The sequence below is a fragment of the Vigna umbellata genome, chromosome 7, assembly GCF_029865625.1.
Source record: "Vigna umbellata cultivar VRB3 chromosome 7, Vumbellata_1.0, whole genome shotgun sequence".
NCBI classification, from domain to species: domain Eukaryota; kingdom Viridiplantae; phylum Streptophyta; class Magnoliopsida; order Fabales; family Fabaceae; genus Vigna; species Vigna umbellata.
Window position 1 is genome coordinate 51732 of NC_142171.1, and position 71387 is coordinate 123118.

Consider the following 71387-nt stretch of genomic DNA (forward strand, 5'->3'; position numbering starts at 1 on the left):
TAACTTACAATAAAAATTTTAAAGTATTATTATAAGTTTTGTAAATTAACTTATTCACATATTACTTTTAAGTTTTTTTTTTTTTCATTTTAATGTTTCGGTGCAACATCAAGTCTTTTAGTTAAACTTATATTGATCACTCACAAATATAAGATATGTTCGTCAAAAGTTGATTGTTGGTACCGGTTAAAGGTCTTTTGATGTCAATATTGGTTGAGATTGTATGGATAACAAATGCGTAGTTAATGCATAACCTACCTCATTACTTGAAACCAATATTTATATACTTTATTATGGGTTATTGATTGTGATTGGTCTAACTACGATCCAAACATGATTAGTCATGATTTAACATTTAAGTGGGATGGTTTCAAAGTTAATTTGTTTCAATTTGACTCACTGATCTTCACACTGTTTAGACCGTTTAGTCTGAGGGTTAATCGTCACACTTATCCTTTGCACTTCTAGACAAAAATTAGTAATTTCAAAACTCTATTCCGGATCAATATTTATATCAACATTAAACCAAAGGAAAAGGATTTCACTAATCAACTTTCTAAATCAAGTTGTCATGAATCATGCAAATGGAAAATGTCTATTTTAAACACATGAGTTAATATTTTGAATTTACCAAAAAATCAAGTATAAAAGTGATCACTCAAGTTAAAATGTATATTCTTTCACCAATGTTCTCTTAAGTGTTCAGACTTGTGTTTTCACTCAAAGACTCATGTAAGTAAACACTACCATAACTTAACAAAATTCTAATATTCACATACTTTTGGAAAACATGCATTCAGAAATCATGAGAACTTTTCAAAGATTGTAATATATGACCAAGTCAAAGGTAGGAAACATTTAGGATATAAAGGTTTAAAAAGATTGGATAGAAAGAATTAAGGAACAAAGATTTTGAAAAATAAATATATTATTTTCTCTGTACTCTTCCTAAGAAGGTAAGTGTCCTTCTTTTTCTACATTTTGTTTTTCACTTTTACTTTTTCTTATTATTTTTTTTCTCTCATCCTCTTTTTTTTTTCATGAAACTCTTTTCTTCCTTTTTCCATTTTTATTATTTTGTGGGTGACACACACTTTATTCATCACTCACTCCTAACACAATCCATTAGCCTCTTCTTTCATCTTAAGGTAAAAAGGAAACATGGTCTTTTTTTGTAAGGTTTTGTAGTGGCTTAAGACAATAAAAAAAGGTTAAGGCTCAAAGGAGCTACCAATGGATTAATATCATAGTGAACTTATTTGGCCAAGTACTAAAAACAAGAAATGTCTCAATCATATCAAATCATGCATAAGTTGCAAAACAAAATAATCAAGCTAAATATTAAAGTATAAACAAAACATGAACAAATCACTTAAAAGAAAACTTTGAATGACACATGGTGGTCCATCCATCATAATTAGGCTTAAAAATCACAAGGCTAAAAACTCTTTCACAAGATACTCAACCAAGTAATTCTCAAATTAACTCAATTAATAATTTATAATTATGAATTAATTAGGCTAGCTTCTTATCATTTTAACAATTTGTTCAACATGACTACTATTTCAAGATTATGATAGTTTTAGATAATAAATCAAATTCTAAAATCCAATGTTAGTATGTTTTATTGAAAACAATAAAATATTTTGGGTGAATTTTTTGAGACATTGTGTGAAAACTTCACCAAGTAGGCATCCAACTAGGGTGTAGTCACATTGGACAAACTTACAAATATTGTCTTCCATAGTTTCTTAGTTAAAACTTTCTCAATTTTCTAAAAAAGAAATCATAATTTTTTTATGGAAATAAAAAAAATTGAAAAACAAAAACCAAAAAGAGAAAAAAAAATTCTAATTATTATTCGTGTCCCTACACTTATTTCAAAAATTGTCCTTTATAAACTTATTTTAAGGAGAAAGAAAAATTGTGACTTTTGGCTCAATTTGACCATGTGCCAAAATTTATTTTCTTTAATTTTTTTGAAGTGCAAGTCACTTGGTATAATTTTATTAATTTTAAAATTTTTATTTTTAGTAAAAACAAATATTTTTAAAATTTTAATAATTTTTTTATTTATGCTAAAAATAGAAAGTAAACATGCATGCATCTTTAAATTTTCATCAACAATGTTATCAAATGAATTTAAATATAACTTATTTTCTTGTTGTAGCAACCTTTCTTTTTGTTCCAGAACAAAGTCAACAAATATCACCACTAAAACTTTATTTTAATTGTTCACATTAACAAACTTGATGTGTGGAGCATGTGGCTTCCATTCAATTTTAGCATCATCAGGTGCATTAGGATGGTTAACAAGATCATCAGTAGTCTCCATAATAATATCTTGTGAGCAAACATCTACACTTGAAGTAGTTTATTCTACTGCTTCATTGTTAACTGGTTCAACAACACCTTTAGTAAGATTTATATGTCCATCAATAAACATAATAAACATATTAGCGTGAGGGTCATCATATCTATCAATAGATATAATAACATGATGTGATTCTGTTGGTGGTTGATTTAACATTTGAATCTTGATGTCGACCATGTCAACTATCAAATTTTGCAACCTCAGATTCATGTCCTCTATCATTTTCTTCATTCCAGTATTATGTTGAATTATTAGATATAACTTTTGGTTGAGGTTGTTTTCTTAGTTAAGGTGGAGCATATTATTGGTGTTTCCTGGTAACCATAAGGTTTGAGGTATGATAGATTCGAGAGATGATAAGAGACAAAATTGAGATTTTTATTTTAAGTTATTGCTTTTGAACTTTAAGACAATGTAATTTGAGTTGTTTTATTTCCTTCATTATTTTTATTAGATCAGTGTTTTTAAACTATTATGTTTTGAATAAATTATACACGTTCAAATGTTGAGGTTGTTTTCGCGATATAATAAAATTTTGAAATTTACCAATTTTTTAATAACCCGTAACACTTTGAAAATTATGGTGTTACAAGCACCCCGACAATATTCACAGTTGCCACGGACGAATGATCCTTGCTAGCCCCTGAGTTGCCCTCATGTACCATTTGGCAAGGTTCCTCACACAACTTAGTTTGCATGGATTGAGTTGGTACAAACGACACAAAATTCTTGGCACTTTGTTCCTAACACACATGTGTGTTTTCAGCACGAAGGGTCTTCAACTCTTCTTCATATTTTCTGTACATCTCTTTCATTTGTCTTTGCAAGTTTCTCATAATCTTTATCGGATTAGGTTGGCTATCTGCTTCTTCTGCAACCGTGGTGCTCATCATGTTCCTTGTGGTCACCATGGGATTAACAAGTGTTTTCTCAGTCCTACAATAGACATCAAATGTTTCGGGTGTGAAGTCGAGTCTTCTAATCCAACTAATTGGTCTTCAACTCATCGTTCATAAATCCAAGTCATGTTCATCAAATATTGGTCAGTGCATACATGTCAAATGTCCTCTGATGCCAAAGTTAGATCAATTTGTATTGTAAGGATAATAAATGCATAATTAATGTGTAATATAGCTTTTTACCTCAAACCACTATTTATAGACTTTGTAATGAGCTTTTCATTAAGATCAGTCTAATTACAGCCCAAACATGATTAATCACGATTTAACCTTAAAGTAAAATAGTTTTAAAGTTAATCAGACGGTTATACCATATACTAAGAATAACTACTCGACTAATAATTGATCGGTGACTAGAAATTACCACTCAACAGTTATATTATGATTTAACCTTTAAGTGAAATTATCTCCATGATGTTTAGATTGTCTGGTCTAGTGGCTGATCACTGGATTAGTAGTTGATCAAACACTTATATCATAGGCTAAGAATGACTTAGTATTTGTCGGATTGATTTGAGATAATTTGAGAAGTGGTGTACAATTTATTTAGGTGATAATGGTTTGTAGGTAAAGTTTCAAAAGATAGATGGAGCCGAGGAAGCAGTGGATTTATAATTTTTTTTCTAAATTACTAATTTACTCCTATGTTTAATTTTAATTTCTTAAAATAATTTTATTTATTGAATTTTCTTTAACTTTATATAAATATAATTGAAAAACAAATAACCAATATTTTTAAATAATTAATATTATAAAAACTTATTTATTTCCATTTTCTTAACTAAATTTTCATAACAACAATGTTTATATAAAGAAATACTTTTATAGACACTTCTGCCATTATATTAAAAATAATCTATCAATTTTCATGAATTCAATAAAATAAATCACATATATCAAATACCTTCTCCTTAAATACAGCATATTTTCATTAAACTAAATCGCTTCACGTTTTCTTCAAATCACTCCAAATCAATCATAAACCAAATCATAAAAGCCTTTACTGAAAACAGTGACGTAAATAAGTCCAAAATATCAATTACGAGAACAAGAAAGAGACCTGTCAACTTCTACAAAGCAGCAAAACCATAAACACGCACCAAAAAAAGCGAAAACTTGAAAAAGCTCCTTCATAGGAGTGAGTTCAAAACCTGACATTGACATTCTGGTAAGTAAACAACAAAACCGTGAGTCCACGCAGCACGGAATCAATATCTGATATATTGGTGGGTGTACCTACCTACTCCTCCAATAAAATTGAAAACACAATTTTCTAACACATCAAGATTTGTCCAAATGAATATTGTGCGATTTATATTTGTCTCATCAATTATGGTGTTACAATATATTGATAAAATCTTACTACTGGTTTTCTAGTATCAACTATGGCGTCACCAAAAATTAATAGGTAAACGGAGAAAGAAACCTAACAGAACTCTAATCAATTCCGTGTGGAATGTACTCGAACTTCACCAGTTGTACAATTGTTCCAATTGCTTCATCATACATGGGGTTCATCAAGTCATGACTCAAGCAGCATCTGATTTTCCTGTTCTTAAAAGCATTATTCTTACTGCAGCTGGATTCCAGCAGTTGTATGGAAAAGACTTAACTCTCTTTGAAAAATTGTAATTGTTTACTCCATTTTAGGGAGTTATGCCAGGGATAAAGGGCACTGCTGGTTTGGGTTTCTTTATTTTATCCACCAATATAGCTTGAGTAGTTAGAATCACACCAGCAACAGACACTGCGCTTTGAAGAGCGCATCTTGCAACACGACTAGGATCTGCTACTCCAGCATTCAAAAGATCTTCATATATGCCCGTCATTGCATTATATCCGATTCTCCAATCATATGTTCTAGTCTTTTGGACAACAATGTCTCCATCTATTCCTGCATTAGTTGCAATTGATTTTGCAGGTTCAATGAGTGCCTGCAATGCGTAACCACATATATGTTAAAGCCTTTCAGGCAAGTTCATAAGGATGTTGTCTGTTTTTGAGAAGACAGTAAAAAAGAAATCAACATTTTTTATGTATGTGCTTGGTGGGACGAATCAGTTGGTTAGTTATAATATGTGTAAAAACATTACTACAACTACATATGTTTAGCAGTTAAGACCTATAAATATAATCAATAGCCTTTTTATGTTAAACTTGCAAATCAATGTGCTTCGTATAATTTAAGAGATGTTCCTTGAAGTAGCTAAGACTCATCTGAGAAAGTATAGCCAAAATGTCATAAACCATGGTGGAAATGCTAATACGCACTGTCTAGCTAGTGCTCTTTTTTTCCAGAAAAGTGGACGTTCCTCTAAAAATAATGAGGTGTAATTGTTGAAGCGAAAAGCTTTTCTTTCAATTACAGTCCAAACAAGAATTTAAGAAAATAAAGCTCACAAATTTCCTGGATTTTTCAAAAGATGAAAATCTGATAAGTCAACTAATTTGAAGTTGACCTCTTTTTATCGGAAAGGAACATTTTACATGAAAATAATCATAGAGCATTCACTACAAAGTAAAATCAATGAAGAGAACTACAGGACGATAAGATAGAGAACTGGTTGAGTAAATAAAGGTAACCATACCTTTGCTACGATATCAGCACCAATTTGCTCATCTAGATCTTCCATGGAGTTCCTTATTGTTGGTATCAAGTCCGACAGGTGGACATATGTGGCACCCCCTCCAGGAACAATGCCCTCACTTATGGCAGCAAATGTTGCATTCTTTGCATCCTCAATTCTCAGTTTTCTATCTTCAAGTTCTAGCTCAGTATGTGCACCTACCTACACAATTGGTTATTGCATTATGTAATGAACACTTGAAAATGAAAAAAAAGAATGCCAATTTAAAATATTGTTGGCAAAATTTAAGGTGACAGCTGCTTCTTTTTGTGCAACAAATTGCAATCTAGAATTGTGTATGAAAAATATATGAAGTAGAACCCACGTAATTAACAGAATGGCCTACTTGGTCTCATACATTCTTAACATGTACAAGGATTACGCGATAATCTGTCTATCATAGGATCCAAGCTAATAGTTAAATTTCATTTTAGAAACAATTGGCATTAACTGAAGTTGCCATCAAATATAAAAATTGCAGCCCAGTAATTGAGCAGGCAATGTGGAACTTAGCAACACTAACCAAATGAAGAAATCAATTCAAATCTATTTTTATTTTCTGAAATCCTCATAAAAATTATTATCAATACAATGACAATCCAATGCACGTGGCTCCCAAAACATACAGAGTCGGTTTCAAGAAGATAAATAAGCTCCAAGTCACAAGTCACCAACTTTATTGATGTGTCAAGGCTGGCCCTTAAACAAAAAGTATTGTGAAAGTGGTGAAGAAAAACTTTGTGATGCGAGAATTCTTGGTTAACTGAATTGAAATAATATCAATATTATTGCAATATTTTATTTGACTTAGAAAAACTAAATATAGTGAAGTTGAAAACAAAAAAAAAAAAACTTAGTTGCAGAGAAGACAAGTATCAAATAGATTATATACTAGTTATGATAAATATAACATAAATGATATATAAGTAAAAAATTATATAGGATCCCTCTTCTGAAGAAAACATATCAAGAAGGCTAATAGGTGACAAACTGCCATTGTTCTATTTTTCAAGTTACAAGCACAAAGAAAGTTGAAATTCAAGGTGAATAATGCAATGACTCGATAAAATCCAATAATATATAGAATAAGATAGAGAAAGAGAACTAAAGAAACATTACCAAAGTAAAGAACAAGGGCAAGAAGAATACAGACAGCCATGATATGTCTATCGAATTAAGTACCTTTATAACAGCAACACCACCCAACAGTTTCGCAATTCTCTCTGAGAGCTTTCTTGACAAGTTTGCATTATCTGTTTCACTAAGATCTTTCTTTATCTGTGAAATTCTGGCCTGAACTTCCGCCTTAGTACTAGGATCGGCAATGATAGTTGTCGCATTACTGGTTATTGTCACTTTCAGTGCCGTACCAAGCTGGTCTGATGTTGCACCATCAAGTGTGAGACCCAAGTCTCCAGAAAGAAAATCAGCACCTGTGGTGTTAACAACATGAGATCAAACAACCAGAGCAGGAAAAGTGTTATTGATTAAATGAGGCTGGAAAGGAAACTCTTTTAAGATATGGGAACAAAAAAATACATCCTGGGTATATTTAAGAAAAACAAAAAGAAACAAAATATCAAAGTAGCCTTATACAGAGTCACATGCTATATGAGCATTACTCATAATCCTACCCAACATGATAGAAGGAAGCATATAGAGGTAGACTGAAACTTCATTATAAGTAAGATAGCAGACTTGTCAAGACAACATATGAACCATCTGGGAAGTCAGTTGGCAGTTGTTCTTACTACGGGACTACCTACAAAACAATTTCAAGATTTTTCTGACAAGCTGGGAAGGATAGACACTTGTTAAATATAGTAAAAACTATATGTATGGGATTAATCTCCCTTGTATTGAATATACATATAGGGTATTGTATTTATAATAGAAAAAATATGGACTAAGCACAAAATACAAATAAAAAATAATAACAAACTAACAAAAGATGAAAGATAATAATAAGATATTTATCTAAGAAATCTAATAATCCAATATATCTAACACTCTCCCTCAAGCTTGTGCATACAAATCGAATGTACCAAGCTCGTTACAAATATAATCAATTCTCGGGGTATCCGTAATGTGAAAATATGTGCTTTTGCACTCGAATGATACCAAATTGTTAATGATTTGCAAAGACGACACATCAACCCAGAAGACCCCCCTGGCAAAAATCTAAGAGGTTGCTCTATATAAATCTCTTATTTCAAATCACCATTGAGGAACACATTATTGACATCCAGTTGATGAAGTCATTGTTAAAGAGTCACCATGGCTATAAATAAACTATCAGAAGCCATCTTCGCCATTGGAAAAAAAGTACAAATGGACGGGTCAGATGAAGAGAGGTCAGAAGAGCCTATAGCAAAGACATGGACAAACAAGAGAGAAAAACCCTAAAAATCCAAGATTCTCCAATCAAGGCACCAAGCACAGATCCTAAAAGAGGAGAAAGAGGCGACCTTGGCGCTTTGAATTGCTGTCGGAGAGGAGACGGGACACGCATCCACGTGCAGCGGAAAAGGAAGCAGATCTGCAACTTCGAGAGGCATGTGAGGGCGCATAGGAACTCTGATAAAGGCGTCGTTGACGGCACAGTGGTGCCTAACTCAGACAATCAAAATCGTGTGGTCATAGGATGAAACTGGAACTCCGACGACGGTAGATGATGGCAGAGGCTCCAGCAACAGCAGTGGGTGCAATGGCAAAGGCGACGAAATTTTTTTCATAAAAAAACCTGACTCTAGATACCATGTTCAATATAGCAAATTTGAGGGGAGGTGTTGTAAATATTATAAAAATATTTTGTTTCCTTATTTATTCAATATCATTGGCAATTAGTATAATTAGCATAATCAAGGAAGATTGAAATCCATGATTCGAGAGATTGAATCCCATGATTCTAGGAAGGAATTTATTGGCATGGTAATATAAATAGGAACCTTGTATATTGAGATTATCACAACAACATATTGAGATTATTCCTCTCCTTTTCAAATCGTTTGACACTAACACAAATTGCATACGCTTTTCAAGAGAAAAACTCAAAAATAGGAAGCATGACCCTAGCATAGAGGAAGTTGGCATAGAAATAAACAAAGCTTATCAAAGCCTGTAGGAACTCACCGGTCATTAGTGCAATATCTTGTAACAAAGCTTTCTTCCCACCTGCAAATCCTGGACATTTTACAACTGCAACTCTTAGTAATCCTTGCGTCTTGTTCACTACTAATGTTTCCAGCACTTGTCTTGTTATATCCTCAGCAATAATTAAGAGTGGAACACTCAACTGCATAGCCTTCTCTAATAATGGGACTATTTCTTTTACACTTGAAATCTTTTGATCAGTTACCAAAACTTTAGCCCAATCAAACTCTACAATGGAATTCTCCTGGTTCGTAATGAAGTAAGGAGACATGTAACCCTTATCGATCTGTACAAAAAGAACAAGAACAACAACTGTAATAGGGTAGAAACACAAGGATTGTGCAGATCCAAACAAGAAGAAGAACTTACACTGGTTATTGTGTAATATTATTTGTTAAAATATGTAAAAATATCTTATTTATAGAGTATATTAGACTATGCTTTAAGATTGGTTTCCCTTTAACCCATTATCTCTTAAAATATGTAAAAATATATTATTTTTAGAGTATATTAGAGTATACTACACTGGTTATTGTGCCATGCTTCACTATCTCATGATTTGCTTCCCTAATTAGTTAGGAGTAAAACTAGTGCTCTAGGCTTTAAGAACATATTATGATGTTGTAATACATTACAGTAAGTATATTATTATTAAAAGTTTATTTTCTCTTAATCTCCTTCCTCTACGCCTAAAACCCCACAATTTCAACATTGTCCATACCTTCATCCCTTCTTCAATTATCACAGAGGTTTCAGATGTTGAGGAGGACTCAATAGAGATCACCCCATCCGGACCAATCTTCCCCATAGCATCAGCAATCAAGTTGCCAACATAATCATCATTTCCAGCAGAAATTGATGCTACAGCTGCAAAACAGAAGAAATATCCTCATTATTTTCTTGTGAAGATAATAACCCTTAATTTGACAAACTCAAACAAGCAGACGAAAATACCTTTAATATGTTCCCTCCCTTCAACAGGAACACTTCTCTCCTTCAATAACTTGACCAACTCCTTTACAGTCTTGTCCATCCCCTTCTTCAAAGAAATAGGATTAGCTCCAAAAGAAACTGCTAATATTCCAGATTTAATCATGGCACGAGCCAAAATAATTGCAGTGCTAGTACCATCACCAGCTAACTCGTTCATTTTACTTGCAACCTACAAGCAGGAAAACTAAAAACATGAATACATCTCTAGTTACTTTCGTTTCAAATGTTGTCCATTTAACATGTGGCAAAATCCTAGCAACCATGATCAACCTCTTGAATTAGGATGGCACCTGCATTCTCAATTGCATCTGAAAGCTCAATGGATCGAGCAATTGTAACGCCATCATTAATCACTTTAAGGTTTCCAGATTCAGAAAGAATAACATTTCGTCCTACATGTTTAGGAATGAAATATAAGCAAGAACAGTCAACAATCACTGGACCATAATCAGCCAAATGAAGACAAAATATTGAAATTCAAAAGCAATTGGGAGCCTTGTTAGTGTTTCCTCATATTAACTTACTATGTTTACGAAACACCTTATAATCAAACAAAAATCCGATCAAAAGAAATCATGAAGTCAATGCTTGCTTGAATTCACGTTGAAACAACCAAAACGTGTAAAAATACCAGCTAAAATGATTTTTAGATAAATGTTTGCTTTAGGCTGAACGGTTGCAAAGTGATGTAATTTATCTTTGGATTCTGTATTCTAAATTTAGAAGCAAAATTGTAGTAAACTAAGTACAAATTTGTTCATCCGACGCAAAAATAATCTCCAGTGTTTTCTCCTCAATCGATTTTGAACCAAACATATGAATGAACAACCGTAAAATTACACCAACCCGTATTTCAACATAATTTTGGATAAGCGAAAATCAGGTCAAACATTTAAGTCCCTAGTTGGGAAATTAATTTCTTGGGTCTAAAGTAGATAATGAGTAGCTTTTGCGTTGGATAAAAAAATTATACCTATTTCTACTACTAAGTTGCTAACAAAATAAAATCATCAAAACATAAATCTCTTTTCTTAAAATCAATTCTAACAAAAATCAACTTCATTAAAAACCAGATTCAAAAATGCTCAAACAAACATCCCTAAACAGTTGCCAGCATAGATTCTAGGTATCGGCCATTGTTCAGGCAGCAAAGCAGCTAAATATGATGGTAATTAAGCAGTGCAACAGATTGAAAACGCAATAACATTCATGTAACCGACCCAATTGGTTATTTCAGTCGATACCTTTGGGTCCAACGGTAAGAGAGACAGCATCGGCGAGCTTATCAATCCCGGCTTGCATGGCCTCTCTGCACTCCTTGCCGAATAATATCTTCTTAGGGCCTGCCCTCACCACAAAGCGTGGAGCTATACGAACCCCAAATGCCATTTGGTTCAAACGAAAAGGCTGCACCAGCATAGAGTCAGAAAAAGACGTAGAAATAGATGAGAGTGAGCATAGCATAACATAGCAGAGTAAACATACTTACTGGGAATGAAGAAGAAGGGTTTCCATTGGGAGGGAAGAAGAGCGAGGAGAGAAAGACGTGAGAATGTATATAGCTACTCATCTCGGAAACCCACACGGTTTGAATTGAAGGATGGAAGCTCAACTATTCAGGGAGGTCTTTTTCTGAATTCAAAGATTATCAGAGAAGTTTCCAAAATATATTTGCTACACAGAGCAAGGTCTTGGATGGTAAGGTTTGATTTCTTCTATTTCAGATTATGGCGGTTGATATTACACTTTATTTATTTTCATTGTGTTTGCCTTTTTTTCGTTTAAATTTATTCATTTCTGTTTTTATAAAATAATTTTTTTATTTATTTACGTAAAATATTTTTTCTTCACTGAAGTTTTATACAGTTAATTTTAATTCTTTAAGTTCGTTTTACAGTAAATAAGCAACATTTATTTTGAAAAGTTAGAAATTATTTTCTAGTCACCCATCAATATTGCAACATATTTGTTATGTATCTAATGTGGGTGGATCGCTCACTACAATGTTTTCTTTACAATAGTGTGAGTCTTGGTGATAGCAAAGTTCTACATTTATTTTAACGATTTAGAAGGATTTCATTCGTTTGTTATACTTTTACTCTTTAACTTTAAGGTTTTGTTCACTTAAATGGATTTGGAAGAGACTAATTGAGGGGATTTGAGAGTATTTGAGGGGATTGGAGGTAAATGAGAGTGAATTTGGAAGTAAACTTTGTGAGAATTAGTGTAGGATTTGATTGACGTGACAGATTAAAAAAATTTACTTCAAAATCCAGTCTCACTTACCTCTAAATTCACTCAAATAAACAATAAAAAAATTTATCTTCAAATCTCATCAATCACTCTCCCCCAAATCCATTCAAGTGAACAAAGCTTTAGAGTTATAGATTCTAGATTTATTTTTATCCTTGTTAAGATGTGCGTTTTGTGAAGCTAAAAGAAATTTAAGAAGTTCATCAAAGATCATTATTTTCAAATGTCTTGCACTTTCACACTTTTGGTAAACTATTTAAGGTTTTCATATTATATTGTGTTTTGGAATACTTTCCTCCAAACTTATAAGACAATTTATGGGAATTTAAAATCTTTTAAACATCTGTTAATTGTTTCTATCTTCTTCATCATGTATATCTCATTTTGTATGTGAAAACTAGTAATTTTTCTTTGTAGGAATTTTATTACTCCTTTCCAATTTTGTATATGGAACATTTGTTTTATTTTGATTTTAACAAGGAGTAATGTATGATATGTTTTTTTTTTACCTTTTGCTTAAGCTTATTAAACTCTTCTTGAGTGTATTGTGTTTCAAATTTCATAATCAATAAATCTTCATAAGTTGACTTTGTGTATATTTTTATGTTGTCTATTTAGGGATAGTCCTATAATGGAAACTAAGTGGTTTGTTAAACTCCCTTTCTTGTTTATATTGTTTCATGTCATTGAATTTTCTATTTTACCATCTATTACAATATTCAACCCTTATGTTGTGTTTGTTTTTGTTATTTATTGTGCAAGTAGCATTTGTGTTTGTTTTTGTTATTTATTGTGCAAGTAGCATTCGTGTTTGTTTATCATGATTTGAGAAGATGTAAAAGCGATGACTAGTGAAATTTGATCCATCATTCATACTCAGTTGGGTGGAAAGATGAGAGAGGAAAGCTAACTCACATTTTTGTTTTACAACATTACCCTTTGTTGTTTTTTTAATTTTTACTCTGTCTGTTTGTTAAATTTGTTTTTTTTACCATGATACAGTGGTATGTTGAAATCAAAATTGATAAAAAATCGATTATCCTTTCACATGGAATCGTTTCTCTCAAAAGAATCGATTTTCTCTCGTATACATGAATGATTATCCTCTAATTCTAATTTTATTGTAAGGAGGTGAAAACAAACAGTATAACGAATATTATATTACAAAATAGTACAGACAATCAGATGAAGAAGTCGTGTTCTATAGATGTTGGGAAAAGATATTTGTTAGGTGTAGTAAGAGAGGTGTAGAGACATCACATAATTGTAAACTTAGGGTATTATAACATATATGGTGAGAAGTGTTGCGAATGAAGAAAAGAGAAATGAAGAATTTTTTTTAAGAAAATAACCAATATTACTAATAATAACTTATAATTACTTCTAATTATTATTATCATTGTAATAATTGTTTTTACTATAATAATATATAAATTATTTCACTAATTAATTATTATTTTTAATTAATATTTCTTATCATTTTAAATATAAATTGACATGTCATTTTAAGATATTTTACACTAATTTTTGATTACTTTTATCTATAAAATTAAAATAATAACTTTTTTAATTTTATCAATTAAAACTTTTTTTAATCTATTAAAAACATCATATTATTCCATAACCTCTATAAATTTAATTTTAAATCTTTTTATTTCTCGTCACCTTTTCTTTAATTCAACCTATCATGTAACATTCCAAAAATACAGTGTAAAATCATATACGAGAATCATCACATATTAACAATACTACATATCAGTTCTACACAGAACGAGATACTATTATGGCCGAACAGCCTTACATAACAACAGGGAATTTAAAAACATACGCTAGCTACTACTAGACTGAACGGTGTATGAAATAAATTATACCGAACGATCTTACAACATATAAAGCTAATAACAGACCGAACGTCCCTAAGGTTCGGTCTTCACTTCTGTCGTGTCTTCCAATACTTCTTCTAGCAGCTCTTCTCCTTCTGCTCACATCCACACGTATAATCATTGCAACAGGACAACGACATGACGCACAACACAAACAAAAATAATAAACAGGGTAAGCTTATGTAATTTAATTTATTCAATCACAACATACAACATTCATAACAAAACCAACAACGACCATATCATAATTCATACATCCATGCATGCAAATAACGACCACATGACTCTGACTGTCCGGACTGTATGAATCCTGTGTAGTTATGACGTTCGTGCACCCGGGTAGTGTAGTAACTGGGATACCCTCAACAGCTGCCACCCGAGGTTGATCCATTCCGTCCAAGTTAACCTTATGGACTAGGACCTCCTGCCATTCCCACATGTGACTTACTCCTCTCTACATGAGAACGAGTAATCATGGAATATCAGGATGAACGCCCGTTAAGTTTTGCCCACATTCATACTTTACCAATCAATAACCACTTTCTGAGATATCCCTCCCTGGAATACTCGTTCATAATCAAACTATTTCATACACATCACATTTCAAATTCTCTCAGACTTTATCATCCACATATTCCAATGAAATAAGATCATATGTTCTTATCATAACCCAAGTACGACTGGTATAACAAGATCGAGCACTACTCATCTACTTCAATAAACAGACTCCTAAGAGTTCAAACCGGACGCCACGAATCCTAGGCCGAGTACTAACACTCTAGGCCGAACACCTTTTAAAGACCAACACTGATTTACACTAAATACTAATACTAATGAGAAACTATGAATTAACGAACGCTAGCTAGTTTGAATAAAGACTCTGATTCTAAGCACAATAATACTATATTACAGAAAACAAGACCCAACGCTTGGTTTAAGATCGAGCCCTGTAGAAATCGAACACTATTGGAAGAGCGCTGGTCCAAGACCAAGTGCTTATCAGGAATGAGCGCTACTAAAACTGAAAGATTGGTCCAAGACCGATCGCTAATAAACTCACAGAAAACGAATGAATATATATATATATATATATATATATATATATATATATATATACACACACACACACACACACACAATTGAGCCACCACATATTCTGAATGAAAAGATCGATAACGTCTACGACCTTGAGTAGTATATGACACGTTAACTAAACTGTTCAGGAAGTCTGAAGGAGAACTACACTTAGGTTGATCACTCATATTTACATTATAATATTATAACACGCTCGTTGTTACCGTAATTCCTTGTATAAGAGAACCTAATATAGACGGACGCTCGACCAAATTACCACCTTTACTCAAAATACTACAGTTGACGATCAATCCCTATCTCAACTCAATTCACCACATGCATCATTCATCCATCCACACGTCCAAACAAGCAGTACACACATATCTCATATTCATCAAATAATCAAACAACCTATCTTGCAAACATGCCAACGTTCAAACAAGAATTTAAATCAAATTATATAAGCTTCCCTTACCTCGACACGTAACTGAACGCTCAACTATGCAGGATTATAGCTCCCTACTACCAAAGACTTAACGTCCGACAACCACGTTTTAGGAATATTGAACCACATAGAAAACCAGAAACGCTCAGAATTATACTATCTACTCAGGCAACCAAAAATAGAGGGTTGCATGCAAGACTTAAATGAACGCACTAGAGAGAAAGAGACTCACCGGCTCAGAATCATAAACCGATCGATTTAAATGGAAGCTCTTGACGCCGGGAGTGTTCCAGCGGTGCCTGAGAGGTGATCGGAAGAAGAAATAGTGAGGTTTTCTTAGAGAGAAGAAGGAGATTTTAGAGAGAAGGAGAAAATGGTTTCAGCAGGGTGGGGAAGAAGAAAGGCATGTAGAGAAGTGACACGACATTTGAAATTTGGCCTTAAATACTGCTGGCGCTCAAAGCGAACGGTCACTCTCCTGCAGCCACCTGTTCTCCACTAACTGAGATGTTCACTAACTTCTTGGCACATGAATCCCACTACTTGGGGTTTTTTGGTGTGTTTTTATGGGTTCTGACATATCACACTTCCATTTCTCTTTTTCTTCAAAATAATTTTCCCATATCTATAAAAATAAATAGACCCTTACCCTGTGTTTGATTCTGCGTGAGTTCGTTTGGATCTGCTGAAATGCGACGAAACAGAAGCAGGGAAATGTGAGAGATGGTCCCTTTGAGACCCTCACTCCTATGTGAAGAAAGAGCGGGAAAAGTAGCTAGAAAAAGAAAGAAGACAAAAATACCCCTATGTTATTAGTCTATTTAAATTTATTTTAAAAAACAATTAAAATAGACCATTAAAATAGATCAATTAAAAAGTTGTTAAAAAAATATTTTTTTTTAATATATTGAACAAAACTTGAAGTTGACAAAGAAATCGGTGCAGGGATTGATTGAAGAAGCGGTGGTGGAAAAATGATAAGAACGTGAGGAGGTTGCCTAAATTGCAATGTAAATAATAAAAATAATAATTTATTTAACGATAAAAATAATATTAATAATAATACCAACATTAATAATAATTATATCAGTAATAATAATAATAATCATTTATTTAAATAGACTATATTTTATTTTAAATTAATTTTAATTATAAAAATAAAATAATAATCATCTAATTTTATTAATTAAAATATATATTTTTTTAATTTATCAAGTTCATTACATTATTTATTAATTTTAACAATCTTTTTTATTATCTTTTCTTTAATATAAAGAAGAACTTTTTTTCACTAAAATTCATTCCTACATTTTTTCTTTAAAATTTGAAGTATAAACCAAATTATTAGTACAAAATATGAACTTTTTTTCTAAAGTATGAAACAATATGTCATGTGTTTGTATGACAAACTCTTTTAAAGTGCAATATAGAAAAACAAAGGATAGAGTATTTTCATGTACATTTGTCTTTATTATTCAGACTATACCCTTTCTTTAACTTTAATTCGTTACAATTGTTACTAATATTTTAGATGAACGTTATTTTAGTAATCTCTCTAAAATAATGGTTAAGAAATCAATTTTACGAGAATAATTTGTAGAGTGATGTTACATGCTTTAAATTAATTTTATTTTTAACGAATGTGGGATAAGAAGTAAATTTTATGTTTAACTTAATTTTACAAAATCAAATTATAAAATGAAATTTATTTTTTTATATATTTTTAAATTGATTTTATATTTAATTAATGTAACACTTTAAAAAATAATTAATACTTTTCAAATTCTTACAAACCTATTCAAATTTAGTTTACACTTTCAAGGAATTAAATTTATGCAAAACACTTAATTTATCCTGTGTAATACTTTTCCTTTATTATTATTTGTATTGAAACTCTTTAGAAAAATATCAAATTTTGACCCACACTAATATGCTGAAATTTTGATATTTAATTTTGGACTATAACTAAAGGAATTATTACTTGTTCAATCTGTTTTCGTTTAAAAATTAAAAAAATATAAAATAAAATGTAGTACTATAAATTTTTATAATATAGAAGTGAAGTATATATTTTAATTTTAGAAATTTTGAAGAAGTATATACTTAGTGAAATTATACGTATATTTTCAATAAAAATTAGCCGTTAAAAAATAAATTTTTACTATGCTTTTTACATTTATAGGCCTATCACGGTCAAATAGAATAAAACAATTACGAAATTAAACCACACAACTTAATTCAAAAATATACAAATTTTGTATTAAGAAGTAAGTTTATGTCTAATTCCTAATGCAAAAAGAAATGTATAAAATGTGAATTACTCTTACTTAATGTTAAGTCATGTTTGATTGATAGAATAGTTGGTAGTGTATATCAGTTGCTCCTTGAGTCTAGAAATGTTGTAAGCCAAGTTAGAATGTTTTTAAAGTTAAATTAATCACAATATAATTAATTAAGATTGGTTTTCACACGAAAATAAATCATTTCAAATTATATATTTGTCATTGTTTTTTATTAATCATTTAGCTTATTAATTTAATTGATTAAAACAAAACACATTTACAAGTTTTCAAAGCTGAAGAACATTTACCGATACGTTATTTTCAAAATCTATTATATCATCAATAAACAAATTTGTCTTTAAAAATCAATTTTCTTTTCATTCTTAACTATGATTTTTGAAAAAAAAAATAAGAGAAAGAAATATTTGAGAGCTATTGGAGAGATTATATGAATTTTCAAGTTTACATCAAGAATCAAAGAAGATTCAGTTGGTTCCAGGTTTTCTTGTTTGGCTTAAGATTGATGTAAAATTTGCACATCATACAAGTGTATTCATTTCATATATTTTGATTATTGTTCTTCTATATTTTATTCACTATGTAAGTGATTGGTTAGGATAATTGTGTGTAGCATTACCTTGGTTGAAAATCTTAAAGTGTGTTGAATATAGTGAAAACTATGTATAAGATTAATGTCTCTTGTGTTGAATATACACATAAGGTCTTTTATTTATAATAAAAGAAATATGTGTTAAACTCAAATACAAAAAAGAAATAATAATAAACTAATTAAAGATAATATATTTAACACTCAATCTTAAGATGGTGCATACAAATTGTATATACCAAACTTATTATTAATATAATTAGTAAAGGTTTGGTGAAATATCTACTTCTACACTCAAGTGACACCAAATTGTTAATAATTTGCAAAGACGACATAAAAGATGAAATATCAATCCAAAGACTCCCTTGAGCAACAAATATGGGAGGTTGCTCCATACAAATTTCTTCTTACAAATCGTCATTGAGGAATGTATTCTTGACATCCATTGGATAAAATTGTCATTGTTGAAGAACCACCACGGTTACAAATAAACTAAAAAAAGTCATCTTTGTCATGGGAGAAAAAACATATATTGATGGGTCAAACGCAATGGTGACAAAAGACGGGTCAAAAGAGACAACAACAGAATAAGTCATTGATGAACAGGAGAGAGAAATCTTAAAAATCAAATATTCTCTAATCAAGCACCTAAAAAAGAAAAAAGGAGCATTATTGATGGTTTAAATAATTGTCTAAGGGGAGATGGAACGTGCGACCACGCACGATGAACCTGAAAGAGGAAAAGGAGTGACCTCAACACTCTAAATCGTTGCCTAAGAGGAGACGAAACGTGTGACCACGTACAATGGAATTAAAAAGGTAAAAAGAGCGACCTCGACACTATAGACCCTTTCTTGAGAGGAGACAAGACACATCACCACATATGACAAAAAGTGGAGCACATCCATAAATACGAATGGCGTTGAAAGCGCTATAATCTTTGATGAAGGTGTCAATGAAGGCACGATGGTTGCCTAGCTAAGACAATCAAAACTGTGTGGTTGTCAGAAGAAATTGGAACTCTAATGACAATGACAGATGACGGCGCTGCCACCGATAGTGGTAGATGACGGCGATGGCCGACAACGTCAAATAGCGTAGCCGCTGGCAAGTGTAGTGGTAGAGGCGAGAAAAGTTGTTTTCTCAAAAGAACATGGCTCTAGATACCATGTTAATAAGTGAACTTTAAGTCTAATTTAACCCCACAAAACCGACTCAATAACGAGTAGAATGATATACCCAACAAATTTTGTTAGGATAGGCTCTAACCTGGCTTTGATACCATGTTAAGAAGTTGACTTTGAGCCTAACTCAACCCCACAAAATTGGCTTGCGAGAGTGATTAAGATCATGACATTGAGATGCCAACATAAAGGAAACAAGTGTATCATTGATGTTTTTACTAGGTATAAGAAAAATAGTGAAACAAGTAAAAGTCAAAGTGGGAACAATAGGTGAACCCAAAATCTGATTACAATATTCATCAGCATGGTCGTGCAACATCAATAACATGAAGAACTTTAATCATTACTTTATTTCTTGGGCAAGAGTTGAGGCAAAAGGCAATAATTCATTAAATTCATGATAAAGAGCATGAATTTTACTCATATAATAAGCCATAGAGTCCTGATGCCGAGGAGCAACAACATTAAAAAGATGATGACAAACACCATAAAACGTTGAGTTATAATAATTTTGCGTGTTCCCATATTTCTAAACGTTCGTAGGAATGAAAAATTTGTTTTAAAGAAAAGTGAAGGGCCTTGAGAAGAATGTATAATTGAGCATCAATTTTCAACCAACGGGTAACTGTAGGGGAATCAATAGTTGTCACGTTTTGAGTAATATGATCAACATAACCCTGACTTTTAAGCTAAAGTTTAACCTTTGATGCTTAAGTTGCATAGGGTATATCTAGAGTGTAAGTTCTGCATAGACAAATCTTATAATCCAATTCTTGATATTTTAGTGGAATTCTAGCTGAGGTTTCTAGAAACTGGAAGTAAATTCTTAAATTACTAAATCAGTATAAAACTTGATGTTTCTTGTTTTTTCTTTCAACATCTTTTATTATCTTGATAATTGTAAAGATTTTGAAAACTAAACATTTTACTATATACATGTTAATTAATTAAAAAACATTTTGAAACCAATTTTAAATGTTAAAATAATTAAATTATTGAAAAATAGGTTTACTCCATCTTAATTGAAAAATATTAGTTGCAACTATTTTAATTGATAAAATAAACATATAATATATTAAGAAGTAACATAAAATTGACTGATAAATTAAAAATTATTTTAATATATATTCTAATTTTTAGAAATTTTAATAAAAATATAACTTTATGATAAAATTAAAAATTAATTAAGCTTTAAAATATTAAAGAAATGTGTGGTAAGGTATGGACCACAGGGCTGGGCCACGGGTGAGAAGAAGATGGGGAAACGGGGTATGTATCCTTGTAACCTGCTGCTGCATAACCCACCTGCTTCTGTCCGTGGGTTTAAAACTGAGAAACATCAAAACGACGATGCAAGCCTCATCGTTCAGTGTACGCGCGCAAATCCCAACCGTTAATAAGGATTCCATGGCCGAGTCTACCGTCCCTAAGTGGGCCCAGAAAACCGTTAGCTTGCCCCCGCTTAGGCGCGGCTGCCATCTAGTTACTTCCAAGGTCCCTTTTCCTATTCCTTTTCTCCCTTCCTTTTTCCTTTTTTCAAAACCCTAACCCTTCATTTTCTTTTCGCTCCAATTCAGATAGTCAAAGAAATCGAACCAGACCTCTCCGGATTCAAGTGCGGCCTCGCTCATCTCTTCTGTGAGTATCCTCATACGCACACACACCTATCTATTGCATGATTTGTTTTCTCTTACTGAACTTGGAATTTCTGATGGCAAACCAAACGACAGTGCAGCACACCAGTGCTTCTCTCACCATCAACGAGAATTACGACTCTGATGTTCGCCATGATACCGAAACCTTCCTCAATCGGATAGTTCCTGAGGTTTCTTTCTCCTTAATTAATTTTTTCTAGTCACGTAATTTCTTTATATCAATTTTAACGCGTTAGTTAATGTCTGCTGCAGGGATCATCTGCTCCATGGAAGCATACTCTTGAGGGTTGGTATTATTTTCTCGTTTTCTTTAAATAACTACGTCTCTGATGTCCATGGATTCAGCTTCAGTATTTTAAGTCCTTGTTCTACTTTATATATCCTCCATAAAGCTTCTCTGATTGGATACAGTTATTATCCTTGCTTTTCGTATAAGATGTGGAAATTCTGATTGAAGATTGTGTGCTAAGATTTTTGCCTGCTTGTATTTGTCATAACTTCATAGCATAAGTCGGTTATTACTTATCGTTGGACAAGTTTCGCTCCATAAGCACTTTTAGAAGAGAAAGATAAGAAAAAAATGAATGAGCATTTCCGTAACTTAAAATTAGCTCGTGCCTAGGCTAATGTAAAGAAGGTTTATCATATAATTTCTTTTAATTTGTGACTATTTTCAATTTTAATTTGTGGAGAAACTTATATATATATATATATTTTTTTTTTTTCTAATGGAGAAGTTTATTCAAATAAGGTCCTTTGGAGCTGTTGCTTTTCTTTTTATAATATGGGTATATTTTCTGTAGTGATGTATTATATTTTTCTTTTGTGACAACGGGGAATCTTATTTAGATTGAAATTTTGCAGGGCCAGATGACATGCCGGCTCACATTAAATCGTCGATGTTTGGTTGTGCACTGACGTGAGGAATTCTACCGTGTTTCAGTTTGATTCATTATACTGAAATGACTGCTAACATCATTTACTGATTTCTTTTATTTTTAGGATACCAATTACAAATGGGAAGCTTAACATGGGGACGTGGCAGGTAATAAAATTCATTTGTGCAAAGATCTTTCCAAAATCATTCAAATTTATGTTGGTTCTATATATAGAGGTTGTGAGGGAGAGAGGGAGGGAGTACAACTTTAAAGTGCAGAGTGAAAGTACACTTGGATAACCAAGCTTTTTTTCATCACTTTTGGAATATTTTGGAACTCGTTCATGAAGAATTCAATTCCTGTCCAATTCTCATACAAATCAGGGCCCTGACTAAAAGATCAATGACTATCTAAGTTTATCATATGCATGTGCACATTAAAACAATTCTTTCATTGTGGATGGTATTTCAAAAGCTGTTACCTCCGGTAATTCACCATTGATGCTATGCCCTGACGGAATATATTTCATAATGGTTGATTCATTATACCCTAACTTTGATTAGGAAAACCCTTCTATTATTTGACTAACAAATTTCAAATTCCATAATGCTCTCCTTCGAGATCGATAGTTCTCACACTGTATTCGGAAGTTTCTCAATCCATTTTTTACTTGGAAGAGCGTATTCCTATTTTATGCCCTGAACTGGAGATTAAGTTAATGGATGAAAGCAGAGTTTATTTTGTAAGATTCCGTAAGGACAAAGACAATGTTATAAATTTTGACTGAGTAGTTTATCTCCTGTGAGAGCAAATGAAAAACTGATTTTCATTGGGCTGGATTGTGAACAATATAAATAATGGAAACTGATTATTTTAATTTGTTTGTGAACATTTATGCTAAGAAGTAAGAAATTTCATATACTATTGTTGTGCATTAGGGTTTTCTTAAAGAAGTTAATCTTTATAATTTGAGAAACGCAATTGAAATACTATACAAACACTCTTAGAAGTTCTTGAGATTGCATGTGACTTCCGTTGCTTCTTATACATTTACAACAACAACCATTACAGGGGTGCAAAATGTAATTTGCTTTTTGGGTAATACAGACTGTCAGTGTAGTTTGTTTTAGGTTAATGTTTGTAAAGGAAGAAGGATATTATAGAGGTAAAAAAGGGAGGGACATCCCAGAAATTAACTAGATCTCAGCATATAGATAAATCCCATTTAATATGGAAGTGTTTAATATCTATAGTTATCTATAGATGCTGATGGTTAGAATATTTTATGGTAGGATCTGTGCTATTGGAGTTGGTTTGGTTGACGCGAATAACTAGTTAATATTTGCAGATGTTACTGCTTCAAATATTGGAAACACACACACCTCGATTTAGTTTATGTAATATCCAAATTAATAACGTATTTCTTCTTTTATGTTTAAGGGTATATGGCTATGCGAGCATCGAGATCATCCTACCTCACGAAGAGTCGTTGTCACTCTTAATGGAATATGAGGTTTTAAGATCTGTGCTCTTTACTTCTCTGTTGTAAACTCTCTTTGTAATTTACAGCAGGATGTCTGCTTCACATCTACCATTTTTAGCTATTGTAATTTGAATATGTTCTCAACTTGGAACAGCATTATGATATGATCTTTTAATGCAAAGACGTATTCTAAATAATTATTATTAGTGAAAATCACACTAACACCCTCTTAATATTTTGGCGAAGTTGCACATGCACATGATATCCTTATTTTTAATCTCACACAAGCCTTCTTCAATTTATATAACAACATAATTTATTCTAGTAATATTAGATTGATTGTGGTTTTATTATATTTGTATTTCCCAGTTTTGTTACCCAATAAAAATGAATTTTCATTGGTAGATAGTTATTATAAAATATGATTGCGCATATCTTTTAATTTATATAAATGTTTGGATAGGACTGTTACATATGAAAATGCATATATGTCTGATCTATATTTGAACATATTTATTTAAAAAATACTAAAATTTAATGTAATTAAGATATATTATATAAAATGTACTAATAGTGTCTCGTACTTGATATCACAAAATAAGTGATTGTTTCAAAGTATTCCGTAAATCAATGTTACAATATCAAGTATAAATTAATTTAAAATAACTTTGGTATCGAAAAAACATAGAAAAAAAATATTTTTATTCAAAAATATTGTTTTGAAAAATAAAATAAAATTATATATCGCAAACTAATTGCACAAACGATTTTACAGTTAGATACCAATTAAACTAGCTATTTTTAAATAAAAAATAAACAAATACGAAGCTTATGTTAAAATATTTAATATTAAGATTTTTTTATTAAAACTATGTATAAAACAAAGTTATATACAACTAGAAAAATATTGGTAGAGGTGATATTTTTAAAAGAATGTCTATTAACCAAAATTATGTGAAATATATATGAATGAATAGAAGTTATTTGAATTAATATTAATATTTAAATATATTTATTTATTATAGTAATTAATATGAATTTTTATGTATATATTTGACACTCGAGAGAGTATGTATTTGCTAGTATCACATGATAAATTGTCAATGGATAATGTTAAATTATTTTATTTATCAAAATATAACCTATTTTTTTATATCAATAATAATAACAGTTTAATTTAATATGCAATATCAGTACATATGCAAATGTCTAATTGATAATTTAAACAATACAAGAGAGTAAAAAACTATCATATAAGAAATATCACGTGATAATATTATAGTAGTTTTTTAATTTTTTTACATGGAATAATAGTGAAGGTAATTGTCAGCAATATATATTTTAGTTAAATCAATCAAATAAATCATTCCAGCTTTATATACTATTATTTTAATTTTAATTTATTACATTTTATGGAGTATTTTTATAATTATGAAAGTGTTTTATAATATTAATATTTATTCATTCTAATTCGTAAGATATTTTAAGTAAAGTAAACATGATTATATAATAGTAGATTAATGCCCGGGTAGTTTGTGAGAAAAAATGAACTAAATAAATAATATGACACTATATAAAATTACAAAATAAGTAATTAAATTAATATAGTTAATAATATAAGAACATAAATGATAAAGAAATATAATAAATAAAAAATTTAAAATATGATGATAAATTGAAAATAATTTTCAACGGTACAAATTGAAAATAATTCTATACAATATATTGTATTTAATACATAACTTATTAGATGATTTTGAGTGATTGATATTCTAGTTATTAAAGCTAACAAATATCTATAAGATGATCTTTACCCTTTATTCTTCGTAACTTATACTTAAAGCTACGTTATTTAAAATAATTTCCATTGAATACCTTTTCAAATTTAAAATATAAAATATATTCATTAATTTAAAATTAATTCGTTTTATACTTTTTATTTATTTGAAAGTTTTTAAAACTACAGTTTAATTTGGTTACTATGACTTTATTTAAACATTAATTGGGGTTGACTCAGTCAAATATGATAGATTTTCGGTCGGAGTCAACTCGACTAAAATTTGGTAGGATAAACATGACTCAGTTTTAGTCGAATTCGGCTCATTTTTGGTCGGGATTAACTCAACCAAAATTTGACAAAATTTTGGTTAGAATTGACTCGACTGAATTTCGATCGTGACCATCCTAGGTGAACTTGATCGATTTTTATCGGATCGACTCAGTGAAATCTTGGTCGGGATTGACTCGACAGAGTTTCATTTGTGGCCGTCCTAACCAAATTCAGCCAATTTTCTACCATGGCCAACTTTTAGTCAAGACTGATTCGACTAAGTTTTGACTACGCTCGTCTCTGTCGAGGTCGACTTGGTCAAATTCCACCAAATTTTGTTTGGGACCGATTCTATCGAGTTTTGTCATGGTTGTCCTGGCTGAATTCGTGGTCGGGATCAATTTGTCTACATTAGGCCAAATTTCGGTCAGAACAGACTCAATCGAGTTTCAGTCGTGCACCTCCCCACTAAATTTTGAACTAAACCCGTCCTAAGATTTTGGAAATCCTAGTTTGCCTCAACCTTTGGTTTGACCCAGGTCGTCTCAACTTTTAGCCTGATATGAATCATCTCAATCTTTAACCCGATCTAGTCCGTCTCAAACTTTGACCCAGGTCGATTTGTCTCGACCTTTAATCTTATCTGACTTATCTAAATCTTGGACCTAGTCTGACCCGTATGAATATTTGAGAGGTTACTCCCTCCACCACCACATGTTGCTCCATACACATCCACATTCCCATTTTACCCTACGGATCAATGAATATGAGAGAATCGTTTGGCCTTCAATGGATCTTGACACCCGTTAACGAAAATCAAGATTTGTTTGACCTTTGAACGATTTTCTTTTATACAGAACAAATTTTAAACAAATTAAATAATTATAATTAAATTAATAAATAACTCAAAATATAAAATTATATACTACACATAAAAATTTATACAAAAAAGTAAAATTAATAAACTAAAACAAAAAATAAAATAAAATAAAAGAAGCCAAACGTGAAGGCTTGAACGAATATGCGAGATCCGTTGGGCCTTCAACGGATCTTGACATCCGTCGACGAAAATCAAGATCCGTTGAAGGTCGAACGGATCTCCCATATCCATTCAGGTCTTCGCGTTTGACTTCTTTTACGTTTATCAAACAACAACGCACATATACCAGCATTTTTGTGGCGAAATCAACCATGAACCACACTCTTCTTCGCGAACCAACCATCTCTGGAGCCAACTCAGTGACAATGGAAGCATCGAAAATGGAGGAGGAAATAGAAATCACAAATAAGAGAAGTATTAGGAGGAGAGGAAGAAGAGAGTGAAAGGAAAAAATAAAGTTTCTATGAGGGTGTAGGGGTGTGGGGCTGCGATAATGAAAAAGAAAATAGGGAGAAAGGAATAAAGGGAGTGTGGAAAATAATAAGAAATAAATATTTAAATAAGGTTAATTTTGGAAATAAAAAAAATTAGGGAGGTGTAAGGAGCAACATGTGGTGGTGAAGGGAATAACTCTTGAATATGTGATAATCTAACCCATTTTTACTTTGACTTGATCCATTTTAACCTTTGTTACGACGTGTTTTAAATTTGAGTTAGGTTGATCTATTTCAGGGTGTTGCTCCCTCCACCACCACCCTATACTTCCTCCACCTCCCCACACTATTTTAAATACAATTATATCCTTAAGTTAAAAAGATGTTTACTTTTACCCTATTTTAAATAATTTGAAACCCTAATTTTACTTTCCCAGCACCCACCCATGGAACTCTCTTCCCCTTTCCCCATTTCCGTTTCACCTCCCCACCTCTCGCACTTCCATTCCTTTTTCTTCCCAGTTTTTTTTTTGGTTTGAAAGCTTTCATTGCCGCCGTGGTGTGAAGGAACATCGCCGCCGTGGTGTGGAGGAACATCGAGGAGTGTCCAGAGCATTAACCAGCGTGAGGAAGTATACATCAATGAAGGTGACATCCTTCAACGAATGTCCCCTAATAAAACAAACCCTAAAATAAAAAACGTAACCTTTAAACGGAGGTGACATCTTCAACGGGTGTCAACATCCGTTTAAGGTAAAATGGATGTCGACATCCGTTTTTTCTTAAACGGATGTTGACATCCGTTTTTCCTTAAACGGATGTTGACATCCGTTGAAGGATGTCACCTCCGTTTAAAGGTTACGTTTTTTATTTTAGGGTTTTATTTCAAGGTTTATTTGAATACGCACCTGGAGGAAGCACTGCACCACTCCACGCACTGCACCACGAGAGCGACACTGCACCACGAGAGGGAGACTGTTTGATAATTCTTTCCACTACCACCAACCTTTGCAACTTGTAGTATCTCACAACGACGAAAGAAAGAGATGAAGAAATATAATGTTAAAATGAACGAAAAGTATTTTACTCATGTACGGGACTATAATAGGTTATTAGTGAAATAGGTTCTGAATGGGTAAAATTAACTCTAAAAATTTTTTTTTACCTTAGGGACAAAATAGTAAAGGAGAGGTGGAGGGAGAAAGGTGTGGTGGTGGAGGGAGCAACACCCTCTATTTCAATCTTTAATCCAATCCGACTAGTATTTTTTCGGCCTATTTTGACTTTAAAAAGTTATGTTGTGTCAAAGTATAAAAAAAATTTTAATACAAATTTTAATTTAGGTTAATGCAATATGGTTTAATAAAAAGAATTGAATTTAATTCGTTTAAATTAATTTTCAGTTAAAACAAATTACTTTATAATTTATTATAGCTTTTAACATTCATTACAGCTTTTTAACAAGGCAGTTTTGTCTACCCTAATTAAAACTTACTAAAATAATATATATGCATTATTCATAAAAGACATGTTTATTTTTTATTACTAACTTGAACCCGAAGCACAACCGACATTTTCATCTTAAATTAGTTTGGAAGAGAGACAAGTATAAAGTCCATCTCTGATTTGTGAGAACATCTCTACCTTTTTAAGGACAATATAATAAACAACTTATTTAGTCAATTTTTTTTTTCACATCTTGAACGATGCTAGAAAGAAATTATCATACTAATGTATATTTAATTAAATTAATAAATCTTATAAGATATAATTTTTTATTCTACTTTCATGACATAAATATATAAGTGGTGTTGATTTCAGTAATCACCATTATATCAATATAATTAAAATCAGCTATTTTATTATTTCATATATCAAACATGAATTAATTATTTTTATTTATGGACTAACTATTTAATCTTCAAGCATGATTGTTATACTAATTTATATTAGAAAATTAGAAAAAAAAATTGTAATAATACCTAAAATATTTATTGGTATTTTTTTTTTGTCAAGTGGCGTATTCCAAGCCCAAACCAGAGCCCCGTGGAACACACAAGCGCGCCACGTGTTTTCAGGAGCCACTCATAACAGAAAATCATTGAAAACTACCCCTGCATATATATATTTTTTCAAATAATTTTATCAAAATGACCCACTTATATTCATGCGGTTCCCTCTTGTAAGAACGGTTAGTCGATTGCTCTACACACAGTCGCGTCTCTTGCGCTTCTTTTTTTCTTTCACTCTCAAACCCTTCTTCTTCTCTTTTTCTTCTACATCGGTACGCTTTTTCTCTTCGCTTCTCTCTCATCATCGCTTCCTTGTTGCAGTGTTCTTTATTCGTAACGTTTTCAATCATTTGTTATCTTTTTCGTCATTGCGTCGTTTCATCTGTTGTTCTTTATTTCATATTTTTTTATCGTATCATTCTATTTTGCGTTTGTGGATGTTCTTCCGCAGTTCTTTGTGTTCCGATCAGACAATAGAGTTGTTGTTGTTTGTTTGTTTAACAAGATTTTATTTTATTTATTTTTGTTTAGAAACGAAAAATTAGAGAGAAAATAATTTAGGTCTGGCTGGTTTGAACTGGATGATCATGTTGCATACTATATTTTGTCGTGATGGAAGCGAATGTGCATGTGCTTTGTTCTTCTTTTGAGCATTGTCATATAGATTGCTGCTTAGTTTTTAAGGACGAGTTTATTGTGTGTCGATCATTGTGATTTCAACTGTAGAGGTTGACAGTAATGGTTGTCATTTGAGCTTTCCAAATACTGGTTGATGTATGAAGTTTTAAACGCTTTTGTTACGTCTGACTATATTTACACAACGCAGACACTGCTGTTTATTTTCTAATGTGACAGCGTAGTATAGTAAATATATCTCGTCATGGGGTTGAACGATAAGCAAAACAATGCTGATGGGAAAGACCCGGATTTTGGAGCAATCTTTATGTCAAATAGTGAGACTAAAAGAGAATGCTTCGAAAGGGGACTATTTGGCCTCCCATCAACTGAAATCCAGTTTGTAGAGCAGGTTAAAGCTGGAATGATTCTATTCTTATATGAATATGAGAAGAGACAACTTCATGGTGTGTTCAACGCTTCCTGTGATGGAGGTATCAATATTGTGCCTGGTGCATTTGCGAAACTGGGGAAGCAATTTCCTGCTCAGGTAACCATTCAATAACCTCATTTTATAAATTTCCCCTTCCACCGGGAATGAACAATTCCTTGTTCTGATTTTGAGTGCGAGAGTTAATTTTTTCTTACTTTGATTAATGATTGATATGGTGACCACAGTTTCTGAATGATCTGATGTAGGTTAAGTTTGATATAATTTGGTTCTGTAAGCCACTCCCAGAAAAATTATTCCGTGATGCAATCAGAGAAAATTACTTTTCAGCTAACAAGTTTAACTTTGGGCTATCTGAAAATCAGGTCTGCTCTTGGTTAAACATGATTGGTTTTCAAAAATAATGAGGATGATTTGCTTAAAGATTTTTAATCAATTTGCTGTGCAGGTCTATAAACTTATATATTTGTTCAGCAAGAGAAAGCTGGAACCAGAGCTCCCTGGGAGACCATTGTCCAGAACCGAATACTTGAAATCAGAAAGGTACCCTTTAGGCAATTTTAGAAGATCTGTCGATCATGGAATGCAAATTGAAAGAGGTCAAAGTGGGCAAGGTTTGGGTGATAACATATCACCTGTCATAATGCATAAACACCAAGGCGATTCTTTTGATTACAATGGTAAAGTTGAATATGCTGGATTAAATGCAAGTGATATTCAGCGAGGAAGGGCTGCTCAGTTTGCTGCGGTGGATAATGCAAGTGAGTATGTTTGTGACTATTCAGGATTAAAAGATGAAAGTAGGTTTATTGCATATGAGAATGAGGATTATATGGATACCTGTCACAGGCCAAACACAAATGGTGGGTACCCCAAAAGTCTATGTGATAAAATTAGAATTCATGGTGAGGCAAGCTTATCAATTAATGATAGGCTCATGGGTAATTCCCTTCCAGAGACGGATCAGAGGATGGTATTTTCAAATGATATTCCTGATCAACATAATTCCCATATCAACTCATCTGGCTTTTACAGCAATCCTATTTTGGAGCATAGTTCTTTGGCTCAAAATCAGCTTAGGCCAACTTCAACCATGATTCAACCAATGCAGGTACAGCTCTTAAGTAATACATGTGCAAAACAAGGAAGTGCTAATTCTAAGAGGGAATCCCTTCTATATGATCCAGATGTTCCTGGTTTAAATTTTACTCAGGCATCATCTTTTGGAGTTATTGATGGTTCTAAGCCAGTAATAGAAAGGATTACCCCTGTAAACAACTTCGGAAGGAATTCCCTGAACAGTCAACCATATCTCATCCATAATAATGAGCTGAGAGATACGAGCAGGTGGCACCCTGTTGACTTTCAAAATTCTATTTTGTATAGTAGCAACAGGGATTTCATACCTTTAAACACGGTTCAAAATTCTGACCAGTTGGCAGCAGAATCTGTTGTTTCTGAGGCTTGTGATGATGTTCCGTCCTTAAAGTCTTTGCCATCCCCTATCCCTCCAGATATTGGAAAGAGTAGCCGCAGTCTACATGAGCCCTTTTCTTCCTTGTTCCATAATCACCAACCGTGGTTAGGCAACAAATTTCATTCCAAGACTTTGCAAGAAAACCCAAGTCATGAGATAACACTACAGAAAAGCAACGAAACATTTACTCATGATATTTCATGGGCAAATGAGGGTCATTTCAAAGAGGATGATCCAATAATCTATGAATATGATATTGGATGTTATGGTGGCACTCAAAATAATAATTCTTGTTATGCAAAGCAAAAAAGTAGTGTTTTTTCTCGATTATCTTTTATGCAGGATATCAACGAACAAGATGGACACAATGATTTCCATACTTCAGTTGATGAAGTGATAAAAAGGGTTCGGCAGAGTCACAACAAGTGGATGACAAAAAGAAAGCTCAAGCCCAAGCGCAGCAAAGCTGAAAGTTTGAAGGATTATACTAAAAGAAGTGGCTTGAGGACGAAGGAGGGTGATTTCTCTGAAAACACCTTGAATGATCAAATAATGGATTCAACTACTGCAACTGTGGGCAATACTAACAAAACAGCCGAAGACACATGTTTTGTGGATTTCAAGCGGCGTAGCAAAGTCAGGAAACCTAGTGCTGGAAATGAGAATTCGGTGGTTGGGCAACAAAAGAGAAGAAAGTTGATCCGCCCAAATTTCAGCAAGAGTTTAACTTCTGATGATAAGGTCATTGATCGCGATGCTTCTCAAAACTTACCACGTGGAAGTTGTAATGTCGAGGATGTTAATGAAAGCTGCTGTGCTTTGGTTCAAACTGAGGTTAACACTAAGGCAGGTGCTGAAGTAGGAGACATTATTAGTGAAATACATGCTGATGACAAGAATAGTTGTCGTGCTAGGGGATATGCCAGCAGTGATGGAGGAGAAAGAGCATCCTATAGTGCTCTTGCTGTATTTAATGATAAGTCAGAATGTCTGGATAGCATTAAAGCAGATACTAATATTCAAAACATTAATGGTGGAACACATACTGAAGATAAGGAAACTAGTCAAGCCAAGGGATATGTCTGCGGTGAAGGAGGACAAAAAGCAAACGGTGGTGCTCTTACTGCATTTAGTGATGAATCAAAATGTCCGGAGAATGTAACCCACAATATTTTTTCTTCAGCTTCTTGCAGAGGCAATAGATGTCACACCAAGAAAGGTTTATGTACGATGGATATTATAAAATCAATTTCTCTGAACTCGGAATCATCGTTTTCAATTTGTCAAGACCATCAGGTGCATAAGATCGTATGTGCCGGCAGAGGTACTAATGCTGACAAAGAAATCCCCCAAGAGTGCAGCTTAACTATTGCAGTTAAAGATGGTTCTGAAAAGGTTTTGATTGAAAGTTCTGCTCCTATAAATGAAAGTTTACATGGGATTGATACTTTAAAGCAAGTACATGCAGGTACAGACTCAATGTGTTCAATATGTCAAGAGCACGATACTGGTAAGATCACTTCCTCTTGCAGAGGAAGTGATCCTAGAGAACAATTGTCGAAAGATGGCAGCTCCTTCGATGCAGGAATTAAAGATGGATTTGACTGTTTACAGAACTCCAACATTGGAAGTGGTGCAATTGTTCCTTCTTTTTTCAAGGAAATCTTATCTATGACTGGGAGTAAAAAGTCAGTATGCTCAGATTCAGAATCACTGCCTTCTATATGTCTAGAATGTCATGTTGACAAGGGTAGATGTGCTGGCAGGCCTATTAAGACTGAGGATTGTAGATCCTCCGTTATTACTGAAGTTAAAGATGGATCGGACGGTTCACAGGACTGTGACTATACTTGTAAGCAAAAGATGATTTGAGCCTATTGAAACCTCATTTCTAAGGTGTGGCTCCTTGCTTCCGTGGTACTCATGTTTACAAGGGGTAAATCAAGTTGCTGATCTTTTTTGCATATCATGGTTTGAATTCCCCGACATTGAAGAGTTGGTTTTGTTAGCTGAGATATCGTTGGGGATTTCTTTTCCATGGATTTTTAGCTTTTCTTTCCAATCTCCGTTCACCAAACAAATGATGGCTTTAGTGTCGTCGTTCACACGTCTTATTCGTAAGTTCTGAAACATCTATAGGATGTTCTGAGACTTGCTATAGACCTTATTTTGGGAAGGCAGCATTTAGAAAAATTGAAGAGTTGCCTAAAAGCCTTGTTGGTGTTTTTATCAGATGCTGAAATATCAAAGTCTGATTTTAGAACAAGTTCAAATGTTGAAAACGATTCGATTTTCACCTTGAAATAGATTAAATTCAACTTCAATCAAAAGTTTTTAATGATTTTTTTCTTTATCCAAAAACTAACTGGAATAATTAAAAAAATACAGAGAAGTTTGGACACTACTTTTATAAATTTAAGCATTTGTTTACGCTTAAATAAGTTGAGCGGTAAATTTTGCTGTACCTGTTTAAAACGTAATAATTGCCATGCATGATGAAGAAATGGTGATTCGTAACCATAGTATTAATCTTTATCCTCTTTATATGTGATTCATAATTATGTATGTGTTTTTCAATTAATGGCGAGGGTGTTTTCTTGTTTACTTTTCAAATTCTATTCCTCATGTTCAGAATTATTTCCCTTCATCTTTGTAACAAGAATGGTTATTTATTGTTTACGACTTCATTTAACCGTCAATCACGGCCACAACATTCATCATTGCAAAGTTCCATAACCGACTATAGCCCCAAATTGTAGATTCCTGTGTCATACAGCCATAAATTTCCTCTCTTAAGTGCCCAATACCATTCTATTCATAATTACTTAAATTTTAGTAGGAGAAATTAAAAATTAAAATTAGATACAAACAAAATTGGAAATGTAATTGTAAAGGAGAAAAGAAGAAAAGGGGAAAACAACAAAAACAAAGGTGAAGTCGTCACCAGAAACCTACGCTGGTGTGCGTCAGTCATAAAGGGAAAGAAAGTGCGTCTGTCGCTGAGTTACGATGCCGAAGGAAAAAGAAAAAGAAATCTGAAAATGAACGGTAAACAATATTTTAACAGAGAAACAGTTTAAATGAAATTATGTTCAAATTATTTATAGTAACGCAGGTTGCAAATTCAAAATAAAATACATAATGATTATGATTTGAACTTATTTTATAAAATCCTGAAATAATTTTAAACTACAAAATTTATTAGTTAATTAACATTTCGAAATTTTGTTAAAATTATTTAATTGCAGAAAGCAATAAAAAAAATCTATTTGGTAATTAGCATTTTTAGAAATGTTAAAAGGGTTAAATATGTTTTTAGTTTCTAAACTATTGACCGTTTCTGGTTTTTGTCCCTTTTCAAAGTAAGGTACAATTTGGTCCTCATTCTTTTCGAAACGTTCGTTTTAGTCCTCGGAATTTTGGTTTTAGTCCTCATTTGTTGCTAAATGAGGACCAAATTTTTAAACAGTGTTTAGTTTTCGAGGACTAAAACGAATGTTTCGAAAAAAATGAGGACCTAATTGTACCTTACTTTGAAAAGGGACAAAAACAACAAACGACCAATAGTTTAGGGACTAAAACATGTTAAAATGATTTAAAGTACCAGTTAGTATAATTAATACATAAACACAATGAATCAAATTACGTTAAACCTTCATAGAATTGCCAAAAACCAAAAAAATTCTGTGCCGATAATGTAATATTTGAAGTTATTTTATTAAAATCCTTAAGTAATTTTAAAATACCAAATCATATTTTATACCTTCAAAAAGTTTGAATATATGTGAACCTGAAATTTATACTTATATGGTAAAAAAAAGTTTAAACCCTCATTTGCTCTTTATATTTATTGGTCAATCTCAAGTGGGTCCTCTTTTTTTTTGTCTCAATTTGGTTCATAAACATGTAAATTATCTCAATTGGGTCCAAATATTTGAAAAATTGAGTCAATTAAGCCATGCCCGTTAAGTTTTCACAAACGGCTTTAAAATAGGCTGACGTGTTGCACGTTGATGTCAAAGTGTTTGATCATGTGAAATTTTTATTTAATTTAAGACATTGTGACATGGCAAAGGGTTATCTTCAGATTAGGGTCCACTATCACTGCCACCGTCGCGGTCATCATTTTCACTATCACGACTAGATCCTCTTCAACCACCGTCGCGGACCACTTAATATAAGATCCCTAACCTACAGAGAAGCTCAGATGGACAATCCCAAAAATTCCCAATCGAAACTGAGAGTCTCGCAGGAGGACGAAAACCATCATCGCTGTAGAGACATTGCCGCTGAGACGCCCACTGGCCCAAAAATCATCTCTCTTCGCTGCAACTTGAGTGCTTGACAAACTATATTGCAAAATTGTCTCTCTTGGATTACAATGTGCTTTGTTATGCTCCATCACTTATAGTCGCTTCTGCAATTTTTCTGACCAAATTTATACCACCCTCACACCATGTCAGCCAATTTTAATGCCGTTTGTGAAAACTTAACGGATAGGGCTTAATTGACTTAATTTTTCAAATATTTGGACCCAATTGAGATAATTTACAAGTGGGTGTTGCTCCCTCCACCACCACCGTATACTTCCTCCACCTCCCCACATTATTTTAAATACAATTATATCCTTAAGTTAATTTTTTTTTACTTTTACCCTATTTTAAATAATTTGAAACTCTAATTTTACTTTCCTCGCACCCACCCACGGAACTCTCTTCTCCTTTCCCCATTTCCGTTTCACCTCCCCACCTCCCGCACTTCTATTCCTTTTTCTTTAGTTTTACAAAATCATTACGTTTAAAAACTAATTATATATCACATCCAAAATTAAAAATTTAAATATAAACTAATATAAATATACATTATTAAAATACATTAAAATATATTCAAAAATAATAAATCAAAAACATTTAAATTAAATTGTTAAAATATCTAATAAACTAATAAAACAAACCCTACAAAAACGAAACCTTTAAACGGAGGTGACATCCTTCAACGGATGTCAACATCCGTTGAAGGATGTCACCTTCGTTTAAAGGTTTCGTTTTTTATTTTAGGGTTTTATGTCATGGTTTATTCGAGTACGCACCTGGAGGAAGCACCACACACGCACTGCACCACTCCACGCACTGCACCACGAGAGAGACACTGCACCACCACGAGAGGGAGACTACTTGATAATTCTTTCCACCACCACCAACCTTTACAACTTATAGTATCTCACAACAGACTAAAGAAAACAAGTATAATGTTAAAATGAAACAAAAGTATTTTACTTATACACGGTACTATAATAGGTTATTAGTAAAATAGATTATGAAGGGGTAAAATTAAAAAATAATAACCCTAAAAATAAAATTTTACTGAGGGGCAAAATAGTAAAAGGGAGGTGGAGGGAGAAAGGTGTGGTGGTGGAGGGAGCAACACCCTTTACAAGTTTATGAACCCAATTGAGACCGAAAAAAGACCCACTTGAGATTGACCAACAAATATGAGAACAAAATGAGGGTTTAAACCTAAAAAAAACCTAAGTTAAAAATTATGTTAAAAGCTCTGATTCTAGAAAAAAAAAGAATCCTCACAGCCAATAACTCCAATTTCAACTTCACATATGTAAAACTCTACTTAGTTTGAAACTACAATTGTACAGTATAACAAAATAATAAATTAAAAGTTTGAAAATATTTAAATTACGTAAGGAAAACAAAAATTACAGGTTCAATAATGAAGTTTTTGAGCTTATTTTATATTGGTTCTTCAATCTTGTCTATATGGATTATCCTTCTACAAAACAGGCTAATCTGATCGGTTTTCATTAGCTCGTCTCTGACTTGTTGAAAATAGGCCGTATTGGTCCACAATATGGAAACGGGTTGAAATGCATAATCCGTCCCGTAACTGGTGGGCAAGCTGATATGTCACTTTTGATTTTTTTTTTCCTATCGACGAGACTCAAATTGAATATTTTTTGTTAACTGCAAGCCCAATTTGCCATGAGTAGCTTTTTAAAAGCACAAGCAAATAGATGGTAGAGTAGAGACCAAACAAAATAATATTCCTGTTAATTAGAAAAAATTGTGATTCTCAAATATGCATGAGATCAACACAATTACAAAAGAAAATGTTATTCAGAGTACATGAGTAAAGCAACCTTAATCCAAAAACAGGACAACACAATCAACAATGAGATTGGATGAACACAAAATTACAAATAAACAAAATCGCAAAATGTCTCAAAACAATCCGTCCCAAATTAATCACTACAAAAATAATGGAAAATCATGACATCAATTAGACAACATCACAAAATTAGGGTTTTCAAAATGATGAGAGTTGGCGATTTGATATTTTTGTCCCAACACGATTTTTTTGGATGAGTTGGCCCATTGAGTCTGACCCACTTTGTCATCCTAAAAAATGCATCCAAAGATTTATATTTCTTTACCTCCACCTTAGAATACGTTTAGTGTTTTAAGCTATATATTTAAAAAATTCACTAGCAATGAGTATCAACCTCTTCAAGTTATAACAAGTCACTCTTCTCTATGTAGATAAAACCAAGAGTGAAAACTTTTGTAGGTTATAATGAGTTTAACGTCTCTAGATTACGAGTTTAACCTCTTGAGGTATCACATCATAATCTTCCCAAAGATCAAGAACTCACAATTACAATAATTAAATGATCTCTCACGCAAAGAGCTACAATAATGTTCACATGATTTACTTCACATAGTGAAGAATTTATAATGGTTTCACTCGACCGAATATCACTCTCTAACAAGATGAATATGATAATATAAGCTCTTAAAGTATTCTCTTCTCTTACAAGAATGAATTTAGCAGTATTTCAATACATCTTATTTTTCTCTCGTCTTTTGTCTTCTTCATCTAGGTCTTTATATATATATATATATATATATATATATATATATATATATATATATATATATTATTTTATTTATTTTACTCAATTCTATTAATCATTTTGATCATTAATTTCAATGTTCAGATTTCATTGGATTTTCAATTGATCTTTATCACCTTGTGTTTCGATAGACTTCTTTCGTGCCATTTTAAACATGATTTGTTTGAATAATCTAATACTTATTTAATGTTCTCACTCTTTATTCATATAGTCATTCTTCCAATTAAGGCGTTCAATGGAAGTACTCGTCTAATAGGTGTTCAACATTATGCTTCATGAATTGACTTTGACTCTTCTAATATCTTTATGTGCCTTTGCATTAACTTTTCAAATGCATCATGTTGACTTGTAGTGCTTTTGACTTGTCTAATGCTTCTTTTGTATGTTTGTTTTCTTTCTTTGACTCTTCTACTCCTTTGAATCCAATGCTTTGTTGCTTTAGGTTGACTCGTTTCGTCAACACCGTCGTCTAATACATTCATTCTTCTCTTGCACTGTTTAAGTTGTCTAGTCTTTATATTTTGGCTTGTATTCTTAAGTTGTCTAACATGTTCAACTACCTCAAGTTATATGACCCTTGTGTAGAGCCTGAGTTGTCGGATGACTTGGTCGTCTGATCCAACCTTCAACTCGTCTAACTAGTGCTTTCAACTTAGCTCGTCTAAGTCTTTTTATTTTATATGTCTACTTCTTTCTTTCAAATATTTACATGTTTTTGTTGTGTTGTGCTTGACTTAAATCCATTAAACACACATTAGCTTAACAAAACACATAAACACACATTCATATTCACAAGCATTTATTGTATGCATTCCTGGGTTATCTAATGATTATGTATATATTTGATGAATCGGCAAGTGTACCGAATCGCACAAGTAATATAAAATTGTAAGATCAAGTATCGTATCCCAAAGGACTCTCGGCACTAGACAGTCGTGTGATAACTCGATTAATTAAGATTTAAAGAAAACGAGATCATTGGTTTCAGATGCAAAGACAGAAAATTAAATATGAATGAAATTTGATCAGTAACAGAATAACACAATGATGAACGAATGTTGTTTAATATGAGATGAGTATGTTGTTGGGGTTAGATTTCACCAAGTTCCCTCTCATGTATGTAAGAATTCTTCTTTATGCATTAATGTTAACGTTACTCACTAAATCACTTATACCCGATCCCTCGACGAAATAAGCTTGTCCTTAATCACCAGTTCATGCAATTCCTAGCATTCATAGTAATTAAATGTGAAGATCAAAAGCTTTAAGACGACAAAGACTCATGCCCTCATCCCTGAGAAATATTACTCTTGGGAGTAATTCAACAAGAACCTGAATTGTAAGGAACCTCCCGGCACTCATGCAATTCATACATCATGCTATGAATGAATTAAACAAAGAATGTAATAAGCACAAATGAATTACTCGAACAATTAATGAAAAAGCATATGTTATTAAGAATCAATTCAAATACATAAGAGTTCACAAGGTTACATCATCCCCCAACAACAATTAGAGTTTAGTTCACCATAGACAGGGTGAAACTAGATGAATAATGGAAAAGCATGAGATAGCAAAACCCTAAAAGTAGAGGATGGAAGCTCTCGCATCCAAATCCGCCTTCAGAGAGTGGAAGAGTGTGTTGTTGTGCTGCTCCAGCCAGAGATACAAAACATAGGATGTCTGGATCCTTTAAATAGAGCGAAGACAGAACAGAAACAAAGCCCAGACCCGTGTCACTGGCGCTCAAGCGCCCCACTTAGGGTGCCCGGGCGGTGAGCGGTGGTTCCCTACGCTCAAGCCTTAGAACGGACGCCTAAGCTTCGTGCTTCTGGCGCTCAAGCGCCCCAAAAGGGGCGCCCGGGCGGTGAGCGGTGGTTTCTTGCACTCAAGCCTCAGAAAGGACGCCCAAACTTCGTGCTTCTAGCGCTCCAGCGCCCCAAGAGGGGCGCCCGGGCGGTGAGCGGTGGTTTCCTACGCTCAAGCCTCCAAAAAGGGCGCCCAAGCTTCGAGCACTCCTCCCTTCTGGTGGTTTTCCAGGCCTTTCTTAGCTTCATCTCCATGGCACTTCATATCTGCTTTCCATATTATCTCATTTCCTGCCAAAACAAGGGAAATTAGTCATAAAATCATCAAATTCAACCTCAACTCTCTTATTCAAACAACTTAACAGAAAAACATGATTCCAAACAAATTTCTAAGCAAAAAAGATTGCATTTAGTATTAAAATTACATAACATATATATATATATATATATATATATATATATATATATATATATATATATATATATATTATAAGTCTATTACTTAACTGACCCTTATTTTGTCAAGAGCCTTATCTAAGATATTGTATAAATTAGTCTAAGCTTATAAAAAACATTTATATTTACTTATCTATGTTTGTTTCATCGTACATTTTGTTATAATTAAAACTTATTTAATCTTAGACTTGTCTAAACCAACTTCTCATGGGAACATTCTTTGCCTCGAATAAGAACAAAAGGTCTAATTGTTAGATTCAGAATAAAAACCCAAAAACTTATTTACTTTGGTTTTTTTCTCTTTTGTAGAAAAGGGTATAAATAATTTGGAAATATAGGAAACAAACAAAATATTTAGTTATCATTTGAAATGAGAGAAATTCTCAACTAAATTTTTTTTCTTGAATCATTTTGATCTTATAATTTTTTTTATGTTTTGTGGCTATATTCAAGACTTACCTCATTATTTGTTCCGTCTAATTTTATTTTATGTCTTGTTGATCTAATTAAAGGTTTGTAGGTCATAATTTATATTTCCTAATTTTGTTAGTTTTTAGGTCAATAATTGATATTATCATTTTTTAAATCTCATTTTTTTTTGTGTATGTTTGTTCATATAATTTCATTTGTATTATGAATTTTCTTTGAATCCTAATTAAGTCCAAAATTCATTAAAGTTAAGAATAGTGCTCATCATTTAAAAAAATCTTCATGATGTCATTGAAGGAACAAAATAAAAATACATATACAATCATAAAAAAATATCATCTAAATTATTATTTTTTTTCGTGTTCGTTGGTAACTTTTTTTTTTCAATTCTTTTTTCTTTTTCCTTTCCTTCTATTTTTTTTCTTGAATTTCTTTTTCCTCATCTCTTCCTTTTTATTTATTTTTTCCCAACTCCTCCTTTTTCTTTATTTTTCTCTAAAACTTCTCATCTTTTATTTCTTTTTCTTCGCTAATATTCATCAAATATTTGATATTTATTACATGAATAATTACTTTTCAAAGTTAAATATATTTGAAGTTTTTAAACTTGAATGTGAAATTAAAATTCATCAATGTTTTAAACTTTAATATATTTTGATTCCTAAATTTTAAATATAATATAAATATATTCATCTTAATCCAAAATTGTTAATTTTGTTTAAATGTTAAATAATGTTTTAGACTGATATTTCAACTGTAACGTTTTAAACTATATAAACAACTTAAAAGCAGGAAAAAAAAATTGAATTGAGAAGATTATATTTATTATTTTTTATATTTAATTAAAAAAATAAAATTACAAATAAAACTTAAAATTACATATTATATATATGTATGTATGTAAGATTTTTTTTATAGAAAGAGATCTTAGTAAAAATGGTATGCTTGATTTTGTGAATTGCAAAAATTAGAATAAGTATTCGGACATTATGACTAAACCATTGAAATGAGAATTGTCTAGTAGTCTTAAAAGAAAATTGAGAATAATTAAATATGTAATTACTACTAATTTGTTTAGCATGTACGTTAAACAAATTAATGAAGTTAATATGTATAAAAGTCCAGCCCATTAGAAAACATATTGTAATATATAAGTGTATAGAAAAAAATAGATAATTATATTTTCAACATTTTATTGCTCAACAAAATCATGTTTTAAAACATAACTTCATTTCATCATTTGAAAGTTAAAATATAAACACGAGTTTAATATTTTTAAAATAATAAAATAAAACAATTAAATTGAATTTTTAATTTTAGATAGTGAAGTCATATTTTAAAAGTACGGACATATACAAACCGAAAGAATAAACAATATTTAAAAGATAGTTAACTGTATTAATTTTAGTATATTATTTTATTACTCAGTATTTAGTGGAAGTTGGGTGAGTGATTATATTATAGAAGTGTCTAATTTATCATCTTTCTAAACCATAGATTCCTAAAAATAGGGACAGTGGTGTATGCAATGTGAGGTGATCCCTATTCAAAAATGGCGGAAACAACAGCAGAGCACCACCGTCACCACCACCACTTGGTACTAAAATCTGCAATATGTTCCAGACTCCTCCTCCTCGGCCTAATCGTCTTCTTCCGCACTCTTCTCTCACCCTATGACACATCTGCAGCGTTAAACCCTCCGTGCCTCTCCACCCCCAACGCCACACTCTCCTCCCCTTTCCAAAACGCCGTCGTCTGGGACTCCGTCTACTTCCTCCGCATCGTTCAGTGCGGCTACGAGTACGAACAATCCTTCGCCTTCCTCCCTCTCCTTCCTCTCTCTCTTTCCCTCGTCTCCTTCCTCCCCACCCAAACACCCCTCTTCGTTATCTCCGCCTACCTCATCAACAACCTCGCCTTCGTTCTCGCCGCTCTCTACTTCTACAGACTCTCCTTAACCCTATTGAAGGACCCCGACACTGCGTTAAGGGCTACTCTTTTGTTCTGCTTCAACCCCGCCTCTGTCTTTTACTCCTCCATGTAAATCTTCTTTTTCTCGCACCTCTTTATGGATTTCTTGCCTCTGTGTTTGATTTCTCCTGAGATGGCAGATACTCCGAGAGTTTGTACGCTCTTGTGTGTTTTGGAGGGATGTATCACTTCGTCTGCGGCCGAAACAATTTGGCCGTTCTTTTCTTCGCGCTCTCCGGTTGTGCAAGGTCCAATGGCGTGCTTAATGCTGGCTATCTCTGTTTTCATACTATGCATCGCTCTTATCACGCCCTGTTTCGCCAGAAGCGTCTTCTTGTTAGTTCCTCCCCCTCCTACATTCTCCTTTTACTCTTTTCCTTCCCACTCTTTTGGATAAACTTTTTTTCGTAAATCTGTATGCTTTGTTTTACTACACTTGCCGCTGTCTGATTATTATACCATTAGTATAGGCGTAGCATTGGGGCCTTGAATTTATTTATTTATTTATTTTTCTTATGAAAATCCAATACAACTTGAGACATAGAAACCATGTTTAGTTGGAAATGTAGAAGCATTGTCTTTTGATGAACCAAAAATGGATTTTGTTTCCCCCTTTATGGATGATGTCAAGAAACGAATGTGGTTCACAATGGTTAATCCTACTTGTAGATGGTAGAAAGAAATTTGTGATGATTTTGTTTTTAGTAATGTTAAGAGGTATTTCTTAATTTAGGTTTGCAGAATTGCTTACAATCATGTTTTATAAGTTTGTATACTTGTTTAGATGTGTATTTTAAATAATACTCTATCCTACATATTATTTAGAATAACTGTATCGTAGTATCTCATTCACATGTCAGATCTGTGTCATAATAACTTCTTGATATGCGTAAATTGATTTTAACCCATAGGAGCGATTCCATTCATTTTACCTTTTTTATTTTCTTTTTCTGTAATTGTTTGCCAGGAAGTTTATCCAAAAATAGGAACCTTGATAAATGATTTGGAAGTCTGAGTGGAAAATGTCATTTGCATTCAGTCTCGCATGACTGTCTTTGTATTGATTAACGATGCAACTGTTTTCCATGTCTGGGAATTTGAATCAACCATGTTAATAATTTGCAAAATTAGGAATGTGGTTGCTGATGTTAGATGGAGAAAGAGAGGTGAATTCAATGAACTTGGCTGCTAGCCTGAAGAAATATATGGTTTCTTCAATATGTGTAATGTCATTTAAATAAATGACTAGAGATGGTTATGGTATTCGGTGTGGAAGATTGAGGATAAAAAGTGGTAGGGGTGTGCTATTGTATGCTACAAAAAAAAAATTGAGGGAATTTTGTAGTTGTGGATATTTCATGTGATAAGTCATAAACTAGAAAAGTGTGTAACCCGAACTAATAATTTTCTTAACTTGCTTAATTTGTTTCTTAACTATGTCCTTGATGCAAGGACCCTCATTAGGAAAATGCATGTGCGAAGACAGAAGAATAGAAATAAATATAGTAACTAACAGTGTTAAGTAGTTATAACTCACTGGGATACAAATAAAGTTTTAGCTCAGAGAAGTCCGAGTAGCTATAGTTAACTTCTCTGTCAGTGTTAGAATAAGTTGGACGTTGGTCTGAGAGGGAGAGGGAAGGGAAGTTGTTTGTAGTTTTTACTGGGAGAGTTTCTAGGCAGTCTTGAATTGCCACGAGTTGCACATAATTTTCTATTGCCTGATATGGATAAAGGATCCTTTAATGAAATCCGTTTTCTTTCTGTGCTATTGCTTTGGATCCCTACCCTTCACCACCATTCTATCAGTGCTAAAGAAACCTTTGTAAACTGAGGTATAGACGTTGCTCAAGTAGTTAGGGTGTTTTAGGATTGATTTCCATTTCAACTGAAAAGAAAAAGGTTTTCAATCATTGCTAGCTTGAAATATAAACTGGAATAATGGATTGATTCTTGGTCATTTTTCCAGTTAGCTTTGCAGATTATTTTTGTTGGAGCTTTACGCACTGCATGTATTTTTGCTCCATTTTTAGCTTTCCAGGCTTATGGCTATTACAATATGTGTGTTGGTCGTTCTCATGATGAAATAAGGCCCTGGTGCAAGGCAAGGATACCGTTACTTTACGGCTACATTCAAAGTCATTATTGGTATGTTCACTATTAAGTTCCAAAATTTATGTTGATTTATTTTGCTAATCCTATGCTATTGGCTGAATATTATACTCTATTCTATGGCTCTATGCAACCTATTATGATGTATTTTCTTTGTAGTGTATAATGTTAGAATTTGGATGTTTAAATATTCAGTTTTCCAGTTGATCATTGTTAAGTTCTGATTGTCCAGGGGTGTAGGTTTCTTGAGATATTTTCGGCTGAAACAATTGCCTAACTTTCTTCTTGCATCCCCAATACTGTCTCTGGCACTGTGCTCGATTGTCCATTATGCCAAGTCAAGGCCTCAGAACTTTTTCTCATTGGGTTTTTTAGCTCCAATGGAAGAAAAGAGCTGTGGATTTGTGTTTTCGTCAGGTGATCTCTCAAGGTCCAAAGAAGCTGATAGTGTGGGGAAATCCTCCTCTGTTAGGGTGGTAGAAGGTACGATTCTCAAATTTACAATTGTGTTTCATAATTACTTTGCACACTTTGAAGTGATTCACTAAATTGGGTATAACAATTTAATCATCTGCGTTGACAGTTTTTATATGGTGGTGTATCCTTTTCATTCTCTCACTTGCGGTTTGGCCATTTTGTTGTTTATCTGGTGTTCTGGTCATTCCTTTCTGCTGTATATGTACAGAACTACAAGCTATACTTAATTGCTTCATCCATTGCTCTGTACAGCATATAAGCATGCTACATAATCTTGTGACTTTGAATATTTAATCAGGCTTTATATCTTACTTTCGCAACCGTAACATTACTCACTCCTTCAACAGAACACTTAAATCTTAGGAGAAGAAAGAATGTGATCAAGGGAGACTTTGCCACTGTTCCCACAGAATCCGAGTCAGCAGAAGCATGGCCAGGATACTTGTCTGCATCTGTGCTCCCATTCGTGTTACACTTGGGATTCATGGCATGTACTGCTTTCCTTGTCATGCATGTACAGGTTAGTGTCAACTATCATGTTTTTTTATTATGCTTTTGTCTTTCATATTAAGAGAACTAACCCGTATAAACTTGAACTTTAGCTAATGATCATATTTTAAGACCTTGTCCTCTTAAATGTTCTAAACTTGGTAACCAGGGAAAATGGGGCAACGAAAATCGACATGAACTTGTTGCAACATACATCTCTCTACAAGGACTTATAGAAGAGAAAAAGAAAAAAAAATGAAATGATTTTTTCCGCAAGTTAAAATTAGTTTATTTACGAGTTAAAAAAATAAAGGTTCAGAAAGATTACGAATGAACTTTTACAAATTAGCTCATGTACAGACTAATTTGATTCTTTAGATAAACTTTTGTTTTTTCTATTTTCTCTTAAAAGTTCTTATGGGGAAGTTTTTTAAATAGTATTTGACTACAAGAAAAGTATTTACAGGCATCCTGCATTTTCCATCCTCCATTTTCTGTTACTAATGGGAACGTTTGGTGATTGAGATTTAACAGGTGGCTACTCGTTTCTTGTCAGCGAACCCTCCTCTTTATTGGTTTGCAGCGTACATAATGGCATATCCTACAAAATACTATAGATGGGGATACGTGATATGGGCATACTCTATAGCATATATATTTCTTGGTAGTTTGTTGTTTTCAAACTTCTATCCTTTTACCTAATGAGAAGAATGGAAGATGGTTCTCCATGAAAGCTTTTGGTCTTCTATTTCATGCAATGCCACGCACAAAGGAATGGCTACCCACCATGAAGCATCGCTGATACATTTTAGATTTCTCTAGGTTGCTTCGATTGAACTAATGCACCTTTCTTTTTCTCTTTTCTGTAATTTCACTTTGTTTATTGTTATTTTTCTCTGTTCGATACTTATATTGTATCATGTCACAAAGTGGTTTATCCTAGAAACAGGAATAGAAATGAAATACGTTTTCCTCCACCTGAGTTGATAGTTTCTTGGAACTACTCGAAAGACATGAATGAACAAAACAATTCAATTGATACATATGGTCTGCTCCTTGGAGTTGATTGGTTTCGCAATATACTCGAATTATTTGTTTATTCTTATCGTGTTTTAATGCTAATTCTGGAGAATTCTATGTAAAACTGCTATTCAATATGATTCTCTAAAGTACAATTTCTTTACAGTTTGTATGTTTTTGTAAAATTTTATTAATTGCATTCATTAAACGATAAACTATTAGTTAAGTCACATGTTATAACTCATGTTTTTCTAATTTCTTTTATCTTGTTTGAATTTCATCATCAAATAAGGAATGTTAAAAAAAAAAACTCAAACCCTAGTAAAGGGTAAACAGCACTATTTGCATCTTACTGTTTTTTTTTTCCTTTAAACAAAAACAATGACTGCAGTCCACTCACATCTTATTAGGGTCTCACCATTGAATATGGAAAATTGAAAGAAAGAGCTGCTGTAAAAAATAACTAAAGAGAAATAACACTATTTGCACCACATTATATTTTTTTTTCAAACAAAACAATGAAGATAAGGAGATATGTTAGTTATAAATCCAAAACTGTGATTTATACTATTAGGTAGAAAAAAAAGAAACAACTTAGTTTCTTTTAGACTTAGATTCAAAATTGTTTTAGTAGAAACAATTTCTTAGTCTTTTTTCGTTTTTGCTCAGAAAAATTATGAAGAAAATCAATTTGAAAGTTTTTCTGCATAGTTCCTCCAACTCTCAAATTTTCTTGAACTTTTTTAGTTCATTTAACCCTTTAAAATTCAGTTAGTGAAATGAAGGCGGTGATAAAGGAGATTTTAACAATTGACTTAATTTGGAATTTTCTCCAAAAATTAAGCATTGCAAGTTAAGTATAATAGTCCAAAGTTGTTTTATTTTCTCATTTCGAGTGAAAGATAGGTGAGAGAAATTGGAGCTCCTTACTACAAATAGAGTTGAAAGAAATTGGAGCTCCTTGTCATCTTCCTCTTCAAGTTCCATCAAATTGTTTTCTCAATAGCTAACTGATTCTTCTATCTCCATATTTCTCCTCTTTACGGTATGATATGCGACCTAGGAACAATCTAGTGTCATGGGTTACCAAATCCTGGTTCCTTCAATTTTTTTTTTCTTTCTAAAATCATGGTTTCCTAATATACAATACCATGTATACATAGACTTTTAGTTTGATAATTATTTTATTAGTTGTTTGAGAGAAAAAGTTCTCAAATATACATGTTTAAAATATATCACTTAAAAGGTATTCAAGTGTTCGTCACTAAATGACTTTAAGAGGATTTACTTTTATTTTATTTTATTTATCAAGAATTCATGACAGATGAAATGGAGAATTTTAAGATTGTTTAAGCTCAAGATTAAAGTAATAGAATGATAACATACAAATTAAAGAAAAAATTTCACATAAAAATAAATATTACTAATTTCATGAATTTTACAAGTCCTTAAATTTGAAATATGATTTACGTATTACTTTTGAATTATTAAGTTATAAAATATATTAGTGATAAATTATTTATTTTATTTTATTTTACCACTCAGTGTGTTAATCTCATTCAGTAATATTATGCGTTTAAAAGTAGTTGGTATAACATGTTTTCCTTTTGATATAACCTTCCAAAGTTGTTTAGTGAAATTTTTGGTTTTTGTTTTAGCAATTTGAAAATTATGAAAGTGATGTAATTCTTTTAAAAAATCCCAGAGGCAACTTATGCAAAGTTAGGGTGATTTCACGATGAAGAAGTCGTGTTATTAAAGGATGATTTCAATTAAATTGAATTGGAATCATGACACAGACTTTGGTACATAAGTAGAAGTCGTCAAAACTTCACACAATTTTGATTAAAGTCAAACATTATGTGAAGCAAAATCATGTCAACATTATACGACTTTAATAATTTTATCTATAATATAAAAGTCGTAGAATAATGACACGACTTCATTGTTTAGTTGATAATTTTTATTTTTCCTTTTTTCCCCTTATATTATCTAGTAAAAAGAAGGTCAATAATTACCATACGTCCAAGTCTCACAATAAAGCAAATTAGTACAACATTGAATAATCCAACCGTACATACAAATATCTTAATAACAACCATTGTGAATCTCCATGAAATTGAAGTTGTGAAAACATACTACGCCTTCTATATTATTAACAATACACTGAAGTCGTGTCATTATTACTATGACTTTTATATTATAAATAAAATTATTGAAGTTGTGCCATGTTGTCACGACTTTGCTTTGTAGAATGATTAACTGTAATCAAAATTGTGTGAAGTTTTGAGTACATCTATTTGTACATTAAAGTTGTCATAGTATGTCACGACTTCAACTTAATTTAATTGAAGTCGTGTATGAATGGCATGACTTCTTGATCAATAAGTTGTCCCAACTTTGCATGACTTGCCTTGGGTGGATTTTTTTTTAAAATTGCACCACTTTCATAATTTCCAATTTCAATTTCACCACAATAGTAAAAAAGCTTAAATCTTTGTATATTTTTTAAATACATTAATACATATAGAATTTTATACTTGAGTACGATAAGATAAATGTGTACAACACTTTTTATTTTTCACTAAAAAAAAAGCTCATTACCTACAACAAAAATTCATAGGTAAGGTAAAATCTCTACAGGTAACACAATATAATCTATAGTTTACTCACGAACAAAAGTCTATAGGTAAAATGATTGTAGGTAACATTACTTACAAATTTATTCGTAGATAATTACCTACGGATAAATCTGCATGTAATGTGTTTGTCTGAAGTAACTAAAAAACACCAGAAGGGGGTTGAATAGTGTTTTTGGAAAACGTTTTTCGCAACCATTATAATATAGCACATTATCAAGCGTGTGAATTATTCTTTTGAAAACTTAGACGCTCGACTTGAAATATATTGATATACTTTGATAAGGTTGTCGTGCTATTCAAAATGTTTCTACTATAATGTTTTGTAAGAACTTCCTTTAAAGAAAAATGATCGTTTAGCTTGGAAGTTCTTGTATTTTGAAATATAAAGCTCAACTACAAGTTTTTGAAGAGGATCGTTTAGTAAAGAGAAGAGAAAATAACACAAGAGATTTTATACTAGTTCGCTCCAACTGAGCTACATCTAGTCTCCTTCACAGATGGTTCCACTATAATCTTCACATGATTACAAATGAGTATTAACACCACTCTTGGTACTCAGTTACCTTGCTGAGATTTCCTCTAAGTATTAACACCATTCCTGGTACTCGACACCATGTCGAGATTTCCTTTGAGTATCACACCACTCTTGGTACTAGACTACCGCTCCTAGATTCCTCAACTCAAAAGAGTTCAATTGTAAGTATTTTAACCATGCCACATGGATATCAATGCCCATTTGTGTAACACAACAACATACATGAAATGGTATATTAACCATGTTATCTGTTATATCTCACCTCCACAATCATTTAACGATTATGTTAGTCACCTGCCTTCAACAACTTTTTGGTATTTTCTTTCATCTTAATTGCCTTTTCTTATTACAATATAACACACCAGAGGAATCTACCCAACCTCCACCACAAAGTACTTATCAACATGTATGGTCTTCTTCATAATCTCAACAACCTCACTACTAGTCATCTGGTCAGTCTAGTTTTCAACAATCACCTTTTCCCTCATACATAGATGCCCAACAACAAATGTCTTCTCACAAACTTCATTCCAACAAGTTCCCTACACATACAACATTTTTCTCTTTCTAATCATATATTTTTCCTAGTTCTACACAAAATCTTTTTGCAACTTCATCAACACTTCCATTTGCATATCATCCCACATCCTTCGTGTCATATTATCAGCTTACAATGCGGCCACAAATGCCACAAGATATTAACCAAAGAGAAAGAACATGAAGATAATGATGTTAAAGATCCACTTCAGTCTCCTTAAATAAAATCTAAATGACAATGAAAAAGATATCTTCATAGAACGTCATCTATTAAATACCTTTTTCACTACTTTGTAATGAACAAATTATCATAAACATGTTTTAGTATTTATATTCAGATTTACTTTCTATAATTTATTTTTTACTGAATTATATAACTACAAAAATATTTAATTTTTATTTAACCGTTGTAATTCCAAACGACTTCCTATTAAAAAAATCATACCAATATAACACGACTTAAGCACAATCTTATTAACACTAAAATCGTCTTATAATACTACGGATTTTTCATTTGATTTGTATAGTGAAATCTTGTTATAATATTACAACTTATTCATTTCATCTGCATGATTAAAGTTGTGCCATGGCCAATTTTGCTTTGTTCAATAATTAATTTTTAATCCAAGTCATGTAATTATCTAATGATTTGAGATTATATACTGTTAGAATAATTATTAAGTCTACCTATGATTAGTATAGCAGGACCTAAAGTAGGTAGTTGTGTGTTGGGTTATCTATAATGATTGTTCCTAGCAGTTTAGGACAACCTCTTCATCTTCCATCCATCTATTGTATCAGTTTTATCTATATAAATAAGAGAATTGAGAAGGGTCTAACAAGCCCTTCAGAACTATTTTTCTCAGTTTTAGATCTCAAGTTGGTATCAGAGCAGGTTCATCCTGCTCTGGTTTCTGTCCTGGGTTGTCCACCAGCACTGTCACTGCTGTTTGCATCTGTCCGGTGCCGTTCGCCGTTGTCCGCGGCTGTCTCGCCACTATCTGCAGCTGTCAACTGCATTTTGTAGTTCTTCAACTTGGTTGTCCGCCACCTCGCATCTGTCCGCTGCTGTCCACCGCCGTTCGCCACCGTCCGCCGCCGTCCGCCGCCGTCATTGTTCCGTCCGGCGACCACTGGATCTGGTTCGCCTCTTCACGCGACAGCCAACCCCACCGGTGGGTTCGCCTGATTCTCCTCCACGCTCCGCCATGCGCCGCCTCTTTGTGCGCTGCGAACAGGCGCGTGCTGTCCACGCGCCGCCCTCTGCTCACCGGAAAGTCGCCGCGCCACCTCCATAGCTGTCGCCCTCTGCTCCTCTGTCCGTTCTGCCCCTCAAAATATTACTTTGGCGTGTCCAGAAGCTCCCCTTTAAGAAAACCCTAAGAAACCCCCTAGGGTTTTCTGGTTCTTCACGGTTTTTTCTGGTCCTTCACGGTTTTTCTGGTTCCTTCTCCTCTTTTTATCAAAGAATGGGGTCTAGAAGTGCTCTTTCTTTCTCTAGAAGTCCCTCAATCACTTCCGAAAAGCTAAATGGAAAGAATTATCTATGTTGGTCTGTTGTTGTAGAAATGTGGTTCCTTGGTCAAGGACATTATGACCACCTCGAGCAGGATGGAAGTCAAGTCCCTTTTGACAAAGCTGAACAATGGAAACAAGCTGATTTCCAATTGTGTGCCCTATTGTGGCAATCTGTGGAACCCCAACTTTTGATATCTCTTAGAGCCTTCAAGACATGTCACACTTTTTGGAAGAAAGCTCAAAGCATTTGTGCTAATGATATTCAACGTCTCTATGATACCGCAAACAAGCTCGCCTGTCTCAAAATGACAGACCATGATATGGTCTCATTCATGACTGAAGCCCAAGCAGCTGTAGAAGAATTGAGAATGTTCTTGGAAGTGGAATCTTCGGAAGATATCAAAAAGAAGCTTGACAAGTATTATATGGTGATGATCCTCCGTGCTTTGCATCCAGATTTGAGTCACATCAGAGATCAACTTCTGACAAGTCATGAGGTCCCTTCCTTGGAAGCCTTGACCACACGTCTTCTTCGTGTTCCCGTGTCTCAGTCTCAGGAAGCTCATGAAACAATGGAACCATCTGTCATGGTTGCCACGCGAGGAAGAGGAGGACGTGGCACTAGAGGAGGAGGACGTGGAGGTCGAGGACGTCCACAGTGCTCTTACTGTAAGAGGGTGGGTCACACCCAAGAAAACTGCTACTCCTTGCATGGCTTTCCTTCAAAAACCGCCAATATCTCTAAGGCTGAAACTTCCACTTCCAACTCCAAGTTCACTGAGGAAGAGTATCAAGAGTATCTGCGATTAAAGTCTAACAGTTTGGCGCAATCATCTCAGTCTCCAAGTACGTCCACAGCTTGCATTTCTCAATCCATGGAAGGTCTAAATTCATGGGTAATTGACTCGGGTGCTTTTGATCACATTTTTGGTAATACCTCATTGTTCTCAACCCTTTCCCTCCAAGAAAAACCCCATTTCATTACCCTTGCAAATGGCTCTAAAACTTGTTCAAAGGGAGTCGGTCATGTCTCCCTGTCTCCCTCTCTAACTCTGAAATCTGTTCTTTTTGTCCCTAACTGTCCATTCAATTTAATTTCCTTAAGTCAGTTAACCAAAATGTTACATTGTTCAATAACTTTCGATTCAAAATCTTTTGTTATACAGGAGCGTGGCTCGGGGAGACAAATTGGAGAAGGATATGAAGCTGGAGGTTTATACCATTTTGGATCTCGTCCACGGGTATCTTGTGTCGCAGCTCTTCCCCCTAAAGTGTTACATGATCGGTTTGGCCATCCTCACTTGTCAAAGTTAAAAAAGATGTGTCCTGAACTTAGTGGTCTTCAGACTTTAGAATGTGAGTCCTGTCAACTAGGAAAACATGTTAGATCTGTCTTTCCAAAAAGGTCTCAATCAATGTGTACTTCTAGTTTCTCTATTATTCATTCTGATGTCTGGGGACCTAGTCGCGTCTCTTCTTTTGGTTTTAGGTATTTTGTTACTTTTATTGATGAGTATTCTAGATGTACTTGGGTTTATCTAATGAAAGATCGCTCTGAATTGTTACCCATTTTCACATCCTTTTTGAATGAAATCAAGAACCAATTTGGTCACGTAATTAAAGTCTTAAGAAGTGATAATGCTAAAGAGTATTTCTCATCAATTTTTTCTTCACTTCTTAGCTCCCATGGTATTTTGCATCAATCCACTTGTCCTCATACACCCCAGCAAAATGGTATAGCCGAAAGAAAAAATAGGCACTTGGTTGAAACGGCTCGTACCCTTTTGCTTGGTGCTAATATTCCTGTTCATCACTGGGGCGATGCCATCTTAACTGCATGTTTTCTTATTAATAGGATGCCCTCCTCCTCTCTCAATCATAAAGTTCCTTTCTCCATTCTCTTTCCCAATGATCCTCTCTTTCACACCTCTCCTCGAGTCTTTGGTTGTGTTTGTTTTGTTCACGACATGTCTCCGGGGCTCGACAAGCTCTCTGCTCGTGCGATCAAATGTGTCTTTTTGGGCTATTCTCGGCTTCAAAAAGGGTACCGGTGTTACTCTCCTGAAACCAAAAAGTACTACATGTCTGCCAATGTTACCTTCTTTGAACAGACACCTTTCTTCTCTCCCTCTGTTCAAGATGTTCATATCCTCCACCAGGCCCTTCCTCTTCCAGTGGTTGAGTCTAATATCTCCAATGCCTCAGTCAATCCAAGTCATGCCCAAGGTCCTCCTGAACCTTCCTCTCCACATACTGATATCCTTCGACACAGTACCCCGGTGAGTAATCATCTTCCAGAAAATGGTGGATCTCCTCCTTCAGATTCTTCTCCGTCACCATCTCCTGTCACGTCTCCTGGTGAAGATGATTCTGCTTGGCCCATTGCTCTCAGAAAAGGTACTCGTTCCACTCGAAACCCTCATCCCATTTATAATTTTCTTAGTTATCACAGAGTGTCTTCCTCCTTTTATTCCCTTTTATCCTCAGTATCTCCTGTGGTTATTCCTAAAAATGTGAAAGAAGCACTTGATCATCCTGGATGGCGACAAGCCATGATTGAAGAAATGCAGGCTCTTGACCGCAGTCACACTTGGGAGCTTGTGCCACTTCCCCGGGCAAAAAGGCTGTTGGTTGTCGATGGGTATATGCAATTAAAGTCGACCCTAATGGTAACATTGATAGGCTCAAAGCCCGGCTGGTTGCAAAAGGGTACACTCAGGTTTATGGTCTTGATTATTGTGACACCTTTTCTCCCGTGGCAAAGATGACTACCATTCGATTGTTCTTTGCAATGGCAGTCATTCGTCATTGGCCACTTCATCAGTTGGATATCAAAAATGCCTTTCTCCATGGTGATCTTGAGGAAGAAGCTTATATGGAGCAACCTCCAGGGTTTGTTGCTCAGGGGGAGTCTGGTATGGTTTGTAAATTGAACCGATCTCTATATGGGCTCAAGCAATCACCACGTGCTTGGTTTGGAAAGTTTAGCTCCATTGTTCAAAAATTTGGGCTAAAACGCAGTGAAGCAGATCATTCAGTCTTTTATTATCATTCGTCTCCCGAGAAATGTGTTTACTTGATAGTATATGTTGATGATATAGTTATTACAGGAAATGATACTGCTGGAATATCTCAGTTGAAGGAGTACTTGTGTAGACATTTCCAAACCAAGGATCTTGGGAGCCTCAAATACTTCCTAGGCATTGAAGTAGCTCAGTCAAAAGATGGAGTTGTAATCTCCCAAAGGAAGTATGCTCTGGATATTTTGCAAGAAACAGGCATGATTGATTGTAGACCTGTTGATAGCCCTATGGATCCAAATCAAAAATTAACAACAGAAGAAGGTGAATTATTCCCCGACCCGGAGAGATATAGGAGGCTAGTTGGAAAACTAATCTATCTCACTATTACAAGGCCGGATCTATCTTTTGCAGTTGGAGTGGTTAGCCAGTTTATGCAAGCTCCATGTGTTGGCCATTGGAATGCTATCATTCGCATTCTAAGGTATGTGAAAAAGGCTCCCGGGCAAGGGCTCTTATATGAAGAAAAAGGAAGTCTTCAGGTATCAGGATATTGTGATGCTGATTGGGCAGGTTATCCTATTGATAGACGATCTACTACTGGATATTGTGTTTTCCTTGGAGGAAACATTATCTCATGGAAAAGTAAGAAACAAAATGTAGTGGCTCGATCAACAGCTGAGGCTGAATATAGGGCAATGGCTTCATTAACATGTGAACTTATATGGGTGAAGCAGTTCCTTCAGGAGCTTAACTTCTGTGACATCCAGAGTATGAAGATGTATTGTGATAACCAAGCTGCTCTTCACATTGCATCAAATCCAGTGTTTCACGAGAGAACCAAAGATATAGAAATTGATTGTCATTTTGTTCGGGAAAAATTATTGTCAAAAGAAATTTGTACTGAGTTTGTTGGATCAAATGACCAACTCGCAGATGTGTTGACTAAGTCGTTAAGGGGACCTCGGATTGAGTTTATTTGTTCCAAGCTTGGTACATACAATTTGTATGCTCCAGCTTGAGGGGGGGGTGTGTTAGAATAATTATTAAGTCTACCTATGATTAATATAGCAGGGCCTAAAGTAGGTAGTTGTGTGTTGGGTTATCTATAATGATTGTTCCTAGCAGTCTAGGACAATCTCTTCATCTTCCATCCATCTATTGTATCAGTTTTATCTATATAAATAAGAGAATTGAGAAGGGTCTAACAAGCCCTTCAGAACTATTTTTCTCAGTTTTAGATATCAAGTTATACAAAAATTTTATCATTTTGGCATGACTTCAACTCAATTTAAATAAAGTAATGTGAGGCAAAACTAAAGTAAAAAAATAAAATTAAACATAGAATTTTGATTTATATATAGAGATTTTTTATGCAATCAAATGTTTAGATATATTATAGGGTTAAATATGTTTTTAGTCCCTTAAGTATCAGGCGATTTTGTTTTTAGTCCCTACTCAGAACTTTGATGGTTTTTAGTCCTTGTTGTTTTGAAACTCTGACTATTAGTCCTTAAAATTGGACGGCGTTAAGTTTTAGTGGATGTGGCAAACGGCGATGCCACGTGATCACTGATCTGCTCTCTTCTCTCTCTGCCACGTTGGATGTTTAAGTGTTGAACTGAGATTAAGTCAGTTAATTACGTTGATTGAAATCAGTTATAGGGTTCACAATTTGTTAAAGTAAATTTTTGAATTGGGGAAAAACGTAGTTTTACTGGAAGCATTATAGTCGAAACATTTCACAAGAAGTATTGTATCTTGGTGGTCCTTGTGGTGTTGGTTGCGGTGGTCGTTCCGGTGGTCGTGAAAGACAAGCGTAAAGACAAGCGTAAAGGTAAGCTAAGCTATTGTTTTTCTGTTTCGGTTATGGTTGTTCCAATTTGTGCGTAAAGCGTTGATGTGTGAATGTAGGTCTATAAATGGTTTTCGACATTTGTTTGCATCACATGGGGAAGTTTGTTAGTAATAAGGGGCTACAGTATGTTGGAGGAGAGATACACGTGATCAAAGGACTTGATCCGGATCGTTGGTCGTATTTTGAAGCAGTTGGAATAGTTAAAGAATTTAAGTATGATGCAGACTTCAAACTTTGGTGGAAGGGGTCCAAACAAAGGCTGATGAATAATGTGAGATTATTGAGTGATGACAGTGAAGCACTGTACTTGGCTAATTATGCAGAGGAGAATAAGGAAGAGGTAGAAATTTATGTTCAACATGTTCCTAGTGAGGCAGTGGAAGTTCACTTTCTTAGTTGTGGTGAAGTGGTTGAGGAAGTGGAAGAGGGTGATGTTGAAAAAGGAAACATAGACACGGAGGAAGTGGTTTCCAAAGTGGATGAAATTGTACAAGAGGGTGGAATGGGTGTAGAAGAGGGTGAGGAATACTGTGATGTTGGTCATGAACAGCAAGAGGTTGAAAAGGGTGAGGAAGAAAAGTGTGATGGTGGTCAAGAACAGCAAGAGGTTCAAATGGGTGAGGAAGAAGAAGAGTCTGGTGATGGTCATGAAGAACAAGAGGTTCAAATGAGTGAGGAAGAAGAGTGTGATGGTGGTGAAGAACAACAAGAGGTTGTAATGGGTGAGGAAGAAGAAGAGTGTGATGGTGATGATGAACATGAAGAGGTTGAAATGGGTCAGGAAGAAGAAGAGTTTGTTAGTGGTGATGAATATGATCATCTTGGGGAAGAAGAGGAAGGGGGGAATGTTGTTGAGGGGGAAGTAGAAGCTTCAGCTGAAGAATGTATGGATGACAGTGAAGAAGACAGAATGGCTAATGAAGATGATGGATTTGATGTTCAGAATGATAGGGTGGACCAATTTCGAAGAAACATTAATCCAGTTTTGGATAGGTGGAATACAATGAAAAAGAAGAAGAAATGTGTGAGTAGAAGAGGCAATGTTGGGGAAGGTTCATTTATACTGAACGAAGAAGTTGGAGATCATGAGATGAATGAAGAATACAATAGTGATGAATTGGATTCAAATGTAGATAGTGATGAGGATGTGAGGTTATCAAAGGGGAAATTTAAGAAGTATAGAAAAGATGATATGAACAAGAACTTCAGATTTGAATTGGGGATGGAGTTCTGTTCTTTAAAGGAATTTAAAAATGCACTATTGGAGCATAGTGTATTAAATGGAAAAGAGGTTAAGTTTCTGAAGAATGACCTCAACAGAGTAAGGGCAGTTTGTAAAAACAAATGTGGTTTTCTGATTATGGCTAGCAAGGTAGGAGGCAAGCAAACATTTAGGGTGAAAACCTTGGTTGGAAGACACAATTGTGGAAGGGTCTTTGGAAACAAAAGTGCAAATGTCAACTGGATTGCACAAGTATTAGTAGATAGGTTTATAAATGTGGCTAACATGACTGTGAACCAAATAATTGATGACATTAAGAAGTCATTCAGTGTTGGAATAACTGCTTGGAAAGCTGGAAAGGCCAAGCAAATTGCCTTGGATTCTTTGGTTGGTGATGGAGAGCGACAATACGGTCGTCTATATGATTATGTGGGTGAATTGCTAAGAGTGAAGGCTGGAACATTTAAAATTAAAGTCAATCAACCCCAACCAAGTTTGCCTCCAAGATTTGGCTCATTCTATATGTGTTTAGAGGGCTGTAAACAAGGCTTCTTAGGAAGTTGCAGACCCTTCATAGGGGTACATGGTTGTCATCTGAAGACAACATATGGGGGTCAGCTATTGGTGGCAGTGGGCAGAGACCCAAATGACCAATATTTCCCACTAGCTTTTGCTGTGGTTGAAAATGAATGCAAAGAGAGTTGGAGATGGTTTTTGACATTACTACTGCATGATATTGGAGGCATTGATTGTCAACGTTGGGTTTTCATCTCTGATCAACAAAAGGTATGATGGAATCCTACTTGACTTAGTTTTCCTTTTGTATTTTTACTTTTCCTAGCTTATCTCTTAAGGAGTATGGGTTACTATAAATACCCAACTCCTCTCTTGTATTAGCACTTTTGAGTTTAATGAGAATTGAATTTTCTGAAATAAGAAATTATTCTCTCTTGAAAGTCAGGCTAGAGAGTCCAAAGACTCCCTCTAGCCACCTTCCAAGCACACTCTCTCCTTTCCATTTTTCCATTTTCACGGTGCTTTCTCTCTCATCCCACACTGCCTCTCCTTCGCTGCCACCTCGCATGCGCGTCAGCGCTCTCCATTCAGTCCCGCGTCAGCTCCCTCATTCATCAGACACGCACCACTTCATTTCGCATTTCATTCTCGCATCTTATTCCACCACAAAACAGATTTTCATTTCCTCACATCTCAGAATCCACATCTTTCCCTCTCACGTTGCACATCACAGAGCATCTCACTCTCTCTCGAGAGCTCTCATCATCGTGAACCATTACTTCCATCACGGTAATCCTCTTTTCCCTCACAGATCCATCTTCTTCCATCATTTCTTTTGATTTTCTACCGTTTAATCCACTTTCCACTAAGCAATCTAGCTTTTCCACCGTTCAATCATGAGTTTGAACCGATTAATCGGTTCATTTTGAGCTTTTCCCCTTTTCTAGGGTTTCTATCGAATTTAACCCTCTGTTTCTTGTTTTTCTTCGAGTTTTCTATCATTTTCCGCTGCGTTCATCTCTGGAGGAGGCTTCGAAGGAGTCCGCGTCGCGTCGTCGGCCTCTCCTCGGGCGTTCGTCCATCAAGTGGTATTCAGAGCAAGGTCGAACACGCTTCGAAGGTAAGTATCTCGGTTCGTCTCTGTTTTGAGTTGTCTTCTGTTCTTGCGTTTTGAGTTGTCTCGGTTCATCTTATTTTGTCTCGGTTTGATTCTGTTCTTTGCGTTTTGTTTCGATTCGGTCTTGTCTGATTCATATTTTGTTCATTTTGATTATGATTCGCGTTTCTGTTTTATGTCATCCTCTGTTCGTTTTGTCTCGTTGGGATTCTTTGTGTTTTGTTTCGTTCAATTTCAGAGTTGTTCATCATTTTCCTTCATTGTCTTGAGTGTTCTGATTTGTTCTGTGCCTTGAGTCATTACTTTGAGTTTTATTTTCATTTTATTCGGTGATTTCACTTTATTTGAGTTTTTATTTTCTAAATCCATTTCTGTCATGTTTTAGTCTTGTGCTTTGTTTTATTTTGTTATTCTTAATCTGAGTTTAACCTTTCAAATTTCCAATTCATGATTTGAGTTGATATCTGCCTTGTTTGAATCTGGTCAATCATCAAGAGCCGTGACATTCAATTGAATGAGTTCGATGACAGATTTCAGTGGCAGCATTGGTTGACGTATCATGTGCTAATTGTGCGATTCATGATCTGAAATGTGTTTGAATGTGAATGTCATTGCACACCAAATGAGTGATGAATTTCAATTGTGAGCTCGGGTGCAAATGATTAACATCAACACTGTTTTTCACCAATTACACCGAAATTGGAATTTGCTTTGAAGAGTTTGTGAGTCATTCATACTTGGTTTTAAATTCTTTGCCAAGTTCTGATTCAAAATTTTTCCAGTATTGACTTTGTTTCATTGGCATCTATTGAGGTATTTAAATCTGCAGAATTACATTAAAACTGTTTACAACAGTGATTGAATTTAGTTTGAACTTCTGAGTTTGTGAGCCATAGTGTGCATTCACTGTTTTCACTTTGCTATCAATTCTGCAATTGAGAATACATTTTTGGTCACTCAAGGAAGCCTAAACCAGTGGTATTTGAAACTATAACTGTGGCTGAGAGTGATTAACCTCTTGTTTTCCTTTGGATTTTTTTTTTTTGAGTTGAACCATGTTTACTTTCCTTTGGCAAAAATTTGATTAAGTTGCAAAAACTGATTAGGTGATCTGTTGTGAATTGTGACTGAAAATAGCAAGTTCTAAAGTGTTATCCAACTCGTCCATTTGGCTATCAAATTGTGAAAAAAAAAAGAGCAAAGAGAACTGGTGCAATTCACAATATTGTTCACTGTTTCAGTAAACTATCTCTGTCAAAATCAAATCAGATATAACTTTCTTCAATCATAACTGGTTCAACTTAAGTCTTCTTTATTGTTTTTAAAATCTGTTCTAGTTCTATTCCTTAGGTTCTATTTGTTGTGCTTACTTTGATCAAAGCTTTGTTTCTTGTTTGTCTTGATTGAATTTCCTAGTTTTGTCTGCATTCTATTCTGCTGTTCTTTAATTGAGCTTTTGTTTGCTTTTGTAATCTGGTCTAGAGTTTATCTTGAGTCAGTTTCTCTGTTGTGTTGTCAATTCCTTTGCTTTAGTGGCTGTCCTGTTCTGTTTTACCTGTCTGTCCATTACTTTGATCTTAGCCTAGCCATTCTTGATTGAGAAGTTTTTACACTTTGGTTTCTGGAATTTGAAGGAAGGTTTGTGTGCTTGGTAGTATCTTAGGTGGTGGTGGTCTGAAAGATTCTCCAGCTTTGAACTGCCAAGGGAGAATCTCCCTTCCAAACCTTTTCATTTATGAGCTTTAAATTTTTAAAGAGAAACCTCAGTGCTGTGAGCTTAGTAAGGCTAATTTAGCCTAAATTCCTTGGCATTTGCAAGAGAGTTCAGTTTCATTTAACCATTTGTTGATTGTGTTCATTGTGCAGGAAAAGAAATTGGAGTAATCAGATTGGAGCAACTGTGATTTGTTGCAACTGGAACTGCAATCACTGTTTTTTTGATTGATTATTGATTTCCTGGAACTGTATTTGTGCTTGTGAATCTTTAAACTGTCATTGCATTCATTTTAGTTAAAACATTGCTTGCTGAATTCATGATGTATTTACTGTTTTGAAAATGAAGTGTGATTTCATGGTTTAATTGGGCAAGTTGAATGTTGATTCTGATTTGATAAGACCTATGGGAACTTGGTAGATGCATAGGATTTTCAATTAATGTGTTGATTGTTTTATGAGCATTTCTGGAAGTGCATCAACATTGTTTTAACTGCCAATTTCTGCATTGCATCATGTTAATCTTTCTCCATTGATTTGATTAGCTTGTGGAGGTTGTCTAATCAGTTGGATTAAGGTTTGAACTTCATATATTTGAATATGATGAAAATTGAGTACATTGGCCTATGAGTGCATATCAAAATTTCAATGAAATGATTTGAGAGCTTAAACAGCTGAGATTTATTTGTGCAGATTTCTATTCTGTTTAAATTCATTGTTTAATGTTAGCTGAATTTTCTGCATTACATCATATCACTCTTTGTCCATTGGTTTAATCAGGTTTTGATTAATTTGGAATGATTGTTTAATTAATTTGGTTTCAGCTTAGATTTTACATTTCTTTGAATCTGGTATAATGACCATTTGCATGTGTCTAATAGAATCTGGTTTGATTTTGGTGTGTGCAGAACTGATTTGTTTGAGAGTTTAGCTTGAGCAGGAAATTACTGAGAAAACAACCTAAGCATTTAATTTGGAAGCTTTGAACTAAAGGGAGTTATCTAGTTTAATTGCTTCTGACTGTTTAAACTCTTTTGGATTTAAATTGTTCATTGTTGAATTACATGATCTGCTGAATTGGTGTGAATTATCTGTGCAGAGTGGTTTTCATTGGAATTCAAATTGTCCAAGAGTTTAAGTGAGCAGCTGCAGAATCTCACTAGAAAGTTTGTGAAGGCCAAAGAATAAAAGGGAAGTTCTTACTGTTATGTGTTTTAATTGTGCAATTTGTTCTAGCTAAGGAAATTTTGATTGCAGCTCTGTGCATTTATTTTTGTAGGATTGAACTGGCCTGGAAAATTCAAGACAATTGATTCCAGAAGCAACAAAGTTGAGCAACAAAGCTGAATGAAGTGGACCAGGACCAGGACCATAGCAGCCTAGTATAGTTTTTCTTTTTGTAATTATTTTCTTCAATTTGTTTGTAATAGGCTTGTGTTAGCCTACTGATAGCTTTAGATTGTTTTGTAAAAAGGCCTTTTATAAAGTCCAAGTTCTTTGGAAGAGTCCTTGGTGCTCTTTCAAACTCTTGGCAACTTTATTTGCTTTTATTTTTAGCATAGCTAGACAGGTGAATGTGTCTTGTTAGCCAAAGCTACAAGCTTCACCATAGGAGTATACTTTAATATTGATTTGATTTGTGTATCTCGTAGGGTCATTAGAGTCCGCTGGTTTCCTTAGTGTTTTGTTTCTTTGATTTTGTGTTCACGTTTAGGGGTGATTAGGCTAAAAGGGATTAAACTCTAAGCCTTTTCACATTAGAGTCCGAGAGTCTAGTCTTTTATTTGTGCTTAATTGTTTGAGTTTTGTACTTTGTTTCTAAAGGTGATTTTAGTTTAAGGGGTAATTAGTTAGTAGCCTAAGACACTTCTGGCAAGGCAAGACTTGGTACTTAAGCAGCTCTTTAGCTCACCTCTCTTACCTGGGACTTGTCTAAGTGAAAGTTTTGAACCCTTTAGATTAAGAAAACTTTTAAAAACAAAGATGTCTTCTTATGGTTCATATAGGTCTTCTAGGTTAGATAAAGTTGATGAAATGTTTAAACAAGCTAGGAATCTTCCATCATTTGGTAAAGACATAGGTGCATTAACATACCTAGCTTGGGAAAAAGAAATTGATAAAATAAATCCTTGGCTTTATGAAGAGAGTGAATATTATGTTCTTAGTATATATCTCTCTAAGTTAGAAGTGCATGCAAGAGAGTGGTGGAATGAAAGACAATATCATGTTAGGAAAGGTAGAAAGTCCTCCATACGTGATTGGCATGATTTAAAAGCTTGCATGAGAAGAAAGTTTGTGCCTTCAAGTATTAAAAGAAACCTAGAACTAATTAGGGATTGCATTGAAGATGGAAAATCATTTCTTGAGAGTTTAAATGATCATGGGTTTCTTCGTAGAGAATTAGAATTTAGGACAAGACTTAAAGAGATCAAGGATAAGAAAAGAGAAAGAGAGATTGAGAGAAAAGAAAAGGAAGAAAAGAAAGAAGAGAAGAAAGAGAGAGAAGAAATAGAGAAAAGAGAAGAGAGAAGAAGAGAGGAATTAAGAAGAGAAGAAGAAAGAAGAGAAGAAGAAAAGAGAGAAAGGCAAGAAAGAGAGAAGAAGGAAAAGCAGAAATTGTTCCTTATGGCAAATCCTATTCTTCCAAAGACCATAGAACTTAAAAGGGAAGGTTTCCAAATCTTTACTTCTTCTCCAATAATTGATTATTTTTCAAATTTTAACTTCTCTTTCAAACAAATTGTCATCTCATATTCTATGCAAACTTTTTCAAAATATGACAATTTAAATCTTGAATTATTCAAATCTTTTAGGAAAGAAATAACTCAAGATGAAAGTGAATTTGGACTTCTAGAATTTCCAAATGTGATAACACAAAATATTAGAAGTCCTTATTTCCTTGTTTTTATAAAAAAATTCTTTCTTGGATTGGTATTAATTGAAAATATATTTGATGTTTATTGCAGATTTGTGTTTGATCCAGGAGGAAGAAAAAGTTAATATAAAAGAATAAGGCCACTCCAAGATGGTCATGCTCCCAAAGATTGTGTGGAGTTTCTTCATAAGGCGATTGCCAGATTTGAGGACAAATCTTTTCTTAAGAGGGAGGGCATGATGGAATCCTACTTGACTTAGTTTTCCTTTTGTATTTTTACTTTTCCTAGCTTAGCTCTTAAGGAGTATGGGTTACTATAAATACCCAACTCCTCTCTTGTATTAGCACTTTTGAGTTTAATGAGAATTTTGAATTTTCTGAAATCAGAAATTATTCTCTCTTGAAAGTCAGGCTAGAGAGTCCAAAGACTCCCTCTAGCCACCTTCCAAGCACACTCTCTCCTTTCCATTTTTCCATTTTCACGGTGCTTTCTCTCTCATCCCACACTGCCTCTCCTTCGCTGCCACCTCGCATGCGCGTCAGCGCTCTCCATTCAGTCCCGCGTCAGCTCCCTCATTCATCAGACATGCACCACTTCATTTCGCATTTCATTCTCGCATCTTATTCCACCACAAAACAGATTTTCATTTCCTCACATCTCAGAATCCACATCTTTCCCTCTCACGTTGCACATCACAGAGCATCTCACTCTCTCTCGAGAGCTCTCATCATCGTTAACCATTACTTCCATCACGGTAATCCTCTTTTTCCTCACAGATCCATCTTCTTCCATCATTTCTTTTGATTTTCTACCATTTAATCCACTTTCCACTGAGCAATCTAGCTTTTCCACCGTTCAATCATGAGTTTGAACCGATTAATCGGTTCATTTTGAGCTTTTCCCCTTTTCTAGGGTTTCTATCGAATTTAACCCTCCGTTTCTTGTTTTTCTTCGAGTTTTCTATCATTTTCCGCTGCGTTCATCTCTGGAGGAGGCTCCGAAGGAGTCCGCGTCGCGTCGTCGGCCTCTCCTCGGGCGTTCGTCCATCAAGGTATCTTCATTTTAATATTTCCCTATTTTTATACAGTAGCAATTGGAATATTTACTATTGAGCAGGACCTTTTCTGATTTCCAGGGACTAATGACAAACTTTTGGGATTTGCAGGGACTAATGACAGTTTTTGATGAGATCTTGGAAGGAGTGGAACATAGATTGTGCTTAAGGCACTTGTATAACAATTACAAGAAGAAGTTTGGTGGAGGAGTGCTTATTAGAGATCTTATGATGGGGGCTGCGAAGGCCACATTTAAACAATATTGGGAAAAGAAAATGGGTGAGTTGTCCAATGTTAACATTGATGCTTACAATTGGTTGCTATCTATTCCAACTAATCGTTGGTGTAAACATGCATTTATTAGTTATCCTAGATGCGATGTCTTGTTAAATAATTTGTCTGAGTCATTTAATAGTACAATTTTACTAGCTAGAGAAAACCTATCATAACTATGATGGAATGGATTAGAACTTACATTATGAGGAGGTTTGCAACACTTAGAGAAAAAGCAAACACATATACAGGAGTTGTGATGCCTAAACCACGAAATAGGCTTGCTGGGGAAGTTGAGAAGAGTGGAAATTGGATTCCAACTTGGGCAGGGGCTGCAAAATTTGAAGTCATTCACGGGTTTACTATGGATAAATTTGTAGTTGATCTAAGTAACCATTCATGTAGTTTTTACTTTTGGGATTTGGTAGGAATTCCTTGCAGGCACGCTGTGGCTGCCATAAATTACAAACAAGAAAACCCTGAAGACTATGTACATCCTTATTGCAAGAGAGAGGCTTATGAGACTTGTTATGGCCCTGAAATTGTTCCAATCAATGGACAACAATTGTGGTCTACTTCAGAATCTGGTTCCCTACTGCCTCCAATTTATAAAACACTCGCTGGGAGGCCTAAAAAACTAAGAAGAAGGGAGGCTGATGAATATGTGACTCATACAAAATTGTCAAAGAAGAATCTTGTAATGAAGTGTAGCAGTTGCAATGAATTTGGTCATAATGTAAGAACATGTAAAAGGGGAAACAAAAAGGTACAAAATCAATGTTTTACAACTTCACTTATTTACACATTCAAACTTATTTACAATATGACAATTGCAATGCTGCTTACTTCCATTTACAGAACACAAGGGCCACTTCCAGTGCAGGAGGATTTGGCAGCACAAGGGCCACTTCCAGTGCAGGAGGTTCTCAACCACAACCAGCTCCATCAACGTCAGTAGGAGGACCAACATCAACAAGGGGAAGAACAAGTGGCAGATGAGCAGGAGCTGCATCAAGTCACCAAGGAGGAGGAACATCAAAACGGGGAAGAAGAAGTGGCAGTGGAGCAGGACCTGCATCAAGGCACCAAGGTGGACGAAGAACATCCTCACGACTAGCTGCACAACATCTAGGGTCCCAAGCTAGTACCAATTGAAGATTTATTGTAGCCAACTCTTTATTTTAATGAATTTTGTAAGTCACAGTGACCCACTCAGGGAACAATTGTAGTAGTGGGTACAGTGGTTGCTGTGGTTGCTTTTAATATTTTTTGTAGTGGAAAGGGACCACTAAACTTATCTTATTTAAAGTATGGGACCACTTCATTTACAGTGGAAAGGGACCACTAAACTTCTTGTTGTATTCCATCTTTGCATAATGCGAAGTTAACTTTATTTATTCCAAGTCCACATTTACAGATACTCTGCTTGTACTTTCTTATGCTGTGAACTATTTTCTTTATTAACATAAATCAATATACCAGTAACAGTGGAATGTTAAAGGGAAAACAAACAACAACAACCAGAATTTTCAGACAAAACTCATTCTATTCAACCATAATTCTTAATTACAATTCATCTTCAACAAAAACATAATACAAAAGAAAATTGTTAACGCCCATGACAAGACAAACAACAACAACATCATTTTTCCAACTTTCTTCTCTTCTTGTAATTTCCTTTTCAACTTCTCGTTCTTCTTCCTTAGATCCAATACAAGTTTTTCATTTTCCAAACACATTTCAAGTTCTTCACGTTTTCTTTCAAAGCTTCCTTCAATTTCAGAAACTCCTTCATCATGCCATTCAAAGTAATTACAACTTGAATTACTCTGCAATCAAAACAACACAAGATTAATTCAAAATCCAGCAAATGAAATGAAAGATTTAATCACTTACTGCCCAATTTCTACATCTATAAAACAATCTTCCTTTGTTCTTCACAGTAGTTGCCTTCAAAACCAACATTGTTTCACCACAACCACACAATTTAGAAGGTAACCGTGAAGATGATCCACAACTTTGCGACTTAGACGAACCAATTGACCTTCGCGTCCAACCATTTCCTCCACTCTCACCTTTCATTTCACTACAAGAAACCAATCCCTTCATCAGCTTTCCTGCCCACAAAAACCCTATATCCCAAATCCTCATATTCACACGAAGAACAGAAGAAGACCAAAACCAAAACATATGAACTTACCTCCTCAAGAACACCAACTCCAACCTTCAGATGTACCCAAGTTCTTTGCCCCCAGCTGCAGCCACGAAGAAGAACCCAACTTCTTCAAATCTCATTTATAAAAGATGACGAAGTGCTCTTCACTTAATCTCAGTTCAACACTTAAACATCCAACGTGGCAGAGAGAGAAGAGAGCAGATCAGTGATCACGTGGCATCGCCGTTTGCCACATCCACTAAAACTTAACACTGTCCAATTTTAAGGACTAATAGTCAGAGTTTCAAAACAACAAGGACTAAAAACCATCAAAATTCTGACTAGGGACTAAAAACAAAATCTCCTGATACTTAAGGGACTAAAAACATATTTAACCCTATATTATAAGTCAAACAACAAAATATACTTTTTTTTTTCAAATTCTACTTTTGAATGTTATTAATATTTTATTTTCATTAAAAAACAGTCAATATAATTACTATTTCGAATGATAAAATTGTTATTATAATAATATGTGGTGCAAATAATAAATGACATTCTATCATTTCAACTAAACTTGTTGACAGAAAAAAAAAGATAGACATTGAAACATTAACATCAAATAGCGTCACACTATAACCAATTTATAATAAAAATGTAAGATAAAATTAAAAAAATGAAAATCCTGAGACAAAATTTAAAAGTTCATAGTATGAGTTAGAAAAAAACAAAAAACGACGTTGAACTAATAAAATATGAAGTGATTAACCCTGTATGTGAAAAACCCAGATTGGTATCGTCAATCTGTATAAGACTGTCCAAATAATTAAACGTGATTTCTCGTTTTCAAAGACGAGAGTGAAGATATTTAGACTGCAATAGACTCAAACAACAATGTGCTTTATCCTTCGCATTTCACATAGATCGTGGAATTGAGTCAAATGCTACGATCTCGGCGGCGCTCCCCTTACGGCGCCTACCTCTGCGCCGTCATCTCCGCCCTGCTCCTCCTCCTCTCCGTCTCCCTCCTCTACTCCCGCCTATCCCGCTCCCACCCTCACTCCGACCATCTCCCCCGCCCCTCCTTCTCCCACTCCGCCGACCTCTCCGCCGCCGATGACCCCATCGACGAGGTCGACTTCGTGGACGAAACCCTAGACCCTCCTTCTCTCCGCCTCAACCCTTCTCCCCGTTACTACTTCGACCCCCTTACTGCCTCCATTCGCCGGTCCTTCCTCTCCCCTCCCTCCCTCCGCCAATCGCGCACCGACGACGACTTACCCCTCCGATCCTTCTCTGACCACGACCCCTCCAAGACCGCCTTCGCCTCCGATGACGTCCCCGTCGATGACGCTGTCAGGAACATGGCCACCCGCGTCACCACAATCGAGGACGCGCTGCTACTCAAAAACTCTCCCCTCAGGGACGGCTGGGGCGACTGGTTCGACAAGAAAAGCGTGTTTCTCAGGAAAGATAGAATGTTCAGATCCAACTTCGATTTGTTGAACCCCCTGAACAACCCCTTGCTTCAGGATCCCGACGCTGTCGGCACCACCGGGCTCACCAGGGGCGACCGCACTGTCCAAAAGTGGTGGATCCACGAGTTCAAGAAAGTCCCCTTCCCTAGTAACAAGAAGGTTCCACTTAACATCAATGTGCTACCCACTCCAGTCACCAAAGTTGGCGCAGAACGCAAAACTTTGAACCATAACACCATCACTAACAACAATAATAATGAACATGGGATTATTCAGGAAGTTATGAATTCAGGTGCCAATGGTGGTGAATCAAGCATTCAGAAGGATGCAAATGTCATTGGTGCTGGGGTTCAGCCTAGGAAGGATCATATATATGCGGATGGGGATACTTGGGGGTACTATCCTGGGTTGCGGTTACGATTGCCATTCAACGACTTCATGGATGCGTTTTTCAGGGTGGGGAAATGTGTTACCAGGGTGTTTATGGTGTGGAATTCGCCTCCTTGGACGTACACTGTCCGGCACCAGCGTGGCCTCGAGAGTTTGCTCTTTCATCACCCTGCTGCTTGTGTTGTTGTGTTCTCTGAGACGGTTGAGCTTGATTTCTTCAAAGAGAGCTTTGTTAAGGATGGGTAATTGTTGCCTCTCTTGGTCTAGCTTTTGCTTCCTTGCCGTGCAAGTTACCGTGTTTTTTAATTTTAAGGACTTACTTTTACCAGTTACAAAGTTGCTGTTGCTATGCCAAATCTCGACGAGTTGCTGAAGGATACGCCTGCTCACATTTTTGCTTCTGTGTGGTTTGAATGGAAGAAGACAGAGTTCTATTCCACTCATTACAGTGAGCTTATCCGCCTAGCTGCTCTGTACAAGTAGGTTTTCATGGTTGTCTTGGCTATTAGGTGGTTTGCTATATGCTTATATTTGTATAATAATTTGGTGAGGTATTCGACTTGCTGAGAGTGTTCAGTTCAGTTCAGTTTTGCTATGTGTATATATATATATATATATATATATATATATATATATATATATATATATATTTGGACTAGGCTGTGAGCTGACTGTTTCGGATGTTTTTTTTTTGTGGGAAATAAGAGTAAGGATCAATGATGGCAATGCTTTTTTGTTTTTTTTTTTATTGTTTTATCAGGTATGGTGGGATCTATCTGGACTCAGATATCATTGTTTTGAAGCCAATTTCTCTTCTTAATAATTGTGTTGGTATGGAGGATCGTGGTGCTGGAAGTGCTTTGAATGGTGCTGTGATGGCTTTTCAAAGGCACAGGTATTGTTTCCATGCTCTCTATATTTGCAGAATATTTTCATTTTCTAAATAAATGATTTTCAAGGATGCTACTGAAGTGAGGGTAATCTCATAAGTGTCCTTATTCTGTCATGGACTGCCTACGTTAATTC

General features: G+C 34.3%; 6 protein-coding genes across 11 annotated transcripts in view; 5 read left to right on the forward strand and 1 right to left on the reverse strand.

The window, feature by feature from the left end:
- Positions 1-4428: 4428 nt before the first annotated feature.
- Positions 4429-11810, reverse strand: LOC148194887 (chaperonin 60 subunit alpha 2, chloroplastic-like). Of its 4 annotated transcripts, none has more exons than XM_088095432.1 (9): positions 11596-11810; positions 11351-11513; positions 10377-10498; positions 10068-10275; positions 9835-9980; positions 9093-9399; positions 7143-7393; positions 5922-6122; positions 4429-5267 (listed from the first exon to the last, which is right to left on the reverse strand). In XM_088095432.1, the coding sequence occupies exons 1-9, from the start codon at positions 11674-11676 to the stop codon at positions 4980-4982; spliced, it is 1767 nt and encodes a 588-aa protein (XP_087951558.1). In that variant the 5' UTR covers positions 11677-11810; the 3' UTR covers positions 4429-4979. The 4 variants fall into 4 exon arrangements, with proteins under 4 accessions (XP_087951558.1, XP_087951560.1, XP_087951561.1 ...); XM_088095434.1 differs by having other exon boundaries at positions 11592-11736; XM_088095435.1 differs by lacking the exon at positions 11596-11810 and having other exon boundaries at positions 10397-10498; positions 11351-11488.
- A 9276-nt stretch (positions 11811-21086) lies between these two features.
- LOC148194888 (uncharacterized) lies at positions 21087-24047 on the forward strand. Of its 2 annotated transcripts, XM_088093931.1 has the most exons (7): positions 21096-21328; positions 21412-21472; positions 21565-21659; positions 21742-21775; positions 22354-22408; positions 22492-22534; positions 23808-24047. In XM_088093931.1, exons 1-7 carry the CDS (start codon positions 21185-21187, stop codon positions 23877-23879), a joined length of 504 nt encoding a protein of 167 aa, XP_087950057.1. In that variant the 5' UTR covers positions 21096-21184; the 3' UTR covers positions 23880-24047. The 2 variants fall into 2 exon arrangements, with proteins under 2 accessions (XP_087950056.1, XP_087950057.1); XM_088093930.1 differs by lacking the exon at positions 23808-24047 and having other exon boundaries at positions 21087-21328; positions 22492-23799.
- Positions 24048-29383: 5336 nt separating this feature from the next.
- Positions 29384-34070, forward strand: LOC124829385 (uncharacterized). 2 transcript variants are annotated; one of them, XM_088093904.1, is made up of 4 exons: positions 29384-29498; positions 30082-30391; positions 30541-30657; positions 30741-34070. In XM_088093904.1, the coding sequence occupies exons 2-4, from the start codon at positions 30107-30109 to the stop codon at positions 33639-33641; spliced, it is 3303 nt and encodes a 1100-aa protein (XP_087950030.1). In that variant the 5' UTR covers positions 29384-29498; positions 30082-30106; the 3' UTR covers positions 33642-34070. The 2 variants fall into 2 exon arrangements, with proteins under 2 accessions (XP_087950030.1, XP_047158837.2); XM_047302881.2 differs by having other exon boundaries at positions 29384-30391.
- An 8798-nt stretch (positions 34071-42868) lies between these two features.
- Positions 42869-47479, forward strand: LOC124822106 (uncharacterized). Its single transcript, XM_088095446.1, has 6 exons — positions 42869-43427; positions 43499-43694; positions 45328-45506; positions 45703-45953; positions 46295-46467; positions 46971-47479. The coding sequence occupies exons 1-6, from the start codon at positions 42940-42942 to the stop codon at positions 47136-47138; spliced, it is 1455 nt and encodes a 484-aa protein (XP_087951572.1). The 5' UTR covers positions 42869-42939; the 3' UTR covers positions 47139-47479.
- Positions 47480-52639: 5160 nt separating this feature from the next.
- On the forward strand, positions 52640-53892 carry LOC148194889 (uncharacterized). Its single transcript, XM_088094896.1, has 2 exons — positions 52640-53618; positions 53855-53892. Exons 1-2 carry the CDS (start codon positions 52640-52642, stop codon positions 53890-53892), a joined length of 1017 nt encoding a protein of 338 aa, XP_087951022.1.
- A 15377-nt stretch (positions 53893-69269) lies between these two features.
- LOC148194890 (uncharacterized protein At4g19900-like) overlaps positions 69270-71387 on the forward strand; it is a 3786-nt gene continuing 1668 nt past the window's right edge. The window contains exons 1-3 of the mRNA XM_088093923.1: positions 69270-70603; positions 70691-70840; positions 71122-71256. Of these exons, the coding sequence (XP_087950049.1) occupies positions 69435-70603; positions 70691-70840; positions 71122-71256 (1454 nt within the window). The 5' untranslated portion in view covers positions 69270-69434. The remainder of the gene's footprint in view (positions 70604-70690; positions 70841-71121; positions 71257-71387) is intronic.

What these genes read in the sequence shown, in the direction of transcription:
- LOC148194889 (XM_088094896.1), top strand. Translation starts at nt 52,640, where the DNA reads ATGGGGTCTAGAAGTGCTCTTTCTTTCTCTAGAAGTCCCTCAATCACT. An exon ending in TGCTTTTGATCACATTTTTG is followed by an intron (nt 53,619 to 53,854) that starts GTAATACCTCAT and finishes TTTGTTATACAG; the next exon opens with GAGCGTGGCTCGGGGAGACA.
- LOC148194888 (XM_088093930.1), top strand. Translation starts at nt 21,185, where the DNA reads ATGCAAGCCTCATCGTTCAGTGTACGCGCGCAAATCCCAACCGTTAAT. An exon ending in ATGGAAGCATACTCTTGAGG is followed by an intron (nt 21,776 to 22,353) that starts GTTGGTATTATT and finishes GAAATTTTGCAG; the next exon opens with GGCCAGATGACATGCCGGCT. An exon ending in ATGTTTGGTTGTGCACTGAC is followed by an intron (nt 22,409 to 22,491) that starts GTGAGGAATTCT and finishes TTTTATTTTTAG; the next exon opens with GATACCAATTACAAATGGGA.
- LOC124829385 (XM_047302881.2), top strand. Translation starts at nt 30,107, where the DNA reads ATGGGGTTGAACGATAAGCAAAACAATGCTGATGGGAAAGACCCGGAT. An exon ending in GGAAGCAATTTCCTGCTCAG is followed by an intron (nt 30,392 to 30,540) that starts GTAACCATTCAA and finishes GATCTGATGTAG; the next exon opens with GTTAAGTTTGATATAATTTG. An exon ending in TTGGGCTATCTGAAAATCAG is followed by an intron (nt 30,658 to 30,740) that starts GTCTGCTCTTGG and finishes TTTGCTGTGCAG; the next exon opens with GTCTATAAACTTATATATTT.
- LOC124822106 (XM_088095446.1), top strand. Translation starts at nt 42,940, where the DNA reads ATGGCGGAAACAACAGCAGAGCACCACCGTCACCACCACCACTTGGTA. An exon ending in TCTGTCTTTTACTCCTCCAT is followed by an intron (nt 43,428 to 43,498) that starts GTAAATCTTCTT and finishes CTGAGATGGCAG; the next exon opens with ATACTCCGAGAGTTTGTACG. An exon ending in TACATTCAAAGTCATTATTG is followed by an intron (nt 45,507 to 45,702) that starts GTATGTTCACTA and finishes CTGATTGTCCAG; the next exon opens with GGGTGTAGGTTTCTTGAGAT.
- LOC148194887 (XM_088095432.1), bottom strand. Translation starts at nt 11,676, where the DNA reads ATGAGTAGCTATATACATTCTCACGTCTTTCTCTCCTCGCTCTTCTTC. An exon ending in TCTTACCGTTGGACCCAAAG is followed by an intron (nt 10,499 to 11,350) that starts GTATCGACTGAA and finishes CTAAACATGTAG; the next exon opens with GACGAAATGTTATTCTTTCT. An exon ending in TAATTGAAGAAGGGATGAAG is followed by an intron (nt 9,400 to 9,834) that starts GTATGGACAATG and finishes CTTTTTGTACAG; the next exon opens with ATCGATAAGGGTTACATGTC.